This window comes from Argentina silus, assembly GCF_951799395.1.
Source record: "Argentina silus genome assembly, chromosome: 5".
NCBI lineage: Eukaryota > Metazoa > Chordata > Actinopteri > Argentiniformes > Argentinidae > Argentina > Argentina silus.
In genome coordinates, this window is record NC_139659.1 from 16,984,298 (window position 1) to 17,055,844 (window position 71,547).

General features: G+C 42.3%; 6 protein-coding genes across 6 annotated transcripts in view; 5 read left to right on the forward strand and 1 right to left on the reverse strand.

Annotated features, from left to right (window-relative positions):
* Positions 1-7,811, reverse strand: part of lmbrd2b (LMBR1 domain containing 2b) — a 9,644-nt gene extending 1,833 nt beyond the window's left edge. The window contains exons 1-18 of the mRNA XM_083670161.1: positions 7,684-7,811; positions 6,440-6,655; positions 5,455-5,570; positions 4,591-4,689; positions 4,177-4,344; positions 3,747-3,957; positions 3,566-3,640; positions 3,343-3,456; positions 2,979-3,162; positions 2,304-2,485; positions 1,998-2,131; positions 1,761-1,866; positions 1,333-1,430; positions 1,036-1,139; positions 867-913; positions 588-717; positions 294-420; positions 1-186 (exon numbers count right to left, since the gene is read on the reverse strand). The exon at positions 1-186 is cut by the window's left edge and continues 1,833 nt beyond it. Coding sequence (XP_083526287.1) covers positions 123-186; positions 294-420; positions 588-717; positions 867-913; positions 1,036-1,139; positions 1,333-1,430; positions 1,761-1,866; positions 1,998-2,131; positions 2,304-2,485; positions 2,979-3,162; positions 3,343-3,456; positions 3,566-3,640; positions 3,747-3,957; positions 4,177-4,344; positions 4,591-4,689; positions 5,455-5,570; positions 6,440-6,613 — 2,133 coding nt within the window. The 5' untranslated portion in view covers positions 6,614-6,655; positions 7,684-7,811 and the 3' untranslated portion in view covers positions 1-122. The remainder of the gene's footprint in view (positions 187-293; positions 421-587; positions 718-866; positions 914-1,035; positions 1,140-1,332; positions 1,431-1,760; positions 1,867-1,997; positions 2,132-2,303; positions 2,486-2,978; positions 3,163-3,342; positions 3,457-3,565; positions 3,641-3,746; positions 3,958-4,176; positions 4,345-4,590; positions 4,690-5,454; positions 5,571-6,439; positions 6,656-7,683) is intronic.
* A 2,908-nt stretch (positions 7,812-10,719) lies between these two features.
* ppp1r3b (protein phosphatase 1, regulatory subunit 3B) lies at positions 10,720-12,681 on the forward strand. Its single transcript, XM_083670846.1, has 2 exons — positions 10,720-10,901; positions 11,486-12,681. Exons 1-2 carry the CDS (start codon positions 10,879-10,881, stop codon positions 12,390-12,392), a joined length of 930 nt encoding a protein of 309 aa, XP_083526972.1. The 5' UTR covers positions 10,720-10,878; the 3' UTR covers positions 12,393-12,681.
* A 2,234-nt stretch (positions 12,682-14,915) lies between these two features.
* Positions 14,916-17,966, forward strand: eri1 (exoribonuclease 1). The gene is made up of 7 exons (XM_083669816.1): positions 14,916-15,282; positions 15,449-15,627; positions 15,874-16,090; positions 16,312-16,395; positions 16,506-16,615; positions 16,855-16,969; positions 17,059-17,966. The coding sequence occupies exons 1-7, from the start codon at positions 15,205-15,207 to the stop codon at positions 17,299-17,301; spliced, it is 1,026 nt and encodes a 341-aa protein (XP_083525942.1). The 5' UTR covers positions 14,916-15,204; the 3' UTR covers positions 17,302-17,966.
* Positions 17,967-19,137: 1,171 nt separating this feature from the next.
* On the forward strand, positions 19,138-41,824 carry mfhas1 (multifunctional ROCO family signaling regulator 1). Its single transcript, XM_083669876.1, has 3 exons — positions 19,138-22,482; positions 40,097-40,406; positions 40,531-41,824. Exons 1-2 carry the CDS (start codon positions 19,542-19,544, stop codon positions 40,225-40,227), a joined length of 3,072 nt encoding a protein of 1,023 aa, XP_083526002.1. The 5' UTR covers positions 19,138-19,541; the 3' UTR covers positions 40,228-40,406; positions 40,531-41,824.
* Positions 41,825-43,993: 2,169 nt separating this feature from the next.
* On the forward strand, positions 43,994-47,116 carry rpl17 (ribosomal protein L17). Its single transcript, XM_083670836.1, has 7 exons — positions 43,994-44,034; positions 44,948-44,995; positions 45,099-45,139; positions 45,466-45,600; positions 45,821-45,919; positions 46,235-46,426; positions 47,038-47,116. The coding sequence occupies exons 2-7, from the start codon at positions 44,956-44,958 to the stop codon at positions 47,083-47,085; spliced, it is 555 nt and encodes a 184-aa protein (XP_083526962.1). The 5' UTR covers positions 43,994-44,034; positions 44,948-44,955; the 3' UTR covers positions 47,086-47,116.
* A 2,660-nt stretch (positions 47,117-49,776) lies between these two features.
* On the forward strand, positions 49,777-51,769 carry nkx6.1 (NK6 homeobox 1; the record flags this gene model as incomplete). The annotated part of the gene is made up of 3 exons (XM_083670133.1): positions 49,777-50,317; positions 50,637-50,812; positions 51,524-51,769. 3 exons carry the CDS (start codon positions 49,777-49,779, stop codon positions 51,767-51,769), a joined length of 963 nt encoding a protein of 320 aa, XP_083526259.1.
* Positions 51,770-71,547: the final 19,778 nt, after the last annotated feature.

Below are 71,547 nucleotides of genomic sequence, written 5' to 3' on the forward strand. Positions count from 1 at the left end.
TAGAGGTTGGGACAGTATCTCTCCTTCCTGCGGTCTTCCCTGCAAGGTGGATGAGTTGAGGATAAACTCAATGTGCATTCTGGGTTATCCTTTCCCCTTGACTCTCCCTCTCTCTAATCTTCTCACACATCATCAAAGATTCTGCTCCGAGACGATGACATGGACAGGTACCTGCCCCCTGCAGGCCTGCAAAAAGGAGACAAAAAGAGGACACATTCAGCAACACACAGATCTTGATATCCTGCTTCTACAGTTTAATGTAACTTGCGTGGCAGACGTGGAAGACCTCTTACCTGCTGGAATCAGACTCCAGAGGGTCATCTGTAAGTGTCTCAGCGTTGAAGTCCAACGGCTCTGCATCCTGGAGAAGCTCTATACAGTCTCTCTCTGACCGGCTACCAGTCCGAGAGTACTTTGCCTCTGTTACAAAACATATATATATCAATAGCATATCACTGCTTTGCAGATAAATGTAATGAGGAAATTGTGGAGTTGATAGGCTTCATAGCAGTTGGACAAGCCAATGAGTTTATAAGAGCAAACTAGTGATTCATGGTTTGAAATAGTCTATCCGGCCATACACTCACGTCTGCTGGTGTTTGTGTTGGTGGTGGGGTTGACACTGTCTGAGTAGTTGGTTTCCTTCATTTCTGAATGGCTGTTCCTGTTCCTGGCAGCGTAATCTTCTCTCTGGTTACCATAGCGCTCCTTCCACTCCTAGAACACAGGCACAAGCCTAACATCAACATCCTGATCCATTGCTTTCTAACATTCTGGTGGAAATACTAAATAGCCTTCCTCATTAAGTCTTTCAGTTATACAAAAGTACACTAAAGAGACATGGCAGATGAAACCCAGACACTCACTCTCCGCCGGTTCTCTCCATCCTCTGTCCTCTGTCGCTTTCTCTTCTCTGTCAAAAAACGAAGGGCCGTGACTAAGTACTGTGCTGCGAGTACACAGCAACACCAGAAATAAAACAGAAAACTACATATTTTTCACCCTAGTATAAACTCAAATCAAGTGGGGTCAAACCTCGTCGGATGAGCTCCTTGCCCTCATCAATCAGGTCAGAGGTCAGTTCATTGTCACCGATAAACTGCTGGAAGCCCAGCATATTCAGACAGCGGGTGCCAAGGCTGAGGAAAGGGTTAAAAAATACATAATATGAGTACACATGGTAGCATTGCAGCACCCCCAGCTGCATGTTGATACATCAATGTTTCATAGTTGTTGTTTTCTAATAGAATCAATTGTTGTCCTGCTTGTTCACCCCACAAGTGTTCATTATTAACTGTCACTTCAGTGTTTGAAAAAGACAGCAGCACTCACCTAAAGTAGGTAGCGATGCAGAGGATCACAATCAGCATGGGATAGTAGATGTAAAAGCCATTAGCTATGAATGAGAGAACCCGCATAGAACCCATGATCTGCAGAGAAGATGTGAGGGAAAGGAATGGAAAGCACACATTTGTGAGGGTCAATCAATGAATGCTTCCTGACAACACAAACAGAGTGGTTTGGATATGCAACACTACATTATACATTGAGTGTCGATGACGCCAACACCTTCCCGCTGTAAATTAATTGTTTCTGTGGTTTCAAAGTTGATAGAAATGAATTTAATTATAAATTAAATATACTAAGCTGTGGTTTCAAAGTTTACTGAGGTATATGTTGTTGTTGAACTATTGTACCATAACTGAACACTGCCCGAAGGATGTGCCTTTTCATTGGCTGCTTCACCCTGTGTGACTTACAGAGGTATAGGCTGTTTGCTGCTTCTGCTGGTGGGAGATAGCAGAGTCCATGTGGATCAGACCCAGAAAGTTCAGACACAGTGGGGGGGTCAGACGACAGAATAGCCTGCGGATCAATAAGGACAATTTTGACTTTTGCTAAATTGGCTTTTTCTAAATGTCAATTTCCTCAAAGTCCCCCTTTCTCCATCCAATACGTCCCCTCACTGCTTATTACCACCCGTACTGGTCACTTACATGCCACTGAACTGCAGGCTGTAGGCGTCGGTCTGGTGGTGTGATGCCAAGTAGTAGTAGTTAAATACTCGGATGCGGAACACCGTTGAGTAAACACAGGTGCACAGGAAGAAGATTGTGATGAAGCACGCCATCTAGTGGACAAAAGTATACCGTAGTGTTGAGTACCATCCTCCCCTTTATATATATATACGCACACACACGCGCACACACACTTATATAACCACAAGTCAGCCAATTAATACATGTGCTTGTTCTTTCTACAGCAATTCTCTTTCTCTTCACATTGGTGTCCCACAGACTCACCTCAATGTACAGGTAGTTGTAGTCTCTCTCTGCAAGCTGGATGAAGACCGCAAAGAGTGAGAGGACAGGCCGGGTGCTGAAGAAGGTGCACTCAGACCACACCACCGCCACAGAAAACAGAGACAGCACCACAGACAGCAGACGGTAGAACCACTGCTTCAGCAGGCACTCCCAGTACCACTCTGGAGAATGAGACAGTGACACATGGGTTTATACTGGATCAGTCAAGGGTTCCATGCTGTAATGGTTAGCACTCAGGACTCTGAATCCTGCGATCCGAGTTCAGATCTTGGTGGAACCTGTTGACATATCTTTACATCTTAACAGTCCCTCCTAAAGACCTCTTCATCCCCACTACCCCCCTGTACAAGTTTCTCTCCTGTTAAAAAGTATTTTTTCCTTCTTCTAGCATTGTGACTGCCAATGGGCCCTGGTCCAAGCATTGATTACTGATGATGACTGACGGATAGATGATTCACTTACAAATGTATTTGTTGTAAGTCGCTTTGGATAAAGGCATCTGCTAAATGCCAGAAATGTAAATGTAACACTGGATCGAACCTCAGAGGGGGAAGGTGGGGGGGATAGGGAGAGTCCATATGTGAGTGCAGTATAGGTGACCCACCCACTGTTGGGGTATAGTTATAAGGATGACTGTGAGAAGGTCAGACCCACCTACGGTAGGGGTGTAAAGGTATCGGCTGAGCCAGCCAAGGGGTTCTGTCGAGGGGAAGCTGTGTACGAACTGGTGGGCTGAGCTGGTCTCGTTCTTGGCCACATCCTCCAGGTGGATAGCCTGCTGCAGGAGGATCTCCCACTGCACCCGGGTCCTGTTGTGCCTCTGCACCGCGTAGATCACCTGACCAATCACAAAGTATCGCATGTCATTTTATTCTCATGCCTTCATCTAGGATTAAAGGAAGTAAAAAATGCCAAAGGGAAGGCAAACAATAAACATTAGAAAAGAAACCTAATCTCTTCTTTGGACCCCAAAGAGCACAACAATGTGGCTAAAGGCAAAACAGGAGCCTTGACTTACCTGTTTGTGCAGCTTCACCAGGCTTTTCTCACTGGGATAAGTGTTCTGTTTGTCATCAAAGTCCTCATAGTCATCCATGTTCCGGCCCATCTTCTCCTGGTAGTCCACAGGGCACTGAAGGATAAACAAATCTCATTTTGGGGGGCTTCAGACTCAAATCTACATGTCAAAAATGCTTTGTTGTTTTGTTTCTTTGTGCAGCTTCGCCATTAGTCATTCTTACCTTTCTAAGAATCGTATCGATGCACTTCCTCAGTGGGTGGTTATACTTGATGCATTCGCTGACTTTCCTCACCTCCTACAACATACACAGCAGAAACATGTCACGGGCATGACAGAAGGTAACCGTTTTCCTAACCCACAGAACATGTAACAATGTCTCCGATTTAGGAACGAGTCCCCACCTCCATGACATCCTCCAGGTTCTCCTCTGCATCAGCCTTCTCTGTCATCAGCTTGGCTGCTTTGAAGTATGTCTTAATGAGCAGATGTCCATGCCGCGAGGAGTTCCAATAGGACCGTGGTATCTCCACCAGACCGTAACCTAGCAACAGCACTAGCAGAAACAGGCCCCAGGTGTTGGCTGCAGTGATGCCTATTGTCTGCAGCTCATACCTGAGAGGGGAAGGAGAACAGCCCAAACCACATGTCATTCAAAATACAAAAGGGGATAACAATGCTTTTCCTGAAGGAACTCGTACTCCCAACCATCTTTGTCATGTGAAATGCGTATCATGATGTTATATCTGGAGATTCTAGAGCCCATTGACTTTGTGGTCAATAGCACAGGTTTCACCCCTCAAGGCTAAGCTGTCCATGGTGCTGTGCACTCACCAGGAGAGGTGCCACTGGGGATGAATGGCCACGTAGATGAGCAGCGAGCCGAAGATGAGCAGGTATGTTCCATAATAGATGGCGTTCTCTATCAGGGCAGTCTTAATCTTCCCGGTTATGGAGAAGCCTCCAGAGCGTGCGTAGGACTGCATGAAGGGCAGCAGCAGCCTGCAAGCACATAACCAACTGGAGTAAGGCAGGAGTACATTAAGTAGATACAGAATGTGTTTTGTTGAATTATCCAAAAATGTCTTGTGGAGACAGCTGGCCAAGAGACTACTACTGCTTAGAGACTACTACAATCTCTGATGAGGCTGATCCCATCCTATTACACCAGCCAACAGATACTTCCTGAACAGTAGTATTTCCAGGACATACAACTGCAAAACGATTCGGAGTGAATTCAACACTCACCAGGTGAGGCACTGAGAAGTCCAGTACACCACCCTCCAGAACACAGGCATGATTCCATCTGGGATGTAGCTCCATGGTTTGTAACAGACCTTTGGAACGCTGTCATGGAAAAAAACCACAGTGTATACAGTAATCAAGCAAACTGTGGGAATACAATTCTACAGAGGAATGAAATTACAAAGGCTTATGCTCTACTGTTGTTAACCTAACCTACAATTATTGAAACTGGACTAGAAGTTTCAATAACTTACACCGTTATTAAAACTAGACCACAAGCAGATCTTCAATGTTTGCTTTAGTAAACTATTCGGAGACATAACACTGTGTAGAGATACAGTCAAGCACAACCAAAACAATTGTGCTTGACATTTCATGAGTATGTCTGAATATCTTAATGGAAACATTTAATTATGACTAATTATGGCAAATGAATGTGTGAGAGAAGAGAAACAGACCCTGCCTTATGATCCTAATAGATAGACCTGCTAAACATCTCAATGGTTTATGAGGACAGGAGAAACTCTCATGCTTTGCATTACAGTGGTGGTGGTTGCATGCCTTCAGGGTCCCTGTTCCCTAGAATAACTATGTAGGCTGATGCGTTTGTGAAACCTTTAAGACTTTAATATAGAAGAGAATTGTGAGCTACAGCTCAACAAAATGTAGATTTTTCAGAGAGACCAACTGTGAACCACTGTACATGCTTTGTGATTGAGAATGTTATAAATAATATGTCTTTTCGGTTTACCTTATCATAGTATAGCCTATGAGGCATGTCATTTACTGTGAGGCATGTCATTTACATTTACTGTGTGTGCTGATCCTGACCCCTACGAACACATGATATCATTGTGGTATTCTAACCTTTTATTGGGTGTGACAGTCGATGAATTTCCTGTGGTTTGATTTGAGAGTGATGGGGTCACAGAGGGCACAGAGGCATGATCTTCGTGATCAATTATGCACTGCTTGTAGATTGTCTGACAGGTCAAAACACAAATAGATAGATATTAAGGCAAACATCAGAGACAGACATGCAAACACAGGCACACAAGTAGGCACTGGTCACTGGTGTATAAATTGTGTAACTGTGTCTTGGAGAAGGGATAAAAGGGTTTTGGTGCTAAATGAGAGCTATACATTTGGGATTGAGTGAGTGGTGAAGCCTGTTCTCCAATCTAAGTAAGTTAGTTTATTTTTGTTTAAAGTCAGTGTGCTGTTGGTAGCTTGTGTATTTTGCTGTGGCTATCCTGCCTTAAGCTCAGGAATTTCTGGTTCTATTGGAAGCCAGCTGTTTAAAGCCAATTGCTGTGAATCACTGTCAATCTCCAGTGAGAGGGCCTGACACTATCCTGCAAGGTATTTAACCCCTGCTGACCTTGGACCAGGACTAACACATTTGGGATTGAGTGAGTGGTGAAACCTGTTCTCTAGTCTAAGTAAGTTAGTTTAATCTTGTTTAAAGTCAGTGTGCTGTTGGTGCAGCAGCCGCACTACTCGGTCACAGCTTTTCACTGTCCTCATGCCCCACTGGTGGAATGAGCTTCCCACTGCTGTCATGACTGCAGAGTCACTACCAATCTTCCGCCGTAGATTGAAGACCCATCTCTTCAGGCTACATCTTAATGGTCCCTCCTAAAGACCTCTTCACCCCCACTACAAGTTTCTCTGCTGTTAATATTAAAAAATTGTGACGGCCTATGGCCCCTGGTCTGAGCATTGATTACTTTATCTTATGATGACTGATGGATAGATGATTCACTTACTTAAACAAATGTATTTGTTGTAAGTCGCTTTGGATAAAGGCGTCTGCTAAATGCCTTAAATGTAAAAGTAGAGCTGAACTAACCGTACTGACGTCCAGAGGGAGGATGAAGACAATGAGGAAGCACAGGTACCATGCCAGCAACGTGCCGAACAGCACCATACGCTGCTGCTTCCGGAAGTCGCCATAGCGATGCAGCAGGAACAGTGCCAGGAAGAACACCACCACGATCTCGATGCCCAGCGCAGCCCCACTCATCCTGCTGATCTTACTGTACCTCGCTTACCAGCCAGACAGTCACTGAAGAGAAAGAAAGCCTCTGAATCAATCAACCCTAGAATTCATGTGATCTGTGAAAGAGGTATTTCATATTCACATCCTAATGTTATGTTACAATGTCTCCACAAATATGCATGTGTTTAATATCTCCTCCTCTGAAAAGTTTCAAGAAATTATTCTCGACAACACCCAGCCCTCCTTCTCATTCAATTACTTGGGATAATAATGAGTTCATTGTCATTGGGTCACTCAGCTTCCAAAGATATATGTGGCCTTTCCTACAAAGGACCCGATGGTCTGTGCGATCCTGAAAGAGTCTTTTGTCTTGTTCCTTTGGAGCATAAAAATTCAATGGGAAAAGTAACAAAAACATAACCAATGAATGGTATGAATGAATGTCAGTGTGGTGCATCTCATTTAGCCACTGTAATTTTCAATAGACCTAGTTAAGTGTTTGTGTGTGTGTAAGTATGTGTGGGAGTGAGTGAGTGAGTGAATGAGGTTAGAGAGTGACAGACACCCTGTTGGAATACTTTTGAACGTATCCTTCCTTCTGTCATGAATATGTTAAACCAGTGCAATGAAACGTTTGCATTGACCACTCCACGAATGTTAGATCAGTGATTACATCAAGGGAGGAAGGATGCATTACATTGCTTATCATGTGGTGGAAATTCACAATGACGATGACATGTTGACAAGATCTGCAATTCACTAGAATCGTCTTGTTCAGGACTAGGCTACACCCAGACTCACAGCGAGATCATCTGGCTAGCTACCTATATACTGGCTTGGTCACAAGATCAACAATACACAAACATAGTATATCATGATTACACATTCCAAATGCAATGCGTTAATATGGTAGCTGGCTAGGTCTTGTCACGTTTTACTTTAGGGCCTCCACGAAGCTATCTACCTTTTTCGCGAGAGGGCAACAACAACACAGACGACCTGTCAAAAATATGCTAGCTAGCTGTCATTAGCTTTACATTAGCATTGCTATTTGAATAGCATCCCTAACGTACACACGCCAAATTATCTCTTACCTTCGTTGTTGTAATACAACCGTTAGGATCAATCTTAAATCCCAATAACCCTCGTCGAATTATGGTATTTCACTGCTATAATATAGCAACATACAGCGACTGTGTACCATCAAAGGATTACCGTCACAACCTTCCTGGTAGCTGGGGATGATGGGAAATACATGCGTTTCCAACATGTATCTTGCAGAATGTTATTGCTCCGGAAATATGGATGGACTACATAATGCAGCAGCCAGTAATAATGTCAGAGAGAGCCACGTCATTTAAAATGACGAGACACACACACACACACACACACACACACACACACACACACACACACACACACACACACACACACACACACACACACACACACACACACACACACACACAAAATCTGTCATACGAAAGAAAGTATAATTTTTTACCATTCTTTGAAAAGGAATCAGACAATATATTATTATATTATATTATTATTATATTAATATTATATTATACTCTATATACTATTTCGAAAACAAAATCAGCCATCAAGGAATCAAAATGATACAATTCTTGTTTCAGATGTTGATATTACAGTCTTAACCTGCACTGACTGTGCCCTTCTGCCCCTTGGGGATTAATTATCTTGGTAATTTCAATGACACTGACTTCATCTTTACTCTCTTTACCCCGTTCTGTCCATATTTTCTGTCCTCACTGGGTCACCATTGCGCAATATACTGCATTGATCAAGAGGACAAAGCAAGTCATTGCAGGTTATTGCTTTACAGCTCTGAGAGGGCCATTTCTATTTTGGGCTCATGGTCAAATGTGTTTACATTCTACCTTTGCAGTGCTGACCACTGGTGCAGATGCTTAAAGGGATAACCTAAATTACAAAATCACATATTTGGTTCCTTACCCTCAAATGAGTCTATGGACAAGTGCACACTTCAATCAACACTTTTGTTTTGTTTGTCTGGGCACTGCAACTAACAGCTAATTGTTAGCATTTTTTTAACCTAAACCCAATGCAAGTTAATGCACCCTAAGTTAGCACGTTTGACTCATTTCAGGATAAGGAACCAAATATGTGATTTTGTAATTTGGGTGAACTATAATTATCACAAACTTGACCCTTTTCCCCTTACATTTCACCGGGCTACTGATGAATCATTGTACTAATATTGGCCATTGCCAATCAGTCTAACAAATTCTCTGGTTATTTCATAACTTTGTGTGACAGCAATGATAAGTTCAAAAGAGGATAACGGCCTCAATGGTAACAGTTGATCAAAGAGCATTGAGCAACAGTGACATTTCTGATTCAGAATAAGGAGATTTGAGGGACAAAAGATGCACTGCTGTACCTCAGCCATCAATGCCTTCCTTCCTTCCAACATAGAACATTTTCTGAATATACTGATTTGAATACTCAATTGAAATGGATATGTGTTTGTTTTCGGTATTCGTTGAACGATCAACATAATTCATCAGATTACTGCTGTTGACCTTAATGAAAATACTTTCTGTGGCCAAGGGCCATTCCCATTTTGGAGCCCACGCACTAGACATGTGGCCAGAGGATAACCTCCTATTGGTCAGTATATTATATCTACACCCCCTAAAAATGGCATAGCATGCATGTACGACTGCCTCAGTTCAAAGTTGACATAAACATGTGGAATGTAGGCCATGTTTTACAAGCAGATAGGGTGAGGGGAAGGTCATTTGAAACAAGTGTCAGATATGCTTGCACAGAAAAACTTTGTTTGTCACAATACTATAGACCTTCATTTAGTCAAACCCAATAACTGTGTTCCAACTTGAATTGCAGCTAGAGTACACACAGCTGGATTATGCACAGAACTGTTTCTGATGAAAAGACTGAGTGAATCTGATACTCAAATAGTAAGCCCATGCATGATGTTTTGGGATCTTTCTGTCAATGGCAGTGCTGCCTCTACCCCCAGGGCCTAAAGGCTCTACCCTACCCTATTATTTGTTCAACTGGTTGAGAAATTCTTGCCAGATTTCTATGTACTTTAGCCAATTCCTCTCGCCAAACATATATCATGACAACAATATAAGTCATAAGTTGCACATGCAGAAATGGAAACAAGATCATTTCTAATTTCCTTTAAAACAGTCAACAGTTAATACAACCGTTTTGATCACGTATGTCCTCTCCATTGGCACACCCATTGGTCGTATTCTGGCTTTGAGAGAGAAAAGATGGATCCCACAAGAGCTGGCTGCATTCAGTGTTGTTTAACAGCCCAAAACAACAGACAATAATGTTGTGGTCCTCTGTGGCTTAATTGGTAGAGCATGGTGCTAACAAAGCTTAGGTTGTGGGTTTGATTCCTGCTGGAACCTTATATACTGAAAAATGTATGCACTTGCTGCAATGTAAGTTGCTTTGGATAAAAGCATCAGCTAAATGGCATATATTGCAATAATTAAAAATATATATATTTGCATTTGGGCCCTACTGCAGTATCTATAGTAGTAGTAGTAATGTTTTTAAGGAATGGACAATGTTTTATGACACCAATAAATTATCTGGCCAATTCAGCTTAGCTCAGCATGTGAGAATCTTGCTGCCAAATATAAGTGACACAAAATCTAAAATATTTGCCTCCACTGCTAAAAGCATTTTTGGAATTCCTCACACATTTCACTCTACTATCCATTACCTCATGCTGTATCGAGTGTACTGGCACATCTAGGGTTTGTCAGTACAGGGTTGTGAAATGTTTCTCAAACGTAAATGGGATTTGGTATGCTTAAAACTGATCATTGTTTTCAATAGTGCTCTATTAACACTCTGAATTGAATATGTGGTACTTTTAGATTGTTTTCGACATAGGCCTACTTAGTATTTTATACTTTCCACCAGTAGGCATTATGATAGGGAAGGCACACACGCCTAGTTGACCAATTATTGCTCATTCTTCCACGGCTCACTGTGATTGGATGCAGGTAAATGTTCACGTGAACCTAGCGTGGTAAACCGCCGCAACGTGGGCAGCTGGAGTGGACTCAACATTTGTAGGGTGGGGATTTATTGAAGCCCTTGAAGTGTTGACCAATGTAACAAAATAAGTGATACATGTACTCTACATGTAACTGCAACCGACAGAAAGAGGTGCTTCCAATGCAGTTTAGAGGACGATGGTGATTGCAGACTAAACTGTAGACAATTGAAACTACACTAATTCATTGGAAATGTTCAAAACGAACTGCACAAGGTAAGTTTCGATGTAAGATAACGCAGTATCCTTCATTTTGCTTTGTAATATATTGTAAATAATAGTTATAATAGCATTGAAAGTTCGTTTAGATAGTTTTCTTGGCCACCAAGAGAGGATCATTTAAGTATTGTTGCACTCAAATAGCCCATTTCGAACAAGGTCTCGTAATTTTAGCCTTTTAAAAGTCACAACGGCCTTCCAATTATTCATATAACAAATTAGTGATTCATCTTGGGAAGTTGTTGAATGGGTGGGGTCATGCTTTCAACGTGTTTAAATCGCCACTGATATAATGCTTATGGTGAAATTCGCGAGGAATTTGAAAGTGGAGCCAGGAAGTACGTGAGCTCCTCGGTAATCCCATTCTCCAAATTCGCTGGGAAAATGGAGAGCCAGTAAATCTCTAGTGAAAAAGACAGTTAGTCTCCCGACTACCAGGAAGAGATGCATAGAAGTGAAAATCATCAGCATAGAAAATATAACGGTGTGCATATCTTTATCAGTGTATGTGAATACTGTATCGAGTGATTACATTGAGGTTTTGTTTTTCATCACCACTTTATCTTTATTCTTTCCTTTAGTGCATTCAGCCCTTTTCCTCAGAAGTCCACCATGCCAATTGATTTTGCCATACCCGTCTACTTGTCCAAAGATGACTTTTGCTACAGAAGGACCCCGAAGTCACAGATACCCTTGAGGCCCTGTCTGAACCCTTGCATTAGGTTAAAGCACTCTGTTCCTCCTCCTGAGCATATTGAACAGAATGGAGACATTCTGTATGAGGACAATGGAAAACCCCAAAAACATGTGTCTTTCGCCGACCACAAAGGCCTGGCCCTCACCAAGGTGAAGATGTTCTCACAGTTTAAAGATCCCATTGACATACCCTTCAACATTCAGGAGGTGTTCCGCTCTGAACTAACATTGGCAGAAGAGGAGGGCCGGCTAGTGTTGGACTTCACCCAGCCCTCCTCTGACTACTTGCTGTTTCGTCAGCGGCTGGAAAATGAACTCATCTGCCTGGAACACTGCATGCTGAAGGAGAGGGCACTGGTGGGAACAGTGAAGGTAAAAAACCTGTCCTTTGAGAAATCTGTTAAAGTGCGTGTGACCTTTGACACCTGGAAAAGCTACACAGATGTGGAGTGTCAGTATGTGAGAGACACCTATGCAGGCTTGGACCGTGACACCTTCTCCTTTGAGGTTTCCCTGCAAGCTCAAGTGAGGTCACACAAGCACATAGAGTTTGCCATCTGCTATGAGGCCGATGGCCATACATACTGGGACAGCAACCAGGGCCAGAACTACAGGATCATCCAGTCTATGCTAAAGAGAGATAGCCAAGGCAGCTTCAGCAGTAGCCTTCAGAGACACTCCTTTGATCTAGGAATTGACTTTGATCGCTATGGAAGCCCCAGGTGCGCCCATGGGATCTTCCCTGAGTGGCCAAGTTATGCAGCATATGAAGAAATAGGGCCTTACTACTGAAACTGTCATCCATCCGTGTTTTTAACATGCAGCTTAGAGTGAGGGCTGTGCCTGATCGGGAGCTATGAATTTCAAATGGACTGAATTCACACCAACTTAGAATATAAAGTGTCTGGTCATGGTCATGGTAATGGTCTGTTTTTCACAGGCCAGTGCAATATCAGAAGCCTGCTGTAAATTATTCCCTTCACTCAGTGCAATAACACACCTGTTGAGATAAGTAAGGGTATCCAGGCCATGTTATGTTGTATCTGTTATTTTGTATCTGTTATTTTTTCTTTGTTCAATGTTTAACCCTACTCTATGGGTCGTGTGTGGGGGTGGGAGGGGTACGTGTAAGCAATATGAGCATGTGTTTGAGTGTACGTGCAATGATATGGAGGTTAACTAAGGAGAGAACACTGTTGAAATATGTCTTGCGTTTAACAGATGTGCAGGGATTAGACAAAAGCTAAGACTTTATCTGTGAAGCACAAGGCAGGTACAATAGTTGAATAATGCATTGTAAAAAAAACAATAATAATAATAAAAAAAAAAAAAAAAAGGTTCCTACAATTCCCCAATTTCATTGGTAACAAATTTTATCTAAATGCCATTTCCGTCCTGAAAGGGGTATTACAAACTAAAATTGTCTATTCATTTTAATTGTTTGTTGTTGAGGTTTCTGACAATTGTTAATCCATTTGCAAAGATTTCAAGTCATATTTGTTCCATGACACTGATAACAATAATTTCAAATACGATTCAATGGAGGACATCTGTTTATTACACTTTTAATTGTTAATGCTTAAATTAGATGCTGTCGTTAGCTCCTTTTGAGTGTTAAAGCTATTTGAACAATTCAAAACGTTCATATCACACCTTTGACACCTAGTAACTGTTTTGCTTCTCTTAAAACTGCTACCTGCACCATGTATCATTTTAAAGGGAATAGGAACTGGGAATGGCATGAATTCACTTGGGAATGGCACCTTAGGAATGCACATGTGCCTATGCCTATTGATGGTGTAAAGCTTTTTTACTGTCATCACGTTGCTGCTCTATGTATATAAGATTCACTGGATGCATTTAAAACAACAAGTTGAAATGGATTTTGTTTGACATATGAAATGCTGTGTTTTTAATAATGCTGAAGAAGCTCCTCAATAAAAAAAAAAAAATCAGATATTCATGTGTGTATTTGTTTCTAATCTAGCCTTCTTCCAACCTTGTATCATTATCCTTGTATTTGTATATGGGAATACAGGATCAAGCATTTTGATGACAATTGGATATTATGATTTGATCGTGCATTTTGTTGGGCTTATGAGTACACTGAGAATATATAATTGATCTGTTACTCTATAACATGACCTCTTTATTGTAATCTGACAGCTACTGATGCACATGCGTGAAGCATGTTCAGTGCATGGCAGCCTGTGCAAAGGTCTGCCAGCTGAGCTGACTTATTCAGATAGCCAGGTAAACCATAACAACATGTACTAAACCTCACATTAACAGATAAGACTGTTTGCAGAAGATTTCACCACTATAAAATACACTAAAACCGCCTACAATGGAAGGTTTACCTTTTTACCTGTGTGATATAGACATTGCTGTTAACTGATGGCAATTTGCACAAGCCCTTGTTAGTGTTACACCATTAGCAATGGTCTTGCATGGAAGGTGTCAACAAGCTAGAACAGGAAAAGGTTGCAAAATAAAGTTGTGAATTTCCCTTGATGCGATCTGACATGTTTTAGTTGAGTCACCAACATTCACTTCAGCCATTGCAGAAAATGACTTAGCTCAACCAAAGTGAGACAAGACCTGATACTGGGTTGTGAACACTCATTTCTATTTTATTTGTTCCATGACACTGATAACAATAATTTCAAATACGATTCAATGGAGGACATCTGTTTTGAGACGCTATTCATTTTGGAAGTGAGTTTTGGTTAAGAAATATTAAAACACAAAATCCACTCTCATTCCAAATTCCTATACTTGAGCAAACCTTTGGGTTTCCAATGTAGAGCTTGATGATGTAAGTTTGTATGTGTCTGACCTGAACCCAGGGGACCCGGTTAAAGGGTGTTCTTGTATTTGAGGAGACATTACATAGATAAACAAGCATTACAAACATGCATAACAAACACACAGATTGAATTTAACCTGAAAAACATCCAGCTACTGTAGATCAAATATCTGAAACCACCTAAGTTCTGTGAAGTTAATCCATTTGACATTTTAAAGATTTTTAAAGATTCACTTCCTATACATTTTTCATGCACCATGGAAGCACCATCAACTTCATTGATTGAGTCACAGGTAGTTTAGAACCATACCGTATTATTTGTGATTACAAGGAAACGTTTCCAATTATGATTATTAGCCTGATATCAAAATTGTGTTGATACATTTATTTTATTTTATTTTGCTTCCAAGTCAATAGGTGTCGCTATATAACTAACTATGCTATGTAGTCATACTGTATCAACCGGAAACTACGTTTTATTGTTTATTTTTTTTACATTCTGAAAAGTTGTCAGTCTATCTCTCTTTTGCTTGCTGAATTGATGTTGTAAAGACATGAATAAATCACCGTGTATTTAGCAGCACTTAATGCAATTGTACAACTAGCAGACAACTAGCTCGATTATTTAGTTCCTCAACCACATTGCAGGAGAACTGACACGCGGGAAGAACGCGCGGAAACAGTGCTGCACCTCCACCATCAGACCAAGCTGGCATGTTAGCTAGCTAGCTGAAATCACTGATTGATTGATTTGATATTTGTAAAAGTTTGATAAGGATTTCCTGCCTCACAAGAATGGAGGAACAGAAGGAAAATATTCATGACAAAGATGGCAATGTCAAGTTGTCCTCAAATCCCGAGGAAGATGACAAGGTTAGTACTCGATTAGCTCAATGTGCAATATTGACAGCAACACATATTTGACTTTCCGAGTTCCAAGTTATGCTGAGAACCACACCAGCCTGCTCGCTAACTAAGTGCCATATTCACAGTCAGGCGTAGTAACTGCATAATACTATATATCTCTTCATCCGACCAGGCCAAGCCTTGCAGCAGGACGTGTGACAGCACTGGTGAACCTGTCCCTCAAGTGTCTCCCACTCGTGGCGAGTTCAGCGATCCTGTTTACAAAGAAATTGCTCTTGCAAATGGTCATATCAATCGTATGAACAAGGATGAGCTTTGCTCCAAGCTGGCAGCATTAAAGCTAGACACAAGGTATGTGCTGCATCAGGGGACATACAGTGGGACAGGGAAGCATTTTGAAATGAAATAGGGGGACTATGTATACAAACTGTTGTCATTTCTTAATGGTGAAACCAATATGTACATAAATACCTTAAAATAATAAGAAACAATTAGGGAGGGGACTGTATATAACATAGTCTGACATTTGTAGAAACCTGATGAGCCATCCCACAAAATATTCTCTCCTGATGCAAATTCTTTGTGTGTATATATAAGAGGTGTCAAGGATGTGCTGAAGAAGCGATTGAAGAGCCACTACAAGAAGCAGAAGCTGATGGTGTCTGCTGCAGAGGGTGGAGTCACAGATACCTACTACGACTACATCTGTGTAGTGGACTTTGAGGCAACATGTGAAGAGAATAACCCCCCTGAATTCACTCATGAAATCATTGAGTTCCCCATGGTTCTGGTCAACACGCACACTCTAGAGATTGTGAGTGAATTAGGGCACATGGTTTGAGTCAAAACACTTTTAGTGCATTTCATACACACTCATGTATATATTTCAGTACAGTGCTCTACATTGTAGCAAACAAGCACCCAAATTGTTTGGTGGTCACAGGCTCATTCACATTATAGCTTATGTCTCATGGTTAAAAGCATTGTATAGCTACAGCTCTCATTATTTGTTTTGCACTGTGGTTTCCCTTTCAGGTAGACTCCTTTCAGGAATATGTCAAACCCGAAATTAACACACAGCTTTCAGACTTCTGTGTGAAGTTGACTGGAATAACACAGGTGAGACAGATATTTTTCTCTATAACTGATATAATCCAAAATACCTCCCACACACTGTGTGATGTTAATATAAGAGTTCTGTTAGACAAACGATGTGCTCTTTTTGCCAGAAAATGGTGGATGAAGCAGACACGTTCCCCAGTGTACTTCAGCGGGTGGTGCTGTGGCTCCGGGAGAGGGAGCTCGGTACAAAGTACAAATACGCCATACTGACTGACGGGTAAGATGGGTTGTGGTGACTAATACTGGTTTTTGTGTATTATTGATGTCGATTTTAATTATGAATATGTATGCATGGTCGAAAATTACCAAATTTGCAACTAAGATTTAAAACTACAACTAGGTGTCTCTCGTAGTCCAAGTAGTTCTCAAAATGACTGATGAATCAATGGCTCACGTGAAAGATTAAGTTATGTAAATGTAATTTCAGTGTGCTCATTTGCTTTGTCTCTTCCATAGGTCTTGGGACATGAGCAAGTTCCTCAACATCCAGTGTCGTGTTAGTCGGATTAGATATCCACAGTTTGCAAAGAAGTGGATCAACATAAGAAAATCATATGGGAATTTCTACAAGGTTTTGAATTGATAACTGATACCCCACTGTCACTGACTGTGATTTGAATTTGATTGGTAGATTACTCAATTGTATTCTTTATCCCACAGGTCCCTCGCACCCAGACCAAGCTGAGCATCATGCTGGAGAAGCTGGGACTAAAGTACGAGGGCCGTCCTCATTCAGGCTTGGATGACTCCCGCAACATTGCCCGCATTGCTCTGCGCATGCTGCAGGACGGCTGCCAACTGCGCGTCAATGAACGTATGCACGAAGGACAGCTGCTGACCGTGCCAAGCTCCGCCCCTGTAGAAGGAGCCCCACCCCCGCACAACCCCCACAGCAGGGACTAGCCCTAACTCTCCCCTCCTCTTTATCAATGCCTTAAATCAGGCACTCCCTGTCTGTTTTACCCTCATGACTTGAAAATTCAGAGCACTTTTCCCACTCAATGTAAGGTGTACTATTTTTGGGACCCTGTGGTTATAGTATCTTTGCACTAGTACCACTAGCTACCACAACCTGAACTTCGCTGCTGCCAGTCGATAGCCTCTGTGGATTGTTGCACTACCTTACTGCACCCAGCCATTGGTAAAAGAGCTTGTAGGCTTGTGATTTACGGTAGAGAATAGTTTTATCTAATTTTACTCAGCAAAACAACTGCGATTTCACTTGTCTGTCATATCATCTTATTGACCCTTGTGTCTATGTTCTTGACTGTGTCTGTTTAGAGCTTCAGTGTTATCTTTACAGAGACCTTTGTTTTTATTTGAAACTTCAGTCCACTCCAAGACTGGTTCAAGAGAATTGAGGAGGGAAAAAAAGATGTCTTCTTTTAGTTTGGAGTTAGCGTTGTGATTCACACGATGTTTTGCACAAGCTCATTGGCAGACAATTTATGAGCTGCTTTTTTCTCTTGTTTTAACAATAAAATACAAACTCTCATAATTATTTTTCCTTGTTAACAAGGACAAATTATTTGTCTATTTTAACAATAATAAACCTTATTTCCAAACTTCCATAATTATATTGCCTGGTTACCAAGTACAAATGATTTTCACTCTGCATCAACTTGCCGGTACAGTATGTTATCTGAGAACAAGTACCATATTGAGGCAAATGTTCTACAGTGCTCAAGTACAAGCTTCTATGCATGACAATGCAATATATGCCATGCATATAAGTGCTCTTTTACTTTCCTGCATTGTCATAGATCAAGGTAAGCTAGATTTGAATAGTCCTTGACTTGGCTCTCCTTTCCCGTGTTGTTGTCTGTGCTGCATGATAGCACGAAGTTCAATTATGTAACTGATTTGTACTTCATGGACTCATGCAAATTTGGTCCAGTTTTCATCACAAATTAGGCAGGGATCTGAAGGGAAGAAACTGATAAAACACAACACATGATAATTTTGATCTGGATAAAATGTCCCAAGAATCAGGGTCTGATGATAATAAGAAATCACTTATTCATTGCATTCTTAATTCTTAATTCTTATTCTTATTATTTAATAGCTTCAATCCACACTTGCCAATGAAGGACAAAGAAAGCTCTGGTATTCTGTGCATTCACATAGTGTCCAATAGATGGAGGCAAAGTATTTACATTTCATCACACAAGGAGCATGCGTTATTTTCCCTCAAAGGTTTGTAGGCAACTACCAAGATGATGGAATTGAATTTATATTTTGACCTAATGTGTGAGACGCAATAGGCAGTTTTCATCTTCTACTGCAAATAACACATTTTTCTATCTCGGCTATCAAACAAATCAGATCATTGACAGTACTATAGGCTATGCTATTTGTCGTTGATGTATTGTAGACAATCTAAACAGATATCTTTCTTAACGTGCAAAATTAGATGTATTATTGTTTTCATCACATTAATGTAAGTATTAATGGGAGTAATTCATATAATAACTAATTAAAAGTATATCATATTATTAGATGGGAGGAACTATACATTTCTGTCCTTGGACATTTTTTAAATGTATAGTGCTCTCTGCATTAGTAACAGTTTATTTCTCCTTTGTTTATTATACAGGATTTTCATTGCAAGACCTCATGGCCATTATATCATGAACCACCACACCAGGAAGAAAGGTGGGCTCAAAAATCTGACGCAGTGTGAACTAGGCGTTGCTGCTGTTCGACTCCCCCCTGAGCAGCAACAGCAGCAAGGAAGGACTGCAGTTCAACAGAGAACACATACTGAGGAGCTCGGAGGAGAGACCGTACTGGTGTTTGATTCTGAAGATTTGTATGATAATGGGATGCGATTGGATGCCTCGGTACCAGAGAACGCACTGGTGGTGCCAGCCGAACCGCCTGGATTTTAAAATGGACTTGAAATTGCGCTAGGATTCTCTGTTTATTGTGCGGTCCGTGGCGCAGATAAAGAGGATGCGTGAAGCGCTGCCGCACAGGTCCAGTCGTTTGATACGATTGAAAATCATGAGAATATCGCTGCTCGAAATGGAATGACTATCGTTTTCTTTGTTGTTTGGAATGTTGTTTTTTTGAGGACTGTGTTGCTGAGAGCGCTTACAGATGAAACAAGGGCACAGACCACCATGCTGCCTGGATAATTGATGATAGACCTCAATGAAAACAAGGAGGAGGGGTCGGGCTGCAACACCATGGAGGACAAGGAGAACAATCTCAAAACGGCCAGGTTGTGGAGAGATGCTGCTCTCCGCTCGAGGAAGCTGCGAAGCAACCTGCGCCAGCTCACCCTTTGCTCCAAAAACAGCCAGAAGATAACTCTTCCTGAAGACATAAACGAGATTGAGGTGCTCAATTTGGGCAACAATGCGCTGCAGGAGCTACCAGAGGGATTGGGAGCTGCACTCATCAATCTGCGTATCCTTGTCCTCCGTAGGAACAAGTTTGTGACAGTTCCTAGTGTGGTGTTTGAACTAGGGCAGCTTCTGGAGCTGGACTTGAGTCATAACTGTTTGAGGACCTTTTCTGAGGATATTGGCTTATTGAAGGGGCTCAAAAAGCTATGTATCAGTCACAACAAAATCCAGTATCTACCATCACAGATTGGAGCACTTAGGTGCTTGGAGGAGCTGGACATCAGCTTCAACGACCTACATGATTTACCCAGGTCCTTTTCACAGCTCAAGAAGCTCCGCACACTGGATGCTGATCACAACAAGCTGAACCAGTTCCCCCCAGAGATTCTCGGCCTTAGTGACCTGGAGGAGCTTGACTGCTCTGGAAATAAGTTTGAGTCTCTGCCAGGTGATATTTCTAAGCTTCAGTCCATCAAAATCCTATGGCTCAGCAGCATTCACATATCCACATTACCTGACACATTCTGTCACCTGTGCAATCTTGAGAGCCTAATGCTGGACAGTAACAACCTCACAGCTCTGCCTTGCCCATTTAGCAATCTGCAGAGACTGAAAATGGTTAATCTATCCTCTAATGATTTTGAGGAGTTTCCCCAGGTTATTCTTAACATCACAGGACTAGAAGAGCTTTACCTGAGCAGGAATCAACTGGCTTTTGTCCCAGAGGAGATAGGCCAGCTGGTTAAGCTGGCAAACCTATGGTTGGACAATAATAAGATCACATATCTGCCAGATTCTATCGTGGAGCTGGAGAGATTGGAGGAGCTTGTTTTACAGGGTAACCAAATAGCCATACTTCCAGATAACTTTGGAAAACTCTCCAAAGTGAACATTTGGAAGGTGAAGGATAACCCTCTCATTCAGCCGCCCTATGAGGTCTGTATGAAGGGGATCCCCTACATTGCTGCCTATCAAAAGGAACTCGCACATTCCCAGCTTGCTGTGAAGCCAAGGTTAAAACTGGTCCTGATGGGAATGAAGAATGCTGGGAAAACACAGCTCCGGCAGAGTGTCGTCAGTCAGGAGCAGGATGCCAAAGCTGGCCAGAGAAACAAAGGGATTGATGTGACTAATTGGGTAGCGGATGCTGATCGCAGTCTTACATTTATAGTGTATGATTTGTCAGGGAAGCTAAACTATGACCTCATCAAACCATTTTTTCTCTCCCCCGGTGCTCTGTACATCCTTGTTTTGAATCTGAAAACGTACACATCCAAGACCTTTTATGCCCATGTGGGGTACTTTCTCCACCTCCTTGGTGCCAAAGTGCCCCATGCTGTGGTGTGCATGGTGGGCACACACACAGACCTGTGTGGAGACATGGAGGTGGAGGAGAAAAGCCTGGATATTCACAGGCAGATAGCACTGCAGGAGAAGAGGGACACCCAGTGCCTGCAGAGTCTCGCCCAGCAGGTGGACCAGGCCCTGGAGCAGGGCTTCAATGTCCGCACCTGTAGCCCCCACATCCTCTTCTATGGCGTCTCAGACAAGAACCTGAGACGTAAGAAAGCCCAGCTGCAGTACATGCTCAACCACAGACTGCAGATTCTGTCTCCGGTTCTGTGTGTCAGCTGCACAGAGAGCCAGAGAAACATTCAGAGACTGAGGGAGAAGCTCATGTCTGTGGCTGACCACCGGGAGATCTTCCCCAACCTCCACCGCGTGCTGCCCAAGTCCTGGCAGATGCTGGAGGAGCTGCACTTTAAGCCCCAGGACCTTTGGCTCTCATGGTGGGACTCAGCCCGTTTGGGCCTCCAGGCTGGGCTCACGGAGGACCGTTTGCAGAGTGCCCTGTCCTACCTGCACGAGAGTGGAAAGCTACTTTACTTTGAGGACAGTCTGACACTAAAGGAGTATGTCTTCCACAACTTGCCACGCTTCATTGCCATCCTCAATGTCTTCTTTCAGAGGGACGAGTCCACGCTGCTGGACAGGCTACTGGCGGATGGGGAAAAGGGGGATAAGGGGAAGGTCAGTCTGTTTCTGGAGGGGGACAAGGGAGAAAACCTCAGGGCTTCCCATCTACAGCACCACGTGGAGGGCTTCCTCCACCACGGCCTCCTGCCTTCCAACGTCATCCGCCTCCTCCTGAGACCCCTCATCCAGACGCAGCAGGACCTCCACCTCATCATGGAGCTGCTGGAGAAGATGGGAGTCTGCTACTGCATGAACAAACCCCGCAGCAAACCTCTGAATGGAGCCACTGTCTGGTACAAGTTCCCCAGCTATGTCAGCAATGAGGAGCCCCATGCCGAGGCCTGGGTGAACGGGAGCTCTGTGGCCGCTAGTCAGTTCTTCTCTGTGGAGCAGCTGCAGATTGAATACAGCTTCCCTTTTCTCTTCCCTCCTGGGCTGTTTGCACGCTACAGTGTGCAGATAAACAGCCATGTGGTTCAGAGGTCAGACGGTAGGCACCAGATCTTTGCCTATCGGGGTAAAGTGCCTGTGGTGGTGAGCTACCGACCATCTCGGGGCAGACTGCAGGCAGAGACCCTGTCCATTGCCAGCCATGCCTCCCTGCCAAATATCTGGACTGCTTGGCAAGCCGTAACCCCGCTGGTTGAGGAGCTGAATGTCCTCCTACAGGAATGGCCCGGCCTCTACTACTCTGTGCATGTGCTGTGCTCCAAGTGCCTCAAGAGAGGGTCACCCAACCCACACACCTTTCCAGGTAAATTTCTCTCTCTCTCTGTGTCTCTCTCTCTCTCTCCCTCTCTTAATGTGTGTGCGTATGTGTCTCTGAGGGATTGCATGGTCAGTCTGTGTCTTCACTGTGAGGTAGTCCGAGTTATTTCCATTAACATTTCACACTAATGTAATCTATCAGTGATGTCATCTACATAACACAAAGAACACATTGATATACTTGGCCCCACCCATATTTTTTTTTATTTTTATATAATCCTCCTTTTACATTTTTATGGATGAAAGAGAACTGTTAACAAAATGTTCCTTCACATATATATCGAAAAACAGTGATTTCAGAGACAGGATAGACATAGAGAACCTCATATTTACTGCACAGCACTGCCTTTGTATTATATTAAATAAAGAAGAGGGCTTTATTGCTGTGTGAGAGAGGATGACTCATTAGATATGGAGTTCAGTCAGTGGGGGATGGAGGCTACACAAAGGCTATGGTGTGGCTGTTTGCAAAAGCAAAGGGGGTGCTCATTGGGCTAAGCCCCACCTTAGAGGCACAAATTGGCCCCAGAGCTGTCTGTGTCTCCTGCTGAGATCATAGGCAAGTTCTGACATGGCAGTGTCGAGGGTTGCCATGGTAATGCAACATGCCTTCAATCCTTGGAATGTAGCAACAGGAGGCTAGATTGTACAACATCAACATCAACATACTGTCAGCTCTTTGTCAGTCAGCTCTTTGTCAAGATGCACTTGAATCAGTGGAATCACTGAAATCAGTGAATATATGCAGTTCCATATACAAATACATATTTATGTTACATACATCATTGGTCTGTATGTACTTGGCAGATACTGTATGTATCACACTACCATATGATGCTATAATTGAGAGGAAGTGGGCCTATGGTCTGTCAGAGAATGTCTCTTTTTTTCATTTTCTCAATAGTGATTCTACTGTTTTTGTTTTTGTACTTTCCAGTGATGTTGGCTGTGGTGCTGGAGCTATGCACCAGGATCATAAATCATGTAATATAGGTGTGGTCCTGGAGGCAGGCATGAGAGTGACAGCTGGGCTTTGGCCAGCTGGATGGATAGTTGCATATCTATCTACCCGATTCCCCTCCGACCCTATATCTTCTCTATGTTTTATTTTCCCTATGTTAGCTCCCACATACTCTCTCTTACACTCCGCTCCACTGCCTTCATCCACTCTCTCTCCTTCTCTCTCTCTCTCTCTTGTCTCTGGCTCTCTCCCTCTTGCTCTCTCTCTCTCTCTCTCTCTCTCTCCGGGCCTAGGAAAGGCTTTGGCGGTCTTTATGGATTAGTTCACGTCTGTGGCGTTGCTGGTTTGAATCGTTAAACACGAGGCAGTGCTTTTTCAGAGCTCTTACGCTGGCAGCCCCTTGGCTTCCTGAGCGACCGTCTGACTCTGGCTCAGGATGCATACCAACGGCTACACTAATGCACTGGAGCTTAGGCACATAGGCTGGGTAGAGCAGCAGATAATTGTAAAGTAAGACCGACAGTCTCTGGCAGATGAAAGTCATACAGTAAAGCCACAGGCCTCTGACAAGCAGTACATCATGCATTCAGGTCTTCTTCTTATCAATTGAAATAGGGATGGAGGATGTGATGAGTTAGAATAGTTTTACATGTTTAGGTCGATGTTTTTGAATTTCATACTAAATGAAACTTGAAAACAAGTGCCTCCTGTCAGCAGCAATAATAGAAGAATCTACCTAGTAGGTTATTAGTTTGGCCATTAGAGAGCAACTTGAATCAACTTTGGCATTATGTTTAGCCTGGTAATGGTCTTCTACCCCAAAACAGCTATTTTATGGCATGCATCATTCGCATTTTGTGTGAGATAAGGGTGAGAGAGTCACTCCACACAAGCTAGTCTTTCTGCTTGGGTAATGAAGCAGGGCTGGACGTGCGATCATAGGCTGATGGCTTGGCATTGGCTGAAAAGAAAACTGTTTCTTTAGTTACTGGACCAGAGAATACGACCCTGCCTTTAACTTTCCATTGTTTGCAGGGGACAAGGCATTTCCTCCTTCTTTGTTAGCAACACATATTTGTGAGGCTCCAATGTTATGACTTCTGATCTCTCATAAAGATTATCAGTGATCACACTTAAAGGCTCGATCTGGGATTGGTACATCCATTTTCTGGACTTTTCTATGAATGATGTATAGCCATTGATTCTTGAATATATAAGAACTTTTAAATGCCTCATGAACTTAGTTTAACTGTTAACAATCAGAAACCACAATATAAGCTTGTTTGTAAACAATGGAATTGTAAATGAACACTGTGTGTGTGTATGTGTGTATATATATATATATATATATATATATATATATATATATATATATGTGTGTGTGTGTGTGTGTGTGTAATTTTGATCTCATAGGTGGTCAGTCATGGCATCCATAGCTCCGTCTATGAATTTGTGAGTGGTCACTTAGCTCCAGCCCCACCCCTCAGCTGTCTACTAAAAACTGTGGGGGGAGACCGCTTTGTTATTGTTTGAATCGCAGATTGCCCTTAAACATTAAATTGCTGTATGCCTTATCACTGTAATTACTCCATAACAACAACATATTAACATGCAGAGTCAACTATGAAATAGGAAGCTTGGGAGAAATTGACCCAGAAAATGGTGTTGGAGTAGGAGGGGCTTTAAGGAAGGTTTTGTTGATTGAGAGGGGGATGTAATGTGTTACAGGTTAGTGATTGGAATGTAAGGAATGGAACCTTACCCCTGTACATTGCCCTGCCCCCCCCCCCCCTTGTGAGCCTCTTCATTTAGACTGACCAATAGCTGCTTAGGAATAGAGGGAAACTAAGTGTTTTATATCAACTAACTCTTTACACTGTTAGCAGTACATTCATCTATTCATCAAAGATGGTGCTGTCATCGCTGCTCGTCCTCCACCAGCTTTAGGAGTTTGATGTCACCTAGCATAGGTGGTAACATCCTCCCTTGGGTGTCATCCTAGAAGTCTAATGAGGGATTTGTTCTGGCCTTACGTGCTTAGTCATCCACAGGATGTGCTTGTCTGTTTGGCTCCCTGTTTCCTGCAGCACATGGAATGCCCCACCCCCACCATCTCCATAGTTCCTAACTGTGTGTCACAAGCCCAGGTTAAGTATAAGCTGATCACTGATTCAAGTAGTTAGTTTGCAGGTACTCCCAGCTGCACCTACCGGTTGCCATGGGAATCTGCCCTCTTGTTGTGTTTGTTGAAGTAACTCAGTGGTTGCTACTGCGAGATGAATGCATTATTCAGGAGTACTATGTTTACAGGTGATTTAAACCCTTGAATATGACACTGTAGGATGACATTTTGTAAAGTTACTGGAAGTGATGTTACCATCGGATAGTAGTGGTGCATTTAGTTTGTTTGGCACTTCAGACATATTTTCATCATGATACCTACGTGTTGTTGTCACTCTGAGGGCAGTACACCTAGTTTTATGATCACTGATAATATGTTGCCCCTGTAAAGGTATGACAATGAATACCTCTCCAACTGTGAGTTTATCCTGCATTTAGTAGCACAGCCTTTCATATGGCCTAATATGGACATAATATTTTTGGCTGCTGCTACTTGTTGACGCAGTGTTGGGGCTCCTCTCTCTCTCCAGTAGACTAAACATGGTGGATCCTTGAAAACGCTCTTTCTTCTGTGAGAGAAGATTTTGGTCCCAATCATCTTTTCCTCCCATCTGTTTCCTGACACCCCTGAATCAAACAAAAGCATTCTCCTTTTTATTCATTATCTGCCTCTTGACTGGCTGGGGCTGCAGATCTGGAGAAATCACAGCCATGCAGGCGCTCACCCTCCTACGCAACCTCTCCAACCTCAGTGTGTGAGTTGGTATGTGTGTGTGTGTTTTTTTGTTTGATTGAGAGAGAGGCTCTGTTTGTGATTGTGACTGTGAGTATGTGTAGTAACTGAGAGATTGAGTGGTGGTGAGTGAGTAGTGTGCTGTGTAATATATTTTCTTTTCCACACATATTCAGATGGGTTACCATCTGCTGATTAGGCAGATAAAGAGACATGGCTAAGACCAAAAGTATGTTACCCTTCACACTACAGAGTTTATGTCACCAACAGAAGTCAACCTTAAGTGAGCTGTCCCTTACCCCTGTCAGTGTCAACCCAAACAGTGTTTATACAAACTGATCAAATACAACAGTACGGGTCATCGGGTGTGTTCGCTCTCCTGTCTCAGATGTACAGCTGGTCACATACTTTAGGTGCTATTTACAGTATGTTTGCATGGTATTGGAACAGTGGATATTTTTGTCCTCTTACATACCTTGACCTCAACACTTTCACTGTGTTTTGACCTGTGTATAAATGAGGCTACAGATGGATACAAAAAGCTGTTCAGACCTGACATTCGGCTCGTTGGCATTTGGGTTCACTTGTTTTGTTATGTCACCACCCAGTGACATCACTCCGGGTTCTAAGCTTGGTAATTGCTGGGGTTGAGCACCGAGACAAAGGGGACAATCTGGGGACACAAGATTTGGCATTGGTGGGGGGTACATGTCTCTCGTCCAGCAGTGAACATACTGAGCGGCTCAGTATGTGCGTGCGTGTGTGTGCAGACATTCGAGCAACCGACAGTCGTCCCTGGGTGAGGGATGTGTTAGAAACCAGAGTCTGATATCTGGCTGTAGGCCCAGGAACTGCCCTTCTCCAGTACAGTACTCCATGAACCATGATCCTTTCCACACTGTGAATGGACGTGCAGTACAGTACAGCACAACAGATATATCTGGCCCAGTGGCCTATATAGCTGCTTGACAACCTGTGAGCTGTTTAACATGCCTGGTACAATTACACTCAAATATGCTTAGCAGCATAGTTGAGTTTCAGTAGCATACCTCAGATGTGTTTCCTCAAATACCACCAGTGTCTTCAAACAACCTCAAAGTAATGAGTAATGGTTAGAATATTTCTCTTGTTCTACTTAACTTTGTCCCTCTGATTATTGATACCGTATGGAAGAAGACCGGTTGAGATCTAGGCAAGGGCGTCCTGTCTAAAGCCAGCATTGGTTCTTGGTAAAGGTGAATCCTGGAGCACTTTCCCTCTCTGTGTGGATACTCAATGCCCAGTGTGACTCACTACCGCTGGGCAAGCCCCTCTAATCCAGTTAGGGGATCCTAGGAAGATTAGGCCGCTAGTGATAAGGGTCCTGCAGGTGGCTAGCCATGAAGGCAAAGCAGTGTTGCTTATGTAATCACTGAAACACACACACACACACAAGCTCAGTCAGCTGCCTTGCCCTCAAGCTCTTGACTGTCTGTAAAGCCGTCTCCACCCACACTGATCACATTTAAAGGTCAAATGGTACATTTACGTTTACCTAGTTTTTTCTGTCTGCACAATAGCTGTGTGCTCCAGTGCCCAGGACATGAGGCTGCCTGCCCAGCAGCAATAGTATGAAGACGAGTCAGTTCACTGTAGAATTTGTTTAGACATGTTCCCTCATTATTTCAATCCAATTCTGACCTGATACCTTTTTTGTTGATGTGAGTATAGTTTTTCCACTGAGGATAGCTAGCTACTGAGGATGAATAGGGCTGAGTCATACCCCTAAGGCCCCAGCCTAGCTATTGTAGAGTATTACTACTCTAGCGTGCTGTACCATCTTCCAAGCCAGGGATTTACTTAGGCAGGGCATAAATCAATCATCACATTGTTTTCTCACTTCAGTCACTGCGTGGCAGCCATTTTAATTGGACTCCTGACAGGTTCCATACCAGCCCTAAGGGATCTCCTGCGAGTACATGGTTACTTAAGATAAGTTATTGTACTTCACCTAAGATGCCAGAAACAAGTGTCATTTTCGGCACTGCCAATATGCATACATGGGCCTCCAAGGTTAACATAGTGCCTGAGAAAGTAAGACAAGCTGGAACAGTGATCCCAGTCACAGGAATAACATCTGTCTAGATCGGCCTAGATTATATATACATGGTACGATACGGTAGAGATCTGTAATAGAGATATCGAAATGAGTTGTGTGTGTCTTGCTTTTATTTTAAAAAATAAAATAAAATTAAGCTTGTCAGTCGCTTGCAGCTTGTGCTCTGAGTTTTCCTATGGTTATGATTGTGTGCTTGGCTGTGAGTGTTTGCCCATAAAAACATTCCTCTGGTGGAGATGTTGGGAAATGACGTAGCACAGACGCTCTGGCCAAGGACTGCAGGGTCAGGAGTAGACTCAGAGGCTGGGGTGGATGATCTCACTAACAGAGTAGAGCCGTCTATGGGATATGTTGGAGACCATTTGATAAAAAGGAATCTTAGAGGCCAGGACTATAAACCAAACACTTCCATGTAAGAAAATCAATCACCACATGACCCATGTAACCAAACGGAACAAAGACATTCATGATTAATGTCAAAATCCTTACTTTTGATTCCGAGATGATTTTTATTTTTAAGTTGTTTCCTCAGTTGTAATTCGATACGGCAGAAGGGCTTGACTTGTTGCTGAGTGGCTATAATTTCTGAATGTGGGTCACAACTCTTGAGGGAAAGAGATAGTTATCATATTAGTGACTGGCAGGAAACCTGGGGGTGGTTTTGTTATAATGGAGAGGTTCAAATGTCTGGAGTTTCCTGGCATAAGGACAAGCTTAGAAGTGAAAATGATAGAGCTCATATTGCCCTTTTGACTGATATACCTTGGCCTACTAAAGTGTCAGGTACAGATAAGTCTGCCTAGTACACATACGTTTTCTGGGTATCAGCACTTATGATTACCCTCTGTAAGGTCATGTTTTGTACAAGTATCAGTCTCACTATTTATAGTGGTGAAATATACACCCTCCTATACTGCTGCTGACATGCTCTCCTTCTACCTGTTCACCATGCCTCATCAAGCTGTAGCTGGAAGCTTGACCCTGACCTGAGAGCCTAGAAGAGGATTACTATGCGCTTCAGCCACCTTGCATATTCAAAATCACGCACAAACACCCAATAGCAACCTGGCACTGATGAGTCTTGTGTGAGAGAGTTGCTGGAAGTTGCCTGTTGTTTTTGATGTTAATCTACTTGTTTTTTTATTTTTGCTCTATGAAATCTGTCCCCAAAACAGCCCAGTAATCTGGTCAGGACAACAATCCTGTTATGTCATCATCGTGTACCCGGGAGTTGTGTACAGTAAGCCTGCTGTATTATCTCAGACATGTGACAGGGACAGTGGCGTGGCGGTGGGACAGGGACAGGAACAGGGACAGGTCAAGCTGCTCTCCTGCAGGACTGCAGGAGTTACTGGTCACTGGTCAACTGGACGTCTGATCTCATCACATGACCCCAGTGCAGAGATTGTAGACCAATTGTATGGAGACATCTGATGTCAGAAGTGGAAGTGGAAGATCAAGGATGCTTCAAAAACAAATTTGGCTTTGAAAAACAAAGAATTAGCACTAAGGCTTAGGCTTCCATACACTCAACGAGGATTTTATTAGAAACACTATACTAATACTGGGTAGGGCCTCCCTTTGGTCTCAAACAACCTAAATTCTTCGTGGCATTGATTCCAGAAGATGTTGGAAACAATCCTTTGAGATTCTGGTCCATGATGACATGATTGCGTCTGCTGCAATTCCTGCAGATTTTTCAGGTGCACTTTCAAGCTGTGAATCTCCTGTTCTACCATATCCCAAAGGTGTTCTATTGCATTCAGATCCGGTGACTGGGAAGGTCACTGAAGAACACTGAACTCATTGTCATGTTCATGAAACCAGTTTGAGATTACTTTTGCTTTGTGACATGGTGCATTATCATGCTGGAAGTAGCCATTAGAAGATGGGTAAATTGTGGCCATGAAGGGATGCACATGGTCAGCAACAATATTCAAATAGGCTGTGGCATTCAAACGATGATTGATTGGTATTAACAGGCCCATTAAGTGTGCCATTACACCATCTCCACCATGAGAAGGTGTACAGGTGTTCCTAATAAAGTGTTTGGTGAGTGTATATCTCCCAGATGGAAAAAAATAGTTTCTGTGTTATTATTGATGCATAAAGACTGTGGCACAACAAACTTAGTATTGATAATAACTTGAAATGTTTTTCTACTAAGCCTCTTAAGGACTTCATTTTAGGATTCACAACTTCATTTTAAATATACAGTTAAAGTTCCAAATACCAACTGGTGTGGTGGATCTCTCCTCCCATTTATGGAATACTCATCTGCCGCACTCAAAACGGATTGTTGTGATTTACAGCCAAGAGGCTTTTTCGGAGTTAGAAACCACGGTTACAAACCGCTGGCCTTGAGACCACAGTCACACCACTCGACGCTTGCTACCGCAGCTACTGAACGCTTGCCTTCTTACCACAGACTGTGTGCCACAGTGCTACCTATTTTTTCATTGGACACTTCTGCAAGCCAGGTTGCCAGCCTGAGATTTGTATAATGTTTTATGAGCAAACCCAGTCCATAGTTTAAGTTGCCACCTTCACCTGCTGGCACCAGAATCTAGCATGTGGGTACGGATATAAAATGACAGCAGCCATCAAGGTTTAAATGTGTAGTTTTCCTAGAAGGAAGCTTTTCTCATTTGGCTGGCTATTGTCTGAATTGAAAGGGAAATGGATCTCTGGAAATGAAATTAGGGCACTTCTCTTTCTAGCTTCTCGTTGGCGCTCTTAAGGTTTCCTTTCCGGTCAGAGCACACTCCTCTGACATGGTCTTCAGTCTGGGAGCTGATGGCAGCGGGGGAGATGGACCGATGGTTCATATCCTGGATGCAGCGCACTACTCCAATGCCCTTCAGCAAGACACTTGACCTGGATTGCTCCTTGGAATATTCTGCTGTATCTGGCAGTGTAGGCTAGTGCCTGTAAAGCCAAGACTTGAGGTGTCATGGTAGAGTTAAAAATGATAGATCGTACCGTCTTCAGTCTTGGCTTGGACTGGAGAAGCTGTGGGTTGCAAAAACAAAAGCTTGAGTTTGAGGATGTGGTGTCAGGAAGGTTGAGGAAGTTCAGCTGTGTGTGTACGTGTATGTGTTTGTGCGTGCGCGTGCGCGTGTGTGCCTTCAGTCCCTGGCAGATTGCCTTGCCTGTGTTCCACTCAATGCTGTGTGAGGAACTATGCATGAATCCAACACTCGGCACACATGAGGATAAACAGTGTGTGGGTTGTGTGTCTGTGTGTTCATGATGAGAGATGAGCAGCAATGAAGGGATGAGCAGCTGTCTGTTTAATGGTCATAACCTACTGGAAGCAGATAATTAATGCACAACACACAGCATTCCATCCACAGCCTCTTACATAATGATGCTCGGGGCCCTTCTGGACAGAGACCCCTCCCTGTTCTCTTGACCTCCAGGGTGAACAGCTATTTAAGGAGCCTCTCTCTGGTAGGAGGAAGAGCCCTCTTTGGGTTGTTTGCTCTCCTGGGGCTCTCCTTTTGGCAATGCCTTTACTGTATATTTACTGTGTAATTACTGTATATCGTATACATTTGAATGTGACTGCATTTTTTTTTTTACCCGTTTCTCGTGATATTGACACGCAGGCAAAATGTTCTCATTCGCTTAAATAAGCAATCATGGGACTAATTTGCCGGAGGGGATTTCTCTCTGTCTCCCATCTTCCTGTGGCAGACTCAGACATGGCACATTTGATGATCATGTCATGTTTGCCTCTAGGATTCAGCACCGAAGTGGCAGCGTGTTTAGTCATTTTGTTGTCTGCTTGTCTGGCCATGCTATCAGCAGATATACAGTAGACAGCCAAAAGTACATTACTGGATATATTAGCATTGCTTAGTAAGCATAAGCCTCAGGATTGTATAATCTAAAATGGACATCGTGTTTTAGGGCCTTATGTCATCATCAGCCATCAGTGTGTGTGGGATAATGTGATTGGACAGCAGTGGGCTGCCCTGCTGTCAGGCCTGAGGGCCATCATCTCATTATGCACCAGATGTTAACATCTGGCCTTGTAGCATCGCCACACACACATACACACACACACACACACACACACACACTCACTCACTCACTCTGGTACAGTATAATGCGACAGTCACCTTCTCCTTATGACACTTGCACCACTTTGATACAATCTTATGAGGGTGCTCATGGAATTAGGCCTTTATTACCATCTTGAATACGTAGAATATGCCTAACAAAATGCGTTAAGATTGAGGTGCTTGAAACATGTAGGTGTTATCCACCTGTGAATTGATCCCAGCCCATTGGACTGCCTGTCCTATGATGGTAACCTGCCTGTCTGCTCTATTACTGCCTTAAAGATGCAATATGTAACATTCAAGCTTTCTAATGGTTGTAATGACCTTTGTTTATTAAGTCGCGATCAGGGAATGAGATCCCTTGAAAGAAAGTGCTTTCTAAAAGGGAGTGTCTAGGGGCAATGCAGAAACGCAACAGCTAATGTCCGATACTGCAAGCCTATTTCGGGGGTTACATTATTATTGTTAGGGAGGCTGCTGTTGTTTGGAACATCAAACTGAATTTCTCCATAGAGGCGAGAGGTGGTAGGTTTACAACCGACTTATACCCTGCTCCTTTAAGTCATCTCTCCAGTGCAGATGTTTCCTGTGAGCGGGCTAATGCTCCAGTGATTAAAATCCACTCTCTGCCTGCCAGGATTAAGCTTCATAAACCACGGCCATCTTGAACACACAGGTGCTGCTGCTTGTTCCCCTTCTCCCCCTCTCCACCCCAGAGAATCCCAGAAGGCTGTCTTTGACACTGTCGGAATCTCTGTAGGCCCATTCTGTGTTTGCAGCCCCACTCAGTCCCCGCGGCAACCTGTCAGTGGAATGGTTGGACGGGGTTATTTTTGGACCTTCTCCTCTGGCATGGGAGTAGGCCAAACATTCCTCAGGCTCTGGGGCTATGTCAGGAGCTGCTGTTCAAACACGATAAGTATCATTTAACGTGTTTGAGAGCCTGGTGAGTGGTCACAATAGCTTCCTGCCTCTCTTGTTAAGCATCCAAGCATCTCCGTCTCTGTTTAACCCTGAGTCTTATCAGACTAGGAGGCTCTGCTGCCCCATGTTCCTATCTCTTGGTATTTGTCCTGTAGATCTGCTTGTTACTACTGTTTTGATTCGTTTTTCCCTCAAAATCCTCTTTTCCTCTCACTAGGGAATGAATTCAGGAGTGGTGCTTTACGTGCTAATGTCCTGATAGGGGCTGAAGTTAAGATGTAACTTAGTGCTGTTTAGCCAAACACATACCCTCTCTAATGTAGTTGAGTGGCAACCCAGGGTCAACCACTCTAGCCTCCGCTCCAACGCCAGCCCACGTCAACCGCAGAAGAATGTGTGAGGTGCTAACAGTGTTTACAATAGTTTCTACTGTTTGTTTTACCCCACACCTTGTTCTACAGTGGAATGTGATGCTTGTAATCATGAGTAGAAGTTGTAGCTTTGCTTTGGATTAAAGAATTAGACAAGATCTAGGCTAGTTCATTCTTAATCAGAGGGGGAGACAGCAGTGTGGAAATCTCATCAGCACACACCCTGGACTCAACGACATCTGCTAAACGTGTGTGTGTGTGTGTGTGTGTGTGTGTGTGTGTGTGTGTGTGTGTGTGTGTGTGTGTGTGTGTGTGTGTGTGTGTGTGTGTGTGTGTGTGTGTGTTTCAAAGAAGGGGAAATAACGTGTGTTTATTTATATATATATATCCGCTATGCGGATGCTGAACTGGCAACCCAAGCACTGCTGTCTGTATGGACTGCCCTAGCTATATATATATATATATATATATATATATATGCTGCTATGCGGATGCTGAACTGGCAACCCAAGCACTGCTGTCTGTATGGACTGCCCTAGCTGTCTGATATGTGTACTAGCAACCCAAAGGCACTGTCTCAACAACACGCTGGCAACCTAAACCTACAGACTCAACTGTACGAGAGCCACACGATCACTTCACTCAGAACTTGAGCTGATGTGACTCTTTATAGGCAACCTGAGCTCTCCTTCCCCTGTACTGATGTAGCTTTCCCTACTTCCCTCTGTTCGGAGGTCAAATGGTAGGCTGCTGATGAGGGCCATGTGTGGGCCACAAACATTGTGCACCTGATGTAGCTGAACAAGTGAGATTGTTGTCATCTTCTCTTGATTGTTATTTAGATAGTGATTCATTATGACAATGAAACTAATACCGTTATGCCTTTCTACTAAGAGCGCACCATTCGACTATATAGTGGTTCACGTTCAGTGTTAGCAAACCATACCAGCGGTATATAGACCGAAAACAGGAAAGCATTTTGTGTATGTCGCTGAACCTATTCATTTGAAGACCAACACTTTGATGACCTTTCACCTCATGAACACGTCAGAGGTACAGTCCTGGACACATTTGACCCAGATTTCAGACTGTACACAGGGTGGAGAGTAGCATGTCTCTGCATTGATGTTCCAGTCAAAACTGTATGGAATGTTAGTGCTTGATATTCTGCTTACCACACATAGTTGGCCGGCCAGTGAAGTCAGAATTGAGGTTGCTACAGTTTCGTTGTTTCTAATTCATCATCTCAATGTCTAATGTACCTGTGAAGTAGTACAAACACACTATATTTATAACAACATTTTTGTCTTGTGCCTTTTTGATTTGTGTTCATTGTGTCTTCTTCCTCTCAGAGTATCCAGGCTGTTTCACCCAAACAATCTGCTTGACACTTTGTTATTAGAGCGTCATGTATGAGTGTGTGAGTGTGCTCATGATGAGGTGTGTAGACATGGTGGCAGGAGCCTCATCAGAATCTCTCACACTCAGACCCTCCAGTTGAATGGCCATTGTCTCTGCCCAGCCCCTCCCCTCCCCCTTACAGGACAGGGGCTACAGGAGGCTCAGCTAGAGGGCTGTTCTTGAGTACAGCCACTACCCTCCTTTGTCCCCCTGCCTCAAAGAAAGAGGCTGCTGTTTCCTCCCCCCTTAAATTCACTTGATTATTCTGATCCACCCAGCTGTGAGTCCCTTCTCTCTCTCGCATGTGTGCACACACACACACACACACACACACATTATTTATCATGCATAGACACACACACACACACACACACACACATTATTTATTAATCAAGGAGCCTAGGCCTGTGGGGCATGGAGGGGTGGCAGGCTGTAGAGGAAGTTTGTGTGTTTTATCTTTTGTGTGTGGACATGCTCCAAGAGTATATCAATAGTTGCCTTGTTACCTCTGTTGGCCTATACTGTAGTGCTGTAGTACAGGGGTAGGGCTGGTACATACGTGTAGGAGATGTTATCACTGGGACCATCATCCGTGGGGTTGTGGATTAAAGTGTGGAATTGGTTCCCTCTAAAATCCCCTGGCAGTGACATAAGCTGATTTTTGTATTGAGACCAAAAAGGATATTTTGTTCTTTGTCCAATCCCCCACCCCCTGCCCTGTTTTTCAACAGAGGCGATTATGATGATGCCTTTGACATGCTCACTCCCTATGTGAGTCAGTGTTGTCTGTGATGTGTACTCTCATCTCTGGCGGTTGTGTTATCTGTGGATAGAGGAATAAAAGGAGAGGAGGTATCCACTGTCTCCTGTCTCTACCTCATTAATATGGAACTGAGTGACTGGGCAGAAGGCAGCTCGCTGGCAGCCCTGCTTGCTTCAGGCCTGACCCGGGCACGCTGCCAGCTTTGTCATGGTAGTCAGTCAGGCAGTGGGTGAAAGTTGCCGCCTCTGTGAGGCAGTGGCATTGTCTTTGTTTCTCAGAACTGCTTACAAAACATATCTCTCCTAGGAATAACTCAGGATGTGTGTCATTCTTATAAAGAGCTTCAAGAGAAAAGTATCACAGTGAAAGGGGTAAGTGGGGCAGAGGGAAGGGGAAACCCCTCATTTTGACTTGCTTACTCACTGTGGCTGAGGTTGAGCAAGAAGCGATGAGGCATGAATGTTAAACAGACAATGATCATTAGAACTTATGGAAGTGAGGGTGTCAGGGAATAAAGGAGGACACACAAAGGGACAATGCCCACAAAATCAGTTGAGGAATACTCTGGTCTGGGTTCCTCATTTAGTGAGGGGATGGAAGAGGAGGCTTATTCCCCCCCCCCCCCATCTTTGGGTCAATCTGCATAGAGAAAGTAATTCAGAAAGCGTTCCTTTGTATTTGTTTTGTTTTCCACATGCCTCCCTTTATCTGAAGGCCGTATCTTCATCTATCACTGTCAGTAAGCCTGCGAGGACACAAGAGCCCCAACCCCTCTTCGCCCCACTCCCTCCCTTCCCATACTGCCTAGAGCTGGGGCTCACAAAAGAAAGGAAGTGGATGTGAAGAGCTAAGGCCTGCGGAGTGCGGACGCCATTGTGAAAAGACCAGACCTTGAAGGCCCAGCTAGACTCTCCTCCTGTGGTTTTCCAAACATGTTCAGCATCCTACTGGGAGTTTCTTAGAGACAGGAAAATAGTTATGGAGAGTCTGGAGAAATAGCTGTTTCCCTTTTATGGTGGGGATAGAGCTCTCCAGAGAATCAGAGAGAAAGAGCAGGAATGGAGTGCCTGGCAGAGGAACAAGCCCAACAGAGCAGAGTAGCAGCAGAGGAATGTGTCTCCTTCTCCTTCCTACCTGCTGATGATCTCTCAGTGAGGAGGGGGAGACGTGATCTGCACATTCCTTGAAGTCCTGCCCAGACTTCCTCTTCAGTGTACAGTATGACTCTCTCTCTCTCTCTCACTCAGAGAGAGAGAGAGACAGAGAGAGAGAGAGAGAGATTTGACTGTGCTCTGACTGTCCTCTGACCCAGATCAGGAGAGAGAGAGAGAGAGAGAGAGAGAGAGATAACTGGCTGTGTGATTCAGCATCTGTGCTGCTTCCTGGAACCCCCCTCCCCCTCCCACTTCTCCACAGAAAGGTGGAGTTGGTGCCAACAAACATTCTCAGGAATAAAGCACTTGGCTAATACTGTACATTGTCAGGATGTCCTGTATGGTAAATGCGATAGATTCTGTATTGCTATATCACTTATATTGTATCTCTTATATTTTACTTGAAAAATCAGCTACAGTATGTATTCTGACAGTAGTTTTGACTATTGTTTGGTGTGTGTAGTCCATCGGTGCCAAACAGCTCCAGCATGTAAGATGGAGCCCTGCTTTGTTCTGACCAGGAGAGAATAGAAAATCAATGTTCCTAATGGTTTAAGTGCTGCTTAGATTGGCTACTACTCCACACTGCCAGACATAAAGTCAAGCACTGTGTTGTTGAGCTTGGGTGATACTGTATCATAGGAACTAGTGTGTTAGAGTATATTTGTTAATAATTGAAATGGTTATGAGATGTTTATGATTTTTGGCAACACTACTATAGCTTAACATTTAGCTGTTGAGTCTAGGAAAAGAAAACGCAGGCAAAGTGTTTGGTTTGGTTTCACTTACGAAGACCAGAGCAAATATAAACCATGGTTACAAACTGACCCTGTCCTTGGTAACTAACTGTCTCCTATTGCCTTTCAGATAGAGTTGCTTTGGGAGTCATGGTTTTATAATAGGATAGGTTGTCGTGCTGGGGCTGTACTATGGACATGTTGATCCAGCAGGTCAGAATATGATGACTAGATACTGCAACCGGGTCAATCTGTGTGCATAGCAGATAAGCCCAGATCAGACTCTCTGTTGATAGGTCAATACAATATTAGTGAGCTCTAGGCAGATGCCTGACAAAGAGGTATTAGTACCACACCAGATCTGCTTAGTAACAACAGGGGTACACCAATATTATGCCAAGGAAAACGGTTGGTTTGATATTTAATCCACCCCCCAACTGAAGCCTTACAAATCACGGAAGCACTGAGCATTGTACAAAGCAGTACAGCAGATACTGTAAAGTGTCGTAACATACTAGCTCTGCCTGTGATCTGTTTTGCTCAGGCTGTCTCTCTTTGAAAGACAGACTCAGTTTACCTTTTCCAGGATGCAATAGACATTTCATAACCATGTCCTTACATTTTACATTTTTGACATTTAGCAGATGCCTTTATCCAAAGCGACTTCAACAAATACATTTGTGTAAGTAAGTGAATCATCTATCCATTAGTCTATCCATAAGAAAAAATAATATATGCTAGGACCAGGGGCCATTGGCAGTCACAATACTAGAAGAAGGAAGAATTACTTTTTTGAATTATTATAATTTATTTACAGTAGAGAAACTGTACATGGGGGTAGTGGGGATGAAGAGATCTTTAGGAGGGACAGTTAAGATGTAGCCTGAAGAGATGGGTCTTCAATCTACGGCTGAAGATAGGTAGTGATTGCATAATAATAATAATAATAGCAAATGCATTGACGTCTTCTCTCTGATAGGATTTACTGTTGTTCATGGCCTTCGTAACGCAGTGTGAGTAGTACATGATCCAGTTAGCTAAGAGCTTTGTGCGTTTGTAGCAGTCTGAGGGTGAGCCCCCAGTGTTAGGCCGTGTACAGACAGGGAGTGGGTTTATTGTGTCCTCAGTCTGCTGGCTGTACTGCTGCTGCTGTGCATCACTGTCAGAGGTAGAGTCATGTTGTCTGTAGTCTTATTGAGTGACTGATGATGTCACCCATTGTTTCTACCGGTCGTCCCACACCACACAACAAGCATACGCATGCACAAATCCCTACCATGTCCAGTTTGTTGTGGACTAGCAGAAAGGGTTGGAGGAACCCAGAGTCACTGAGGGCTATTTTTAGCTCTATAGTTTCCTTTCATTAGGGGGCTGTAATGAAGGATGAAATGGAAGAAGGAATGAAGGTTGTTTGTGCCTTTCACTCTTTTCCTGAGACTGTTCAGCCATGTTGCACCTGCTGCATCCTGCAATTGTCCTGAGGTCTTTTCAGACATTCTCTGAATATAAGTCAAAAGGCCTAGACTTTGGCAGCAAATCTATAGGCTTCTACCAACAAAGACCGAAGTCTTATTGGTCTTTTAGCCCTCATTAGATATGAAGTGGTCCTTGATAAAGAATGTAGGCCAGCCGTGTTTGTCTGGACTTTCACACAAGAAGCTGGTTGTGGGACCTACAGATGGCATGTCAGTGAGACAGGGGGTGGTTTTGTTTTTCCCATAATTGGAAGGCCAGAGCATGTGACTTACAGCTGGGGTGTCAGCCTGCCCTGTAGCTTTCATTCAGGAAATGGCCTTGAGTGTACACACACACCCCCCCCCCCCCCCCACACACACACACACACACACGCACACTCGCTCAACCTGTCTAGTTGTATAACTGACGACCCCACCCTCTCTCTATAAGTGTATCTGCAGCCATTAAACAATGCCTGATAGAGCCCTACACAGAGGTCTCCAGGGAAATGAACATGCGGTTACTGGGCTCATTTTGCTCTCTGGCAGGTTCTACCACCCAGTGGTAGTGTTGTGGAATTGCCATCTCGTGGACAAAACCAAAACAATCCACTGTATTGACATAATGATCACCCAAGTATGTTTCACTGCAAATCCTCCGTCAAAATATTGTCTTTGAGTCCTGTACAAAGCCAACCTCATCCTGATACCTTGGATAAATTATATTTTAGTTGAGTTAAGACTGGATAATTTAGTATTTTATTGAGTAGTCCACTGTATGTTTAAACCGCTTTCTCTCCTTCCCTCTCTTAGGTGAGCTGCTAAGCCAGCCGCGCCCTGAGGGCCTGACTGAGATCATCTGCCCAAAGAATGGTTCAGAGCGGGTCAACGTGGCGTTGGTGTACCCCCCTACACCCACCGTGGTCAGCCCCTGTCTGAAATGAGCCACCCTGTCTGACTGTACCCCCACGTCTGCCTCCCTCGCCTACGCCACACACCCAGTACCTGAACCCCCCACCCCGGCTCTCCCTCTGTCCCCCCAGCCTAGACACACACAGCCTTGCAAGGTCACAGAGCAGTGCACCATCAGCTTTATACAGCAGAACAGATAACTGTTAGACACGTAAGTATGCTGAAATGTAGGCAGAGGCAAAGATAAACTGTTCTAAAAAGTTCTCGACTACATTTTTCACAACTGAGTATCTAGTACTGTATTCTTTAATTGTATTATTTCATTTCCTTTGCAGGTTGTCCAGCTGTTCATGCACTGCCTCACCATATTGACAAAGACAGTATTAAAGGACTTAGACTGAAAGCAAACCTTTACCTTAACCCATGCCATCCCATCAAGACGCAGCGTCATGTTGTCCTCCAGAACTCTGCCAAACCTCTCTCCTGTCTACCCAAGAAAAGACACAAAGCTTGCCCTATCAAATATCTATCCATGCTATCAATTCACTAATCAAGGGGCAATGAGTGGGTAAAGACTTTGATTGGTTCCTCTCTGTGAAGTGGCATCAAGAAATTGTGGAAACCTCTTTGCTGGACTGATATCCATTTTAATTTCCCATAATGCTGCTTGTGTCCTGTCTGGATGTAAAGGCTGAGATTGAAGAAGGGAACTTTAACCTCTACTGTGCCATGCTGTTCTATAACAGGGGGAATGGCAGCAGTTGAGTTTTGAGACTGTCACTTTCAGGGTCTGTCTGTATGCCTGTCTTTCTGCTTATACTGTAAACCAAACTCAAGATTCTTGTTACTGGAGACATGATGGCAGGGTGTATACATGTTTCAGTTCACCCCCATGACTTATTGTATACTTAGCTAAACACAACAATACCACATCCTCCTGTTGAACATACACCTTACAGTGTGCAGTTTGTTATGCTTTGGTGTAGTTGGCAAAGGACAGGATGTACAGTATCATCTGAAGTGAATGCTGTAATTACATATTATGTAAATTCAGTGGACTGCCTTTATGCCAAGGAATTTCCAGTTCAACTGGATTTGTGAAGATATTTAACTGTAACATATCCAGACCAAACCATGGTGTTATATACTATATGTCGTATGCCATTTCAACCTTAGTAAGAAAAGTACTCAGTTTCTCTTTAGAAATGTCCAAAAATGATAATTGTGTATGTAAATAAAAGATAATTGTGTTCTCTAATGGAAACCAAGAGAAAGAAGACTTCTCAAGGGGTCAAGTTTTAAGTCTTCTTTACACTGCTCGTGCTCATTTTGGAATAGATGAATTTATTTCAAGATGTTTTACCACTGCTATGGGAAGATACTGCAATATGTTTTAAACATTTAAGAAAACCAATAATACACCTTTTGTATATAATATCTTTATTTTTGTATGTCGACACAAGTTGTCTCCACCCTCTCTCAACATTATCATCAGTGTAACATTGTGCATGGCTCACTTGGCCTATGTGAGAGTGCAAATACTTTTTTATATGTAGCTGGTCAAACCATCTCACAACACAACATGAAAAGCACCAAATACAAATAAACCAACTGCTGGTTTTGATATTACCATATTGTTGTGTCTGTTTTCTTTCTACAACCTTTTTATTTCACCCTAATAGTGTTGATACAATAACTTCTAAATGAAGACATTTCATGTCTCATACTGATTAATCAGAATAAGAATCAGAATTCTTATATTTGCACATACAGGAATTTGACTTAGTGAGGTTGGTGCATAGGACATAAAAACAATATATAAGCAAAAATATTATTTAAGTAAATAAAAATGTACAAAATAGCAAAATATTAACAAAATAGCAAACACATTTAAGTGAAATAATGCCATTACATTGTACTATTTGTAATATATTATACCTTTTTGTATCACAACATCACACATCTTTTGATTGATGAAATCCAAAAGAGGAATGAATGTATGTACGGTAGGCACTCTGAAATGTTACGTGCAGTCTTGGTTGAAACCCAAGGAGATTACATCAATTAGACAGACAAGGGTAAACAAAAAAAGATTACTGCCTTTTTTTTAACCTCCTAATCTGTAATCTACAACAGATATATTTAGAGGGAGCTTCCATCTCCACTTCAAAACGATCTGGGATCAATAACACTCTAGGCCGGGGCAACAAGAGACAAGAGGATTAGATACAGGATCTTGGGGTAAGGGAAGGTGACCAGGGGGTTGACATCATAACTGTATAGCCTGTAATATATAGGTGATCTGTGAATACAGAATACAGAACCATCTACAGTAATGGTGACTGCAGAGTCATTAGTAATTAATTTTTTTAGTAAGTAATTTGTCCTTCTTCTAGCATTGTGACTGCCTATGGCCCGTGGTCCGAGCATTGATTACTTTATCTTATGATGACTGATGGATAGATGATTCACTTACTTTAACAAATGTATTTGTTGTAAGTCGCTTTGGATAAAGGCGTCTGCTAAATGCCATAAATGTAAATGTAAAATGTAGTAATGATCAAAGCCTTGGAGCTCTGTTTTAGATCCTGCAGTGACGTCACACCCCTGAGTCACACACCTGTTCCGATGTAAACTGTTTTCTCTGGCAGCAGCGCCGTGAAATTAGAGATCTGAATGATCAGCCCCTCCAGTAATAAAATAATCAAACAGTCCTGAGTCCACGTCACCATTTGTGGTTGATGTGGGTGAACTGAGAGTCTCAAAGACAATCATGTGAATGTTACACATAAAACCCCAGAGTACACATAAGTAGGTGATATTGAAATTATTTATTTTTGCACACAAAATACAAGGAAGAGTATTTTTTCACTATTACTGGATTGAAATCCCTAAACTCAACGATGGTCTGACTGAGACCATTACTTCCTAACTCGCTAGTCCCATCTAGTGGTCACATTTTTGATCACAGCTTCCTTTGTTTCACATGCATTCAATGTCAGGATAGGTAAACAGCCTATACAATTTCAAAATAATCTGTTATAAGCAAGACATATCAATAAAGTAGTGCTTTCATTGAAGGTATTAGTAAACTCATCTAGGTCAGCAGCACAATAAAGCAACTCACCAACTACACTATTACGATGTTGTGCAGCAGTCAAAATAGGCCCTTTCTAGACCAGTCAAATTCACAGTAGGGAAATTCCTTCTGCAGTCAGGAGTTACAGAAAATATAAAAAGTACAAACACAAATATAAACACTGTCACTGACATAATCAACATCACATAATATACGCATGACAAAAACAACCACAGGAGTACTCTACATTTTTGTAGATATCACAGCACTTTTCTGTATATAGGTTATCTGGCTATACTGTATATAAGGTAGTTCAGTGGTTTGGTCACTTTGAATGAATGCGAATGTATTAATATAAAGCATTTCCATTACAGTGTAAATACATAGCCTACTCTAGTTGATATATTATAGCAATATTTTGAATCAGGAAATTAGAATTAGAATAACGCTATTTTATACTTCGTTAGTGATGTAAGCCATTAATCAGCCACATACAAACACATACAAATCATAGAACACATCACATACAAATAGTATAATGATGATAGATAGAAGTAGATAGTATATTGTTTATGAAACAGTGTTATATTTTATTGATAGTAAAACGAGAATGTATGTAATGCCTCTGTAAATACAGTAGGGGACAGTAAGCTCCCTATGTTTGAATACATTCATGTCAAGATTTCACAGAAGAAGACGATTCACGATTTGTACTCCCAGAATGCTTTACTCTTCCTCTTCCCTTCCGCGGCCCGAGAAAGTAAGTGAACAGTTATCCAAATGGGGTCGAGAATTTCCATTCAATCTGTCAAATATCTATGGCATCCCTGCCGTTAAATGTTTAACTTATATGGATATTTATAGCCAAATAGAGCCTTTAACATCCCTACGTATATTATTGTGTATTGTTCAGGAAAATGTTGTATATTTGAGATTTGCTTGGCCTCTGGTAGCATGTCCCCCTTTTCAGCCATCTTTGACTATCGGGCTTTATGCACAGCATTCTCCTATCAAACAGATTGACCGTATGTCTCCAGTTCATGTTTGAGCAAGCCACATGTTAGAAGTATTGCCTTGACTGCTTGCATTTCTCCTTGTATAGTTATAGTTGCCTTATCAGCTATGACCGTCACCTATAAGCTTTTGATACTGGCTAGCCAACTTGGCTAACAACACGAAGGGGTGGCAGCGCATCCAGCTCAAGATGTCAGGCGTGTAGGCTCCTTAGTCAAGTATACGTCAGTAGGGCAGTATTCTGATGTTAGTTGCAGAACAGTAAGCTCGCCATCTGACGAACCACTGTGGTGGACCGGTGTTCATTCATTGGTAGTTTGTCAACAGTTTCACCGGTTAGCTAGCTACAGATCCAGGGGGCTAAATTGGTTTGTCGCGTTATAAAATACCATGGCCAGCAGCTTGCTGTAAAAATCGGTTGTTGAAGCATTGGCAATGTCATGCCATTTATGAATCTATTGACAATGTTCACGACTTGGATTTTATTGGGTTCAAGATAAGCATAATACAGATGCCTTTGATTGCAATGATGACCACTTAGGACACCTTTGGATTACCCATGAAAAGAAATACAATACAATCTGAGCAATCACAGTGCAAGTTTACAATAATTAAGAATGTGTTGAGTAAAATGAACTAAATGGAAACCTGTTTTGCAGATCTCAAAATGGTCCGCTACTCGCTAGACCCCGAGAACCCGACTAAGTGTGAGTAGCAGTAGTCTGCCTTGAACGTAAATCCTCCCATGTTTCAAATTGCCTACAAGTTATCATTGACCATCTCTGACTGATCTTCAATTTTCTCCCACAGCATGCAAGTCGAGGGGCTCCAATCTCCGCGTTCACTTCAAGGTAAAACATGATTCTCATTTGACCCTGTGACATGCAACCATTGTAACTACACATGCTAGCAGCCCTTACTGCTCATTCAATTGTAAACCCAAATGTTTAATTTGAAAATCTATGATGAAATTTGGTGCAATAGATTAGGTGTAGCTTTTGTGTTGACGGACAGGCATGGATGTCTTGCAATGATGACAACATTGGAGACCTTTGGAATTAAATGTGACAATAACTACAAATATCTGAGCAATTATGCATCCATGCCTATGTAGGCCAGAATCACTTTCTCCTTGTTACACTTGAGTTTTGACGATTCTTTTTTTCTTAACTATCAGAACACCCGCGAGACAGCCCAGGCCATCAAAGGCATGCACATCCGCAAGGCTAACAAGTTCCTGAGGGATGTAACAGTCAAGCACCAGTGTGTTCCCTTCCGCCGTTACAACGGGGGTGTTGGCAGGTGTGCTCAGGTGAGTCATTATTCCATTTGGGGGAATTAAGTATAGTACTGCAGTCTCTGGGACTTGGGTTGCTATGATGACAATCTTAGGACACCTTTGGAATTAAACATGAAAACAAACAATTGTATCTGAGCAATCTTAGTGTCCCATACCAAAGAAGGGGGGCGGGGGTGCTTGTTCTGTCCTCTTGTGTGTGTTCAGCACTGGACCTTTCCTCTGTCACCCGCAGGCCAAGCAGCATGATTGGACACAGGGACGCTGGCCCAAGAAGAGTGCCGAGTTCCTCCTCCACATGCTCAAGAACGCTGAGAGCAACGCCGAGCTCAAGGTATTGTTGATGCGCTGGCTTTGGCAATTATGAGTTGACTGTCCCAATGTTCATGACTTGTCTTCTTATTAGGTCAAGACTAGGTGTGTTTAGTGATGCGTGCACACAATTGATTGCAATGATGACCACTTAGGACACCTTTGGATTACCCATGAAAAGAAATACAATCAAATCTGAGCAATCTGTGCTTACTTGAATTCTTACTAGATCAAGTCTATGAAGTGAGTGGTACCCTCTGTGCTTCAGATGTGACCTTGTATGAGGGTGAGACCTCTTTCTTGTTGACCTGTTTGACCCCTGGCTCTATTCTGACAGGGTCTGGATGTAGACTCCCTGGTGATCGAGCACATCCAGGTGAACAAGGCCCCCAAGATGCGCAGACGCACATATCGTGCACACGGACGCATCAACCCTTACATGAGCTCCCCATGCCACATCGAGATGATCCTCACTGAGAAGGAGCAGATCGTTCCCAAACCAGAGGAGGAGGTGGCCCAGAAGAAAAAGGTACACATGCACAAGACTGAATGATTATTGTAATAGTGGATCCAGCGCATGGATGGCTGTCTTTGCTTGATTCCTTTAAAATAATATTGTCAGGGCACTTAGTGGCGTAGTGCACTAATGCGCATACCACATAATGGCAAGGTTCCTGGTTCAATTCTGACCCTCGACACGTCTTGCATGTCATCCCTCCTCTCTCCCATCCTTCCTGTCAATCTCTACTGTCTCTATCCCAATAAAGTAGAAATGCCCTAAAAACATATTAAAAATAATAATATTGTCAACTAAATGGCCAGAGTGGGCTGGACAAATGATTATGTGATTGATTGATAGACGGCTCTGAAGATGGAGTAAACAATACAGTTCCTGGCATTGTATAGCTGAGGCATCTGACCGTGCGCTGTTTTTACTCACGTCTATATGAAATGGTTGCAATGATGACCACTTAGGACACCTTTGGATTACCCATGAAAAGAAATACAAATCAAACCTGAGCAACCTGACTTTCCTTAGTTAACAGTAATCTGTTTCAATAGTGGTGTTGTAAATTGTGGGTTTATTGAATCATTGCTATGGTCGCCAAAGGACTAATCACGTTGTATTCTGTCCTGCAGGTTTCTCAGAAGAAGCTGAAGAAGCAGAAACTCATGGCACGGGAGTAAATGTAAATAAAATGGAGTCATTCTTACCAAGCTTAATGTCTCAAGTCTCATTTTTAAAGTGTCATTTATTTTTTCTTTTTTTTCTGTACATGTATTATTGATGGTCTGAACATGATGTTGGTGAATAGCCAGGGATGGTTACATAATAGAAATGGATTCTCACATAAGACGTCTCCCATCTAAAATCCAACTGTTTTTTGACAATTTATATTGCATGCAATAGCTTTTCTTCCTCCAATTTCACAACATAACTCACACTTATATAACTCATAGATGACACTGTTCAGAATTGAATGTGCCATACTGATAATTGGGTAAACTTACTGAAATATCCAATGTAAACACATGTACTGTCTTATTGTTAGAGGGCATTTGTTCAAGGCAACAGATGGATGTATTTTAACAAATGGTGATATCAAAATCAACAAAATGGTTAGGATGAATGTACAGTTTAAACTGAACTGGAAGTGATAACCTCAAAGCTTTTTTTTAAATTTGAATTGGGGGCAATTCATTTGCATGTGAAAACAATTCCTCAAGGAAACACTTAAAAAAATTCTACCTGTCTGATAATACAACTGCAAGAACATGACCCTCGTGCTCCACTAGGTGTCGCCTACGTTTAGATTCAGGGGCCATCAGGAATCTGATTAAGCCGCTGGCACTACTAATGGACAGCAAGGGATTGCAGTGTTCTACACCAACAACAAAAAAACAAAAAACTGTCATGTAATGAACCAAGTAGTGTTTTGGTTTGTCTTAAATGTAATAAATAGTTACAAATGACTCATGCACAGAGATTAGTCAGTTCAGTTTAGTGTGTACATGAAAATGATTTGACCTTTTAGGCCTAAAATATGGCTACATCTGTGATATGTTGAATGCTCGATTTGGTTATTTTACTCAGTAATAAGTTGTATGCCTCTTTTTTTTAAATTTATTTTTTATTAAGACTGCGAAGTCAATACGGGCTTCAAGAGAACGTTTATTTAGGCGATTCAGAAAGATACATCACACCTTGACAGTCATTGGACTATGTAGATATGGGCCGTGGTCGCCTCATTTTTAAGTCAGAAATTGCTTCCGACTGAGCTCGGCAGCATTCAGGCCTAATGCAGTACCATATTGTACCACATGGTGTCATTGGTGTCTCGTCCTTGAGTTGCTCCGGGATGAAGTTTTTTCAAAACCTCAAGTTACTTTACATGCATGTAGCATTGCCTGTTAGACCGCCTGCAGACCGAACGTGTTGCCTTGAGGGCTGACCAGTCCTGGAAGCAACTTTCATCATGTTTTTTTTTTATGATCGCCCTGAACGATAGCCTATTAATCTACTCTGAATTAAATTCAGCATGAAGAATTGTGCGCTTTATGCATTTGTAAAATAGGCTTGTTGTAAACCTATAATAGTATTTATCGAATCGAATCAACAGTTGCTGAAAGCTTATTTAAGCTTCATATGAAAGCTTATAGGGGACTTTAGCGTCATAGTTATCCAATGAGAAATTGATTGTGATAGGATAGGCCTAGCCTACTCATAGGGGCCTATTGGTGACTTTTGTCTTCAATAAGGCTAAATACAGTCAGGAATATATAGGCTATAAGCTACTTTATTCAGGCTACCAAGAAGCATGTGATATCTTGAAAGTTAATTAACAAGTGTGTTGAAGTGGTAATTGAAAGACGCATAGGACACACACACACACACACACAAATACAAAATATAAAATATGCATCGATGTCTGATCAAGGATCACAGTAAATGAACATATGGCCTTGTGCAACGGGCAATACAATCATGACCCACATGTCCGGCTTCATGGTTTAGTGCATTCTCAGGACAACGAAAAGGCTGTCCCATAATTCTAGATGGTTGTGGATTGGCCTAGTAGGCAGATAGTCCTAGCTTATGCTATGGCACATGACGAGCACATGCAGATGTCCCTTTATCAAAAAAATAGATCTGAAATTGACTGCATTGATTCTGTTCCTTTTGTGTTTAATAGCGGTTCGGATGGCAACTCTTTTAATGTGCAAATCAAAGCTATGATGGAGAGCCAATGAGGACACACTCCTAAATCCAGTTGGCGCTCGCACTTGACACACCGACTACGTCATATTCGGGTTACCCAATCGCGAAAGAAACACCCCATTTACTTTCTGTTTTCTACTCTCAAAGTTTTGACTTCTGCGGCAAAAGACATTGGAAAGTGGCGATAATGTTTTATTATCTCAATCTTCTTATGCATCTCAAAGAAAAGGAGCCTTGTTGTCAATAGATTTTAAACATTCAACAATAACATCTTTGAAGCAGTTAGCTCAAGCGACCAAGGACAACGTGGGAAATTCATTTCATTTGAACGCCTTTTGCCAGATTTTCAAGGCTGAAGAAACTGAGTTTTACCTAATAATGGGTATTGAGTCTCGATCAAAATAATATGGGATTTTGTGTGTTTATCTAGCCATGATGTCGTTTTAATTTAGTCATTTTTTATTCTAAATACTGCTCTCAAGCGCTCAGATTGCAAAATTAATTAACGAGTTGGGCTATTATAGGCCTAAACCTTAAGGGAACATACTCTTTTGTTTTGTCTATGACAAAAAAACAACTCATAGGCCTAGTTATCACTTGAAAGTGGTGAGCATTGAGGATATTTTGACAAAATCCCCAGCATTTATTTGTTCTCGGTTATGTTAGCCGTGGGGCAGATGGACGGGTCCCGACAGAGCGCTTTCCTCCTAAGCACCCCTCCTTTAGCAGCTCTGCACAGCATGACAGAAATGAAGACCCCACTGTATCCAGCTTACCCATTATCTTCAGCCTCTTCTACCTCACCCACTGCCACCTCTCCAAACCCCGGTGGCATCCCGGTTTCTTCGCCGGGGATCAAAACATCCAACGGACACTCATCTCTCGGATCCCCCCACCACTACGCGAACGCCACCCCTCACGGAATAAATGATATCCTCAATCGTCCTGTGCTCGTTACCTCAGTAGCTGCAGCTGCCGTTGCCGCGTCCTCATCTGCCGGAATCATGTCCGGACTTCCCCGCTTCACTAGCTTGAGCCCCCCGCCACCCCATGGACTTTACTTCAGCCCCAGTGCCGCAGCAGTGGCAGTGGCCCGCTACCCCAAGCCGTTGACAGATCTTCCAGGCAGGACCCCGATATTCTGGCCAGGAGTCATGCAAAGCCCACACTGGAGAGACGCCAGATTCGCCTGCTCACCCCGTAAGTAGGACAAGGTTTTGAATGGCATGTCTGAAGTTAATTTTCCTCATACATTGGGCAAAATACTAATTTCTATGTATTATTTACGTTTTGGTCATCCTGGAAAGCAAACATAGCCCGCTGGCAATGTCTCTCTGTCTGTACTCTATGTGCATTGGACTAGCAATCGAGAGAGATAGCCTAATAATTGATTATGATAAGATAATTATCAGTGTAACACTATTTCTAAATCAAATAGCCTAGGCTAAGTATCAATCGATTAATTTACAAAACAATACTCTAAAATGTGTCTTATATATTTGTTTTTGTATTATTTCAGATCACCAGGGTTCTGTTCTGCTGGACAAAGATGGCAAAAGAAAGCATACACGTCCCACGTTCTCTGGACAGCAAATCTTTGCCCTGGAAAAGACTTTTGAACAAACAAAATATCTCGCTGGGCCGGAGCGAGCTCGGTTGGCCTACTCGTTGGGAATGACGGAGAGCCAAGTGAAGGTAAGATTATCACAATTACAAAAAAATGAATGAGGTTATAGGCCTATCTGCAAATTTCACCAATGGTAGCCAATTTACACATTCTATTTTTTAATTAACGCCATGGTCTACTTTTTTTAGACTATTATATTTTGGCTTTCATTCAATATTTGCCTATATATTGAACATAACAAAGGCATTGGCCTATATCTTTTTTGTCAAATACGAGTTGCCACACCAATCGAAATTAATTGAGATTACTTTGTAAGACATTTTTTATAATGCATTAGCACTAATTATTAACCTGCTCCAAATATTTAAAATGTAAAATATGTATTGAGTTATTAATAATGTTAACGAAACCATTAAGAACATTTGGAAATGATGTTGCAATTTAGGATGCACATTTTGCAAAGCAAAATGACAAATTAAATCAGTGAATAAAAACGTTTGTAAGGTGGACTATAAACCTCAATTTTAACTTGGTAATTTATGATAAATGTATACATGTTCATCCTCTCTCTGTTATCATGTGAATATTTGGTGGCATCAGCCTTTTCAATTTGGCATCAATTCAATAAGTGAGTATTCAGCACTTAACATTGGGGTGTCATCTGCAAGTTCAGATGCAGTTTTTTCGACCAATAATTACACAGATGATAACAAGGGAAATTGTATTTTCGTTCTCAATTGCATGTAAGCCTAATCTAATGAAACATCATTCTCTTTTAGGTGTGGTTTCAAAACAGAAGAACGAAATGGAGAAAACGGCACGCAGCTGAGATGGCTTCAGCGAAGAAAAAGCAGGATTCAGAGACTGAGAGGCTGAAGGGAGCCTCGGAGAACGAAGACGACGACGATGATTATAACAAACCACTGGACCCTAACTCCGATGACGAGAAAATAACACTGTTGCTGAAAAAACACAAACCAAACTCCTCACTCATTATTCATACGTCAGAAAACGAGAGTTCGTAGACATGGGGAAAAACAAAATAGACTTTTGGTGCGGAAAACATGGAACTGGTGATGGTGTCCTTTTTCGTCCAAATTTTGAAATTAAGTTTGCACGAGGACGGAGGACGCGTGCCAGATCAGAGGAATAAATGCAGTTTTGTAGTCTGGAACATTGGCCAAAACACGGACTCTGCAATTTATAGACGTTTCAACATTGAGAAGATGCCATGGTACTTACATGTAAATAGAAACGTGAGTTGTATCCAATAGAAATTATATTACTGTGAATATTTATGTGTAAAAAAACTTTTTGTATAGAGAGCGCTGCTGAGTATCTCTCAGTTGGTCTTACATCTGACATTCGTTACAGCTATGTCATTTGCAAAAGCATAGCATATATTTCTTTTTTCTTTTTTTTTTAAACTTGATATTGCCATTGCATTTCATATAGAGGTAATAAGATCCATTTATATGTTTGTATGATTCAATTTAAAAAAAATCATTACTATGCTGACCGAAAAAATATGAACAAGTTTAACAGGCATAGCCCAAATGGGTCTGTGAATCGCATCTTTAGCATCTTTATTTCTAAAATCTAGAGGTGAATTTCGCCACATATTTTACGTGTATATAGAATACTGGTTGTGACACAATTAAAGTACATTTGTAATATAATGCATACTGTTTGTCTCCCAATGGTAAAATATTTTTTTTCCCCCACTTTACCTAATTTATAATGTTTTAAGTTTGTAACAGTGACTGAATCCTGCATAAATGTGTATCGCAGGTTCATATGTAATGCACTTTTATTTAATAAAAGGTAAAATGCATGAACGTTGCATAAATGTATAAAGGCCTAGATAAGAACACTTCAATTTCATCCTCGGCACCAAATGGAGGATCTATCGAGACAAGCGTAATAGGGGTTTAAGTTGTTATTATTCATCATTTCCGTTTGTAGACTACATTAACGAAAGGAGGTCTCAAGATTAAAATACACATATACTGACAATTATAAAAACATGATGGTTACTAGGACTTTTTCATTTGGGCATTTAGGCCACAGGACGTCACCCTACTATGCGACATGCATTGATAAATGCATTCTCAAAGTATCCGATCGTGAATAGTACAGCTATTATTATTTTATTTTTTACAATTATTATTATTATTATTATTATTATTATTATTATTATTATTATTATTAGTAGTAGTAGTAGTAGTAGTAGTAGTAGTAGTGTTATTATTTTTTGATGAAGATAATGTCACGATAACATACGCCTGTATTGTTGCAGCCTAATGTTCGTAGATCCACGCTATAATAATAATAATAATAATAATAATAATAATAATAATAATTAATAATTAATAATTGTATATGGTAATAATAATTCAAATAACGAATGATATTTAAAACAATCAACCAACAACAATGAAACATTGGCTAATGCAATAATATCGCTTTTGATAAGTTAGGCCATCTATTCTTATCAGTCAATTATTATTATCGAAACATTTAGCATTCCCAAATGTTATGGAAATTTCGAATAAAATAATCCCGAGGATCTGAGTATTGACCAACACTTGCAGCATCTAGCATGACTAATGAATTGTCATCATTGTATGCCTGCCCTATATCTGAGTGAAATTATTCCTCATGCGATGGAGCGAAGATATAGTCCATGGGCTAAATATTCCACAAGAGTCCCACTTAAAACATGGCTTGAAAAGTTCATAATTAATTTATCTGGCGAGGAATCTAGAAATTCACTTCGCAGTATCTGTGCGAGTGTGCGTCTAGACAGATTCGCATGATTACATCAGCATGTTCTTTTAAAATTGGAAATCACTCAACCGATCTGCACCCAGCTCTAGTAAATATTTAATTTATCAGATGTGGATCTAAGATGCGACATTCGCCAAGTACTTTTGGAGAGCCTCACTGGTGGTACTTATTGCGCAGGAACGTGATCAGTGGCAATCGTTTCAGGTTTACATGCAGTTTTATTGTAGGCCCAGTTTAATCATGTAATCACAAAAGGCTATACAATCCAAACAGTTGCCTAATATCACCAACAGACAAATGAAATAGCATACACGTCCAAATGAGTGCAGGATACTGAAGGGACACATTTGTATGTGATTTCGAACGCAGAAATGAGGTTTTCTTTATTTCTGATTTGAAATCTGCTTGTAGAAAGATCTGTAGCCTACGGACACTCTAAAGGGTGGTCAAAAGAGCCTGCCAGTAGAGGCTGCTATTTGTGTCATGGCTTGAGTTGTGTAAAGACAGGGCTATTGGTGAACTGGCAGATACAATTAATAAAGTGAAATTCTGCAATGTTACTTGTTTATATTCTACACATATATACTGAAATTGGAGGATGGACATGGTGACATAAAACTGTAATAAATAGGCCTACAACCTCAAGACAAGGAGTTGTCAGAGCCATCCAAGTCGAGAAAAAAAGTGGAAAAAAAAGTGGACAATGCGGTAAGCCGACACATTTCCTTGTGTTTTTGATCTCATGATTATTTTCATCGAGAGTAAAATTTGTCCAACCTCACCATTTTTGGAATAAACAAATTAGGTTGAATTATTTGTGTGTCACACATTCATGTGGTCTACATGTAGAACATAAGTAGCACACAATCCGTGACATGCTACAGCCAAGAGTTCTTTTTGTATGCATTTTGCCTACAACCTCAGTGTGTTAATACACAGATAGTTTATCTTGACTGGTTATGGTGGGCCTCCTCAGGACAGCACCGGACAGAGCGTCATCTTATGAATGTATCCTGTCAACCTTCCTGCTGTGCTGCACACCTGTCACGCACGTGCGTTTTGAACTTGGAGCAACATTCTGCATTGTCTTCACAACAATTATCCCAATGAAACGCGTGCAGGTAAATTACGTTTTCAGTTTATTCACGATATGGCAACATTTATGAGATAGGCCTTGTGAAGCATGGTGCCTGTTCAAATGTCAATCCCCCGTCGTTCCATCTTTATAACTAGGATTACTATTTTAGGAAAGCCAGTTTCTGTGACAGTTTACCGGCGAGATTCGATGTAGCCTATAGTAGTATATAGGCTGGCTATGCAAGTATTAGTAAAAAGGACAAGAGTGTTCCTAAACTTGCATTGCATATCTTACTCTAGTGGGGGGGGGGCGGGGCTCCAAGGGCGACCACACTATCATGTAAACAGGGATATCTCAGTTATCAACTTATCTCAGTTATCGCCATGAAATAGCTTCTGTAGGCATACATGATATATCTTTCTACTGGTTTTTTTGAATTACGAAGTTGTTTCACATTCGCATTTTGTGTAAGCATAATGGCCTAAAATCCATGGATTTGTATTTGTACAGTTTGATTTGATTTGATTTGATTGACGCATGGTAGCCTATACACGTCTATCCTCGTTATTTTTATGTGTGTACATGTAGACACCTTTATTGTTTGCATCAAGGCCATGCTTGATTTGTATTGTTTCGTTTTTACTAAATAGTATACTCTCCTCTACTTCAGCCTCACTTTCGAATTCTATTCACACTGGCAATGAAAATGAAGTTATCTAGCGCGAAACTGTGATTAGTACCATAAGAGAGGACCACATCCAACCCAGTGTGCCATGTATGAGGAGGACCTGAAAGCTCATGAGACCCGCAAACTGTTGACCACTGTGAATAAAGTGGTTAAGATGACTATGCTCCAACTCCATTATTATTAAATTGAATAAGCCTATTGCAGTAGCCACAGTCAATGTGAGTATTTGAGATGGGGGGCGGTATGAGGGGATGTCATGTTAGTTGCGTTGAAGATGGCTCCTCTGTGTAACTGGCGGCTCACGCTGCCACAGGGGTCAGTGCAGTGTGTGCTACTTGTCATTCTAGCTGCCACTGCTTTTCAATTTCTTTTTAATGCCTGTGCTGTACTATCAGTCAGCACCAAAGGCACTCAGCATGGGCTTTGTCCTGTCCACCTCCTCAAATGGATTTTGAATGAGAAATTAAATACAGACTCTCTCTGGGTGAGAACTAAAGATACACGTTTGATGACAACAATTGAGTTATGATGAAATACAGTATCAACATGGTTTACGTTTTGGCATGATATGACCGGCATACACCGGTGGAATTAAAATGCTTCATATTTCACGATAGTCTGAGATATGTGATTTAATTCTTGTTGAGTTTTGGATTTCTGACATACTAAGGTCATTTGGTGGTGATAGATCACATCTGGAATATATGATTCAGTGTATCCTAGGTGTGTTTAACACTGGTTCTGTGTGCCCCAGATATGTGTACATTGGTTCTGTTTGTTCCAGGTGTGGTGAACATGGGTTGTGTTCCTCAGGGACTGGCAGCAGCATCTGTTGAGTGCTGAGTGACTGCTCTGCCAGCCTGCCCGCTCTCTGATAACGCTCAGGACCGCCACTTTGCCAACCACAGTTACCCTGCTGCATCTGCTCAGCCTCAGATGCTGCTGGGTGTCCAGCTCCCCTCATCAAACACTTGCTGGAGGAGAGGTTAATTAGTAGAGAAATAAATGCCTGGCGTCTCCGCAGACTCACCTGCACAACCTCGCCTGACGGCACCTCGTCCCTTAATATCATAATTTGTTTCCCTGTGAATTTGTTGTGTTTTGCGCGCTGGCTCAAATGATATCTCTTGGAACAATGAAATGACAGGGTGTTAGTGTTCACACTAACCACGTGGTTCTGAAAATTATGTTTTTTTTTTTTTGTATGGATCTGTCACTGAGATCAAACAGAAATGAACCCAGGTTCAACCTCTGTTTTCCTATCCCAGCCTGTTGAATTCTTGATAAATCATTTACTGTTTAGTGGTGCGACTAATGTGTTGGCCCTACCCTATCTTTATAAAGAGCCATTGACAGCCTCTCAGTTGACCATGTACTACAAGAGATTACGCACAAGGACATGTGTCACAAGGGGCTGTGGATCCCACAGCATGAATTGTGGCTCACATTTGCCTGCAGCCTTATCTCTCTCTCTCTCCCGTTTGGAGGCTCCTGATAAGGGGCGCCTTGGGATCCCCCATTATGAAAAGCTAGCAGGCCACACAGTGCCTGTCAGAGAGGAACACGTTTGTTCTCTCCGGTGTTGCTATTGGAGCACATTTCCCTCACCGCTCTGCTTTGACTTCCCATTTTTGCTTGAATGAAGACATTGTGAGACCCACTGCTCTGAATGCAACTTGTTCCATAAGAATGTAATTCATTCTTGCAGCATCACACTGCTCACTGAGCGCAGTAATCAGTGGCCCATAGGGCGCTGAAATAAAGTCAATGTTAATTGCTCTGTCTGCTTGAGCAAATTAATGACAACTTATGCCGACAATTAACTTAATCCCACGGTGTATGAGGTGTTATGCAGGTGCTAGGAGAACTCATCTAGTGTACGAGTCTGTGAGTATGTGTTTGTGAATGTGTATTTGACCGATCAGATAAAATCTACAGTCGTTGGCTTTGTGGTGTTATCTCCATGTCCCCTGGCTGTGTTGTGGTGGGCACCCTGGGTGGGATGTTCACTCCAGAGATAATCTCCTCTAATGATATCTCACCTGCTTCTGTCTATGCCACTTCTCCAATAGTGGCTTATGAACAGATGTTCTCATGAATGTAAATAAGTAAACATGATAACCGTAATCCTTACTGGGATGACAGAGGAGTGTAGGTGCTCGAATAACGTTCAATGATTGGTTTGGTCCCCGAGCTACTCTGCCCTGCGCACAGCTTTAGCTTTTCCCACTGCTGTTATCAATGTTGTCTCTAGTTAAAGAAGGACACAAACTGCTGTGATTGATGAGGAGGCTAAAGTTTGTTATGGCCTTGTTCAAAGGGCTCTGCGCAGACGGTCGTCGCTTTGTTAAAGACTTTGTGTCATTTCTCTTGCTTTGGAATGGGGGGAGGGCAGGGGAAAGGCTGGGCTAAGTAATGACAAAATGAGCACCTTCAGTAGACTCTGGCTGCGGAAAAAACCTGCCCTCATCACCCGAGTCTTTTGTTCTGAATTTTATTAGCACTAGCCGCGCTAAAATAACCTGTTAACACGTATCATAGTGCAGCAATAATAACCTCCTCAATCATATTTTAAAAGTCACGTCAAGCCGGCCCAGTGTAATTCATCTCTATGCAAATACATCCGTGTCAGCCCATTAGTGTATTGCAAAGGGGTTTTATTAAAATGCATTCTTCCCCTCTCTTTTTTTACTCAGGACCAATAAAATACGAGGCCTATTGCTCAAGAATTATAGCAACTATTAGAGTAACATATGGACAGCATGCACTCTGAAAATAAAAACCAACAGATAAAGTGGCAGGGTCATGGCGGGGTGCAAACACTTAGGAAAATGGCAGTGAAGTAATAGATTTTGCCCTGGCTGTCTGAAGAGCCCTGGCCTGCCATGGAAATCAAAGCCTGATTATACATTCATTTAGGGCTGGATCTCCGGGCAGGATGCATCGCCCTCACTCACAAGGTGGAGTTATTGCCACCACAAAGTGTAGCGGTGTAATGAATTAAGGAGGCCATAAAAAAAAGTGATAAAGTGCATTCAGAATGTGTTATGTCTTTAATGAAATTAGAGCGGCAGGATGGGATTCCTTTCATTTACTGATGAGGATATGGAGTGGAGGTGTATAAGGGAAGGGTCCAGCTTGGTGTAGGTTGACTGCAGAGATGCAGGAGTCCCAGTTTGGAGTTGGTTACCTGGGTTGTGGTACAGTAGGTGCAGTTACTGCAGGTGGTTACTAGTCAAGTGGGAGCAGAGGGGGTTTACTAAAAACTGTCCTAAAGACCACCTAATGTTGTTATAAGACTTTATAACCGCTTTGTCACTGGACAGTTGGCTATAGTTTGTAATTGGACAGTTGGTGATTTTTCTAGTGGTTTAACATGTGTTATTCTCTGAGGATGATCTGGGTCTGTGTTACTCTACGTACAGAATTGTTAACCATAGAATAGCTTCTCAGTGCATATGCCCTCTCTGATTTATAGAGACAGCAGCAAGTGTCTCATTCAAAATTGTAAATTTGGACTTTAATCATATATTTGTGGTGGTGGGGCAGAAGTGCAGCCTGATGAGACCCCCCCCACCCCCTGATTATCTGTCATTTAACGGTTTATCAAAGTCAGAGGATCCTGTCATGGCTGTGTGAACGCTGGATTTGTCTTTTTTATGGAGTCATTAATTTCATGCGGATCATTAGCCTCCATACAGATCCCTGTTTTGACAAATGCTGCCGGTGAATTATGTACATAATGTGCCTCCCCCATCCGCCACGGGCCTCCCGCAGAATGCATCACATGATAAACAGGGACTGCCCCGCCATATTACCCAAACGTGTTTCAGGGGGTGTCTCTGCTCAGGCCCGTCACTCCATTACAGAGACGGCTCACTCAATAGCCCCCGTGTGACATATGCGGCCATTGACAGCCTTTTCATTGTGACTGTCGGTGCGTTTGGGGAAACAGCATTAAATATTAGGCGCAGATGAAAAATGAAGAAAAGGTGAACATCCTTGCACAGAAATATTATTATCACATCTTGTGGCGGGGGTTTACTGTGTGTGCAGTGATATTTCTGAGGAATAAGAGATTCTCATTCAAGGCACATTTGGTTGCTTTCAGAGGATTGCATTCTGAGTTGTGTTTTTGACACTGTTAAGTCACATCGTTTGTCTGTTGACGATGGCCACTGCTTGGATCACTGAATCAAATGAAAGCATCAGGAACCAGTGAATTTAAAACCTTCTTTGATGTTTTATCAGTTCCCGAAATGTTAGGGGCCCAATGTTTTAAGAGTCCTGTCTACTGTTGAGGATAAGTGATATCAGGATGAAATTGCAACCATTGCTTCTGCACACCTCACGATTGAACCAGAGCAGAGACCATTGTCCTAATGCTAGATTTTTCTAGGACTCTTTGTAAAAGTGGATGATTCAGTCATATTTTCTCAGAGTTTATAGCTCTGGTGAGAGCTTAAGTGAGAGGCAGGAGCATGAACTCTAGACAGCCTCACTTTGTCAAGCACTAATATCTAAAATGCTTCTTATGACCTACTTATGAAGTCAATCTCAGAGAATCTATTGATCTGAATGCCAAATCATAGGATGACTCCATGCCAAATCAGGGAGGACGAAGGAGAGAGAGGGACTTAAGTGCATGAGCCTGACCTCCTGGCGCTCCTCCTTCTGACTCCCCACATGACCACTGCCCCAGACACTCCCCAGTGTCAAAGGGCAGAGGTCAAACAACCCACCCAAGGTCACTCCGCATTAACATTGTTGAGCAGTTAATTTAATCTTAGGACAACAGGGTATATACACAAAATGAAATCCTTTTAAACAGTGGTGATTTTGAGCGGTGAGGGGAGAGCTAATCAAATAAAACTCTGATTTAACTGCCAAAGTATTTTCTCTGCGTATTTAATCAATACTTATTTAGTATGGTAGGACTCATAATACCCCGGGTCACTGGGAGAGAGATTTCCATAATCAATGATAAGAGGTTCTCAAGTTCAGCAGGTTATTGTGCTCTCCCTCCCTCCCTCCCTCATTTTTCATAGAGTTATTTATTGTCAGGGTGCCTGTCCGATAGCGGAAATACTGCATGAGTCCAGGAGCTATCACAGAGGACACTCAGCTGTGCCAGTTGCCTAGGTAACAATTCTCTCTGTGTGGCCCTCTCACTCTGGGGTCATGGTGAGATCATGGTGCTATTGGACCTTGGTTCTGTGCTGACCTGATGTGGTAGCTCTTCTGGTGGACTTGTGCTGACCTCATCTGACACCATGCCTCTGTGACCCCTCACTCTGGTGTTTAGACCCATTATGTTGGTAGAGCAGCAGTCTGGTCAGACATGGTAGTAATGGGTGGGTGAAGGGGGTTTGTGACCGCAGGACTGACAATGTTTTGTTATGAGCCACTGAAATTCTTGCTGTAGCTCTATGTTACTTATTTGGAGAGGAATGTGTAAAACATGTTTCAAAGTCTTATGAGATGGAGAAGGTCCTGTTGAGGTATCAAGTTTTCGTTATATGACCAGTCGTATATGACCACCATCAAACCATTAGATCAACAAGCATGTATTAGAGCAGCCATTATTACTCCTGGATTATGACTTAGCCTCATGTTTCCTCTCATGGGTTGGTTCTCAATGGACATGGCATCTTCCACTCATGTTGTTCTTTTGATTTTATTTCATTTTGTTTCATTTTACGAGAGCCAATAAAACACACATTGATGCCCCAAGCTGTTAAACTCTAAAGAGCTTCAACAAAACACCTCAGTCATTGGCCTGCCAATAAAAAATGAAAACCCATTTAACCCAAAGGAGGAGCAGCGGTGTGTCTGCGGTCAGTCAATAAACCAAACAAGGCCGAGTGCAGGGTTGGACCGGGCTGCTCATGCCTCCCATGGAGACGACAAGGTCACTGAGACGGTCACAACCAAAGCTTCAACAGACACAAAAAAACAATCCAATTATAATATTGATATGTTTCCTTTTCTGTGTTTAACTAGAAGTGTGGCATTAGAATCGCTGATGTTGTTCTGTTGTTCAATAGAGGATACATTGCACATTTACAAAAATGTATTGTTAGATTATCATGAGAGAGAGAGAGAGAGAGAGAACCAGAGAGAGAGAGAGAGAGAACCAGAGAGAACAGTGAGGTTGCATTTTCAACTGCAGGCCCAAATGACTTCATTAATAAACACCAATTGCAATTGTTCCTCCTTATAGACAGAGAAACAAAAGACTGGACTTGGCAGTGGTCCTTAACTTACTCTCTGAGGGATCTATGGTAATAGGGCCTGGAGTATTTACCTCATCGTGTGTGAGAGGAATGAGGATAGGGGCTCACTGATTTACACTAAGACTGGTCTCATTCACCAGACTCTGGCACAATACCCGGTATCATTGATAAGTAAAACTGAGTAAATTACCCCAGAAGCAAAGATGTAGTAACTTGAAACCAATTCTCAAGATTATGATATGTTAACAGTAGGATTTCCTCTGAGAGACAATTGGATAGCAAAGTTGAGGTTATATGGTTGCAGTGATGATTTGTCTCCAGAATTGAATGGGTAGAGAGTAGAGAAAGAGCAGAGACAGAGGCGCCTCCTCAGCTGCTTCGGATGACATAACTAAAGAGGCATTAACACCCAGTTGTGACGTGGCTAAACAAACGGCAGGGCCTTGGCGAGCATGGGAAAATAGCATTATAGCCCAGGAGTGAATTGACCAGGAAAACAAGGCACAATTTGAGCCTTGTCTTGTGCGCCCTGTCCCCAGCCTATCTGCGTGGACCTGACAACTTTCTATGATGTATACTAACTTTCCCAGGCAGGGCCAGGTCCATAAAAGGTCATTTCCCTGTGTGTGAGGTCATAAATCAGGCTGGCAGGGTCTTGCTTGTCTCTCACCTCTCTCCCAGCAGACACCACTGTAGACACAGGTTCAGTCTGTTCTCTAGCATGGCCCAGGTCTCCCAGGCCTGTGGCAGAAACGAGATAACTCTCAAACTTGCTACGGTCCCCTGAACACTGGCCCTCCAGGACCCAGTAGATGTATTTGATAAATGTATCTATACTTTTACTAAGTTGTGCCTGATAATCATTTGTATTCTCCAAACTGTAATTACTAGTCGCAACACTGCATTAACATGCTGTAACATCAACATTGCTTTATAATTGCACTGTAAAGGATTTGAGTGGTTTGTGTTAGTGGAATAAGAACATGCTAATACAATGTTGTAACTACAGTAATTACAGTGTTACTACACAAGTATAGGGGTAACCCTGTTACTGTTGTCAGGCATGTGAGAGTGTCAGTTGGCCTGAGGTTCCTCTGTATAGCCTGGCTGCAGGGAGGGGACTGACCCTGACACTGGCTGGCAGCTAATTCCCTGAGCCTCTTTGTTCAGTAAAGCCCTGTGTGTCCCTCCCGTGGCTGCTGCTGTCTCTGGCCCATGGAGACGCCCCATAGGGGCCCCTTTGTAATCCTATAAAGCGGAAAAATACCAATTTGTAGCAATTTGTCTCACAGCAGTGTTGGATGTTAAAGAGGGGTATGGTCACCCCTCTGTCCACCAGCCCCCATTAAACAGACTCAACAGGGGATCCGAAATGTCCCCCAGTCCTCTAACAGATCTAGAATAGAGAGCCATTGGGTGGGATATTTATTAGTATACTATTGTGTTCTAACTTTGTCTGTTTTAATGTTACAGTATCTTATGAACTTTAAATCTTTAAAAAAAAAAAAAAAAAAAAAAAAACAGGCAAAACATATGGAAAAAGAAACAACATAGTATATGGCCTTTTGGTCTTTGTGTGTACAAGTGAAATCAAATGAATGCAGTGGATGTTTAAGTATTTTGTATGCTACAGTCAGTCTTTCCTTTGAATTGACAGATCATTTCATATTTATTCTTGTTTTATAGGAGCCTGCTTTACGGCTTTCTACTTAATTCCTGAATTCAGTAAGGAATAGAGTATACGTCACATGGAATAAAGAGCACCATATAAGTATATGGGGCAGGGACTCCATTTCTAGAATTGGTAATTGGATTACCATAGCAACTTAAGGACAGATGAGGAATTTATAATATAATGATAAACAAATTATAATGATTATGGCATAGGGAGAAGCAGGCCAGACCTTCTTAAAGCCAACCATTATAGAATTAGATACTTATGGATCAATCCATTTTCTCTCCAGAAGACCCAAGACTCGGGGTAAACGCGTGCGCGCGCACACACACACACACACACACACACACACACACACACACACACACTCACACACTCACACTCACTCACACAGTATATGCGACTTACCTCTATTAAAATCTGGGGTCCATATAAAGACACAGTGGGACACAAAGTAATTAGTACTTCAAAATTCAATGCAGAATGAGCTTTCCAGAGATATTGGTGTGGCGCTGTTGACTTATTGATCAATAGCAAGATCAAAACCTCCACTCTGTGTTACAAACAGCATGGATCTGCTGGAACAGACTGCCACATGCTGACTCATGAGAATAAACAATGTTTCATTGGTTTTTGTAGCACAGAAATACTCAAAGCTGCCAATCAGAGACATGTAGAACACCGCTGAACAGCAGCATAGGAGCTGTATAGATGGAGCAATCAATCTATCAATTGGTCTTTCAGAGCTGCCCAGAGGAGGTGTTTCGACTGGCTCAATACATCTGATCCACGATGCGATAGTTAATGTGACAATGACCTTAAATAATTCAGTTTGCTGAATATGTTTGCGTTTGACAGTGACAACAGCATTAAGGCCAAACAATCCGCATTCGCAACAAAGCAATACTTCACACGTTCCCAGCAATTTCTTCACCAGGTCACTCTCAGGCAGATTATAATGGGTCTATAAAGTCTGGTGACCTCACAGTCTCTCTCATTTACAACCAATGACTCTAAGTGTGTCCAATCCAATCCTCAGGTATTTATTGAGAGAAGCACAGAGCTGCTCTCTTTAAGTAAATTGAAATCTTTCCTCCCCTTGGGATATCTGTTTCACCTGAACCAGATGACAAGGCACTATTCTCAAGACGTCAGTGTGAGGAATCATATATATATAATTTCCCAGTCAGAGCTATTCATATTTTCTGATCTCTATTCTCTACCAATATATATTCATTGTTTTATAACTCCTTTATAAAAGGTGAACTTATGCTTGGCTTTTTTTTTTTAAACCAAAGTAAAAACGAGTGTTACACAGGTCTTACAGTACATTTAACTACGGACATTAGAAAGGTAACTTGATGAGGGTGTGGGCGGCTTCACTCATGACTGATATGAAAGAGTTTGACCGTGTAAAACTGTTCACAGACACTCAGCCAATGGGAGTATTCAACTTTGTGGCCCTCCGAAGCGCTCCAGCTGTATAAATGGGTTATGTGTGAAATGTAAGCTATGCAGGTCAGAATGGGCAAGAGTCCTGCTAAGCAAATAAATAGTGTGATATAATAGCACAAAGAGACTTTCTCAGCTCCTCCAGATTAAACACACACTACATTACCACTGAGACATATTTAACCCTCTACACCATTTTAATGTCTTCATGTTCCTTTCAATGATGACGAATAAATCAAATAATGCTAAATATACGTGACTGTTCTCTGTCCAAAAGGTGCACTATCATGTGTTATAATGCAGAAAGATGAATCCTTATGTTAAAATCAATACAGGACATTCTCTAGAAAGGTGTCAGCATTTAGTATTATGGATCATTTTGACAGATAAGCGGCAGCTATTTTAAGATGTAAATGTTATGGTTCTGTCAATCGATGAAGGGTCCACTTCTTTTTCCACATTCCCTTTTCACTCTGCATTCATCTCTTTAAGTATACTTAGACAGGTCACACCCGATTCTCAGGGTTTTCTAATGGTAATTTGGAGTCTGAATTGTCCATTTATGGCTAATGTTGGGTTTCTAAGTAATTTCATATGCTTAATACTTCATTTTGCATTTGGTCCCCTCTCACCCTATACGGGACCATGCATCCAGATTTAATCCAATCTTTTGTCCAGGGAATTACCCTAGAGAGAGGGAAGAAAACAGGGGGAGAGGGAGAGGTCAGGTGGTCCATATCCTCTCCTCTGGTTCATCCCGGCTTATCGATCGCAGAGCCTCATAAAACACGTTTTCTTGTCACATTCCTTGAGAATCACTGATTGCTGTGTCTGTTTGACTGCCTGTTTCTCACAGCCGAGGAGAAAAACAACCACCAAGCCGTGGCTTTCACCTGCAGATGAGGTGTGGAGCTCTTGTGTGGCTGCTCGCGATAGATAGCGTTTGCCATTTTCATATATTGACAGGATTCTCTGAGTGTTGTGGTTTCAGAGATGCAGACATTTAGATGAAGACGTTAATGGCCCACCACCCTCTTCCCTCCTCCTTATTGTTTTATAAACCAAGCCTACAGAGAGACAACCCAATCTCAGATTGATTATGCTGCTCCTCTCCATTGATTGTGCTACTGCTCTCCTTTGAAGTGTAAAAAAGAGAGAAAGGATTCAGAGGAAAAAAAATGACAAAAACACTTCCATTCCTATTTGTATTTATTCTTTTCTCCATGAAGAGAGGCGAGTGGTTGAAGAATTGTTTTTATTAATTTCATGGATTATTTGCTCATTACGCATTAATCATGGTGCCCCATCTGGAGGGTGCAGGCGTGACTATGTGAGAAACAGCCATTCTAATCTCAATTAGATTATGCCTCTCCTCTCCCTCTACCCATAAATCACTTCTCCAAAGTGAAATTAACAGTTACTGGAGCGCATTAATAACCCGCGTCAGGCATGAGGGAAATGCAGCGACTGGAACCACCCATCCCTCACAATGTTGAAAACATCATTTTGTTTGTGAAATATCAACATTCCACGCTAAGGTTGCTCCGGAGATTTCTCTCCCCCCTGTCTCTCGGTGCCATGACAGGGAAAAATGATGGTGCGTAGAGTGCCAGACAAGCAGTCACCCGGTCACCACACAGGATGGGCGCAGCGGCAGCGGCAACTCAGCCTGACCACGGTCCATATGGGCTCATGGCTGAACACACACACTCAGCCCACAAACTCCCTGTGTGGATTCCCTCAGGAGAGGGTACATCTTCATCCCAATGGAAAGCCATTAAAGAACCTAATTATTATGTAGCAAAAATAAGTACCAGAATGATCGCATGGCGATGATATTATAATGATGTAAATAGGGATAATGAATATTATTATTGATAATAATGTCAATGATTTTTAGCGTCATCAGAGGAAAAAGAAGATGAAGATGAAGAAGAGGGATAGGAAAAGGTGGAGAAGGCAAAAAAGAAAGTAGAATAATGATACAATGCTAATTCTATCACAGGGGTATGAATGAATGCTAACGTGGCCTGTGAGGTATCACACACACGCTGCAGCTGCCTCTGAGGCTCTCACAGAGCTGGGGCCTAGAAGCATTGTGGCTGCACCAGGGGCAACAGATAGTGAGCAATAGGGGATAATACTGGTGATTACCCAGGTGAAAGCACAGGGGCCCTGTGATTTATGAAGAGCACTTAAACCCTTTGTGTCGTGTACATCACATCTTTGATAGATTAGAAGTGTGACATTAAAATGGAAATTACTTCTGGGGGGTTTGACAAGAGACTCTGGATGACCTATGACCTCCCAGTGAGACCACAGGCTGACCGCGCAATCCCTCAGAGAGGCAGAGTGACGGAGAGAGGAAGAGTCAGAGAGAGGGAGAGAGAATAAGAGAGAATGGAGTAAATGGAGTAAAATATGGGGTTAGATTATGCACTGTGCTATTGGACAATACCAGATTAAGCGCGGTCCACTAACATATAAGGTAACAGGTGGCGGCCATAGTGTAGGTGTTGATATGAAACCTTATGAAGCCGATTTCTCTCTTAGCTCTCCGGTGCCATCAAAGCAGCTCTCGCTGTACTTGCGCTGCGGCATTTCGTCCGCAAAACAAGAGAAGACTTATTGCTGCAATTTAACAAGAGCAGAGCCACACGTTTCTACCGGATTAACAAGGCCTTTCAATCACAGAGGATGAATGAGGCACAAAGACCAGGAACCAGGGTCCAGGCACATCGTACAATGTTACATTACTCAGAGCGATATATATATATATATAGAGAGAGAGAGAGAGGGAGAGAGAATAAAGGGGAGATAAAGAGCAGGAGATGGAGAAAGATGGATTCTGGGACTGAGGAATTCCCCAAACTCCTGTGACTCCTCTGAGCTACATCTGTCAGACAAGTCCTTGTTCTCTCACCAGCGCACTGACACCCCCATCCATAATTAATGACATCATTTCCATTAGACTATTGACTAAACAAATACATAAATCACGCAGACCCGAGTCAATAGACGCAGACATATTTAATCATGTTCTAAATAATGATTACTGTTCCCATAATGCAATAATTATTTTCAGCAGCTGACTTGAATTAATCTTCTGTCACAGTGCCATCACACACACACACACACACACACACACACACACACACACACACAGAGCACACACACACACACACAGACACACACACACACACAAGGGAGAGCAAGTTTGGAAAGCTAGTTTGTGATTGACAGTGATAGAGAAAAAAGCCGTGTGAGAATGGAGGGGCTTGTCTTGTTCTGTGTGGAGTGGCAGGTGAAAGTGGCTGTCAAAAATGCACTGGATATTTGCTGTTTTGTTTATCAGCTGGCTGGCGCTGAATAAAAGAGGAGGAACATGTATTGCCTGTCCGTCCGCCTTTTCATCTGCTCCCTAAATGGGTCTGGGGATTGGAGAGTGCAGTTGATCCCCTCCATTCCCCCTGACAGAGAAACCATTTAAACCTCACCGCCAAGGAGACAGCAGTCTGTCACCAGAGACACACTGCTCAAATCAACTCCTCAAACGCTACCCTGTTTAGCAATGGTACCGCACAGCGCACACACTTTCATTACGCTGTTCGCCTCATTTTCCTTGTCTTACATGAGCAATACATTATTACCATGACTCCCATTGTCTCTACTATCATCACTGGGGTTCTGTCATTATGATTAACCAAATATATTCCCCTTTAATTTCTGTCATTTCCTGCTATGTTCCCCCTGGATATAGGTAAGACATTGTATTTGCTCTGAAAGCAGTCTCTCTAGAGCACATTACAAACATGAATGGAGATTTATACAGGTTAACAACTGTCAGTATTGCTCTGAAGGTAAAGCCAATTTGATGAGCCCATTTCGTCCTGACACCTCCCAAAGCTCCTGGGAATCTCCTTTCCAAACAGTGGGATAAGGAGATCACCATCCCCCGGCCTGTGATCGAGCGAGGTCGAAGGTTAATGACTTTGTGTTTACCATCCAACCGGCTCTTTGATAACAGGACACCCCTCCCTGTCCCACTTCTCCACTGTTTTAATATAGACACTCAGTGTAGCAACAGGAAGCATGGAATGTGACTCCACACATGGCTTTGTGGAAGAACAAGAGGCCGAGCTGGAGAGTGAGAACCACTAATATTTATTCATGATAGAGAGAAAGTAGTGGCTTGTTGGCACAGGCTACTTCATTTACATGCTGTTATAGACTGTTTGCCCCAGCCTGGGAGCTCTGTCTATCTCCAAATAGATGAACCTGTCTCGCTCGCTCCCTTTCCTTGTCATCCAGTCTCTCCACCGTGGACGACAACTCTTCGACACTCTTGTGTCCCTGTGTTCTCTTCTCTTGTATCCATTCCCTGGTTGTTGTTTCTGTCAGTATGAGGGTTGAGGGGCTACGGTGCCCATGCTAGGATGATTATGCTAGAAAACAGAGATCACAAGAGGTTTGAAAAACAAGGCCAGTGATGAACCAATAGCTGTCCCAGCAATATGAACACGGTCATGTGTCTGCTACTGCATCTCCAGGACACTGTTGGTTTATGTTCACATGATTCATATGAGGACGTTAGTTGTGCAGCGTGGGAACATAACAACCTTGACAAAGTTGCTGATGATGATAAGTGTGTGATAATTGCCCTGGTAAGTTTGGAGTCAGACACTGAATCAGGTGTGTGTGTGTGAAAGGGGGGAGGGTGTGGACGATAAGGCAGATGGAGACCTGTGGCTTTGAGCACTGGATGTATTGACTACCAATCTCTCAACTGACACCAACTGCAGTGCTTCTCACCAGTTATGATAGACTTATCTGAGTCTAACGACAAGGCTGGACATCTCACTAACTACTAGACAGGAAGCCGGTCACTTTTCGGAGCATCTGGTCACTTCTTTGAGAGTTTGGTCTGTGAAAATTGTCAGCGTAGGGGGCGTGTTGTCTGAGATGCTGTCTAAATATTACTGCAGCACTTCCAACAGGCAGATACTATACACAGACCTAGACTCTGGTAAACATTGTTGCAGGATGAGGTGCAACATGGTCCGCACTGAAGGAATATGCCTTTTGCCCTCTTCAAATGTCTGTTTTGTGTTTTTATTTCATACGGTGCAAAATGTCTTTAATGTCATTTTCCAACTACTAAGACACTCTGTATACATTTTTAAGACCATTATAGGACCTTGTACCATCTGGTATAAATAACAGCCTTAACATGGTATAAATAAAAGTGGATAGTGAAAACAGAATCGGAGTGACTCCCTTACTGATTACCTGATTGGGAGGTTTAGATATAAACACCCTGCCCCCACACTGCATGTCAGCACTATTTTAACCTGTGCATCTTTAATGAGCCACATTTGATTTACACCTCAAACAGATAGTTTCCTTCTTCAGCCTTAAGTTGTTAAATGACCCTCTTCCTGGTAAAATGTATTGCCATTTAAACATGACAAAGAGGCCGTTGAGGTGGTCATTACAATAATCCATCATGTCTACCAGTGGTGCTACCCAGCCTAGCGGTAAATCCAATCTGAGTAGGGTCAACACAGTGGGGCTTTTTTCAACATGGCTGAATGCTGTGTCTCTTTGACTGTCATCCGTTTGCTTTTGTCAACAGAAGGTCACCAGTGGCAAATGAATGCTGCAGATGACCTGACAAGAGGCTCAGAGGACAGATTCATGAGTACCTGTTGGGTGCATCTGATCCTGACATATCCTTGTGTTACTGGCTATTGATTGGTTATGATTATCTCTACTATTGGAGACTGTGTTGCCAGTCATATGTTGATATCATGATACTGCTATTCTTCTCATCTGGTGGTGTGGTTGTTGTTTTATCTTTATGTTTTGCCATTTGATTACTAGGTTGAGGGGTATCAATAATGTGTTTTAATCTCTTAAATGTTGCCTGATTTAGGACTAGATCCTGTAGCATCCCACTGCTGTCCTGACTGCAGAGTCACTACCAATCAGACCCATCTCTTCAGGCTACATCTTAACGGTCCCTCCTAAAGACCTCTTCACCCCCACTACCCCCCTGTAAAAGTTTCTCTCCTGTTCATAAAAAAAAAAAAAAAATCCTTCTCCTAGCAGTGTGTCTGCCTATGGCCCCTGGTCTGAGCGTTGATTACTTTATCTTATGATGACTGATGGATAGATGATTCACTTACTTAAACAAATGTATTTGTTGTAAGTCGCTATGGATAAAGGCGTCTGCTAAATGCCATAAATGTAAATGTAAAGCATCCTCAGTGTTCCACTCATCGTGAGGGCAGCCTAAGGAAGCCCAGATAGAGTTGGTCATTACATCCCAACCCACATACTCAAGCTTTTGGAACAGTCAATCTTGCCTTCGATGCAGATTGCAGTGGCAGAGCAGTCACCTCAGCCTTTGAAAGTGTTTTCATTTTGTGTGTTTGTGCTAAAGAAGTATTGATCTGCCCAATGGCTTGACTCAAGAAGTTTATGCCCTAGTCGATCTTCAGCATAACCATGCTATATCAAATACTGTTACACACACACACACACACACACACACACACACACACACACACACACACACACACACACACACACCACACACCAACAAACATACTTGCTTTGTCTTTCCATATGCACACTCTCGAGTGAATTTAGTTTTTTTTCTGTGCTTTCATCAAAGTTGACCAGAGACAGAATCCATACTGTACCTTTAACTGAGCCCAATGATAAACTAGATTCCCATGTTGAAATTCTGTGTATAGGTATACGCTGTCAACCATCTTATAGTCTTTCTTTGTTACAATCACTGAATCCCATATAAAGCACATAATTACAGCTGAAAAATTATCAGATGAAAACTCCACTCTTCTCCATTACATCATTCG

Coding starts and splice junctions, on each gene's coding strand:
- ppp1r3b (XM_083670846.1), top strand. CDS start 10,879: ATGTTCAAAACGAACTGCACAAG. Junction 10,902..11,485: donor TTCAAAACGAACTGCACAAG/GTAAGTTTCGAT, acceptor TCTTTCCTTTAG/TGCATTCAGCCCTTTTCCTC.
- eri1 (XM_083669816.1), top strand. CDS start 15,205: ATGGAGGAACAGAAGGAAAATATTCATGACAAAGATGGCAATGTCAAG. Junction 16,616..16,854: donor TACGCCATACTGACTGACGG/GTAAGATGGGTT, acceptor TCTCTTCCATAG/GTCTTGGGACATGAGCAAGT. Junction 16,970..17,058: donor CATATGGGAATTTCTACAAG/GTTTTGAATTGA, acceptor TTTATCCCACAG/GTCCCTCGCACCCAGACCAA.
- mfhas1 (XM_083669876.1), top strand. CDS start 19,542: ATGATAGACCTCAATGAAAACAAGGAGGAGGGGTCGGGCTGCAACACC. Junction 22,483..40,096: donor CAACCCACACACCTTTCCAG/GTAAATTTCTCT, acceptor TCCCTCTCTTAG/GTGAGCTGCTAAGCCAGCCG.
- rpl17 (XM_083670836.1), top strand. CDS start 44,956: ATGGTCCGCTACTCGCTAGACCCCGAGAACCCGACTAAGT. Junction 44,996..45,098: donor CCCCGAGAACCCGACTAAGT/GTGAGTAGCAGT, acceptor TTTCTCCCACAG/CATGCAAGTCGAGGGGCTCC. Junction 45,140..45,465: donor ATCTCCGCGTTCACTTCAAG/GTAAAACATGAT, acceptor CTTAACTATCAG/AACACCCGCGAGACAGCCCA.